At 42.9% G+C, this 62,227-nt stretch overlaps 3 protein-coding genes across 13 annotated transcripts; 1 reads left to right on the forward strand and 2 right to left on the reverse strand.

Moving 5' to 3' along the window:
• Positions 1-1,916: 1,916 nt before the first annotated feature.
• LOC140304841 (mitoferrin-2-like) lies at positions 1,917-10,499 on the reverse strand. 2 transcript variants are annotated; one of them, XR_011915296.1, is made up of 5 exons: positions 10,005-10,499; positions 5,547-5,775; positions 5,267-5,323; positions 3,246-4,837; positions 1,917-2,896 (listed from the first exon to the last, which is right to left on the reverse strand). XR_011915296.1 is itself a non-coding variant. In XM_072383632.1 (4 exons), exons 1-4 carry the CDS (start codon positions 10,344-10,346, stop codon positions 4,245-4,247), a joined length of 1,221 nt encoding a protein of 406 aa, XP_072239733.1. In that variant the 5' UTR covers positions 10,347-10,499; the 3' UTR covers positions 1,917-4,244. The 2 variants fall into 2 exon arrangements, 1 of the variants encoding a protein (XP_072239733.1); XM_072383632.1 differs by having other exon boundaries at positions 1,917-4,837.
• Positions 10,500-15,449: 4,950 nt separating this feature from the next.
• Positions 15,450-31,966, forward strand: LOC140304832 (ectonucleoside triphosphate diphosphohydrolase 7-like). 3 transcript variants are annotated; one of them, XR_011915294.1, is made up of 15 exons: positions 15,451-15,645; positions 16,663-16,761; positions 16,886-17,068; positions 20,604-20,809; positions 22,114-22,264; positions 22,456-22,559; positions 22,708-22,767; positions 22,871-23,019; positions 23,134-23,300; positions 23,378-23,579; positions 26,211-26,330; positions 26,470-26,555; positions 28,984-29,145; positions 29,550-31,610; positions 31,648-31,966. XR_011915294.1 is itself a non-coding variant. In XM_072383615.1 (14 exons), the coding sequence occupies exons 2-14, from the start codon at positions 16,754-16,756 to the stop codon at positions 29,764-29,766; spliced, it is 1,812 nt and encodes a 603-aa protein (XP_072239716.1). In that variant the 5' UTR covers positions 15,450-15,645; positions 16,663-16,753; the 3' UTR covers positions 29,767-31,966. The 3 variants fall into 3 exon arrangements, 2 of the variants coding, with proteins under 2 accessions (XP_072239716.1, XP_072239715.1); XM_072383615.1 differs by having other exon boundaries at positions 15,450-15,645; positions 22,874-23,019; positions 29,550-31,966; XM_072383614.1 differs by having other exon boundaries at positions 29,550-31,966.
• Positions 31,967-39,697: 7,731 nt separating this feature from the next.
• Positions 39,698-59,842, reverse strand: LOC140304835 (uncharacterized). 8 transcript variants are annotated; one of them, XM_072383618.1, is made up of 11 exons: positions 59,742-59,842; positions 59,083-59,233; positions 54,565-54,673; positions 54,384-54,473; positions 54,148-54,264; positions 53,188-53,989; positions 47,775-47,948; positions 46,896-47,085; positions 43,773-43,846; positions 41,286-41,414; positions 39,698-41,113 (listed from the first exon to the last, which is right to left on the reverse strand). In XM_072383618.1, exons 4-11 carry the CDS (start codon positions 54,390-54,392, stop codon positions 40,998-41,000), a joined length of 1,611 nt encoding a protein of 536 aa, XP_072239719.1. In that variant the 5' UTR covers positions 54,393-54,473; positions 54,565-54,673; positions 59,083-59,233; positions 59,742-59,842; the 3' UTR covers positions 39,698-40,997. The 8 variants fall into 8 exon arrangements, with proteins under 8 accessions (XP_072239719.1, XP_072239720.1, XP_072239718.1 ...); XM_072383619.1 differs by having other exon boundaries at positions 59,083-59,277; positions 59,742-59,823; XM_072383617.1 differs by having other exon boundaries at positions 59,083-59,827.
• Positions 59,843-62,227: the final 2,385 nt, after the last annotated feature.

Genomic DNA, 62,227 nt, shown 5'->3' on the forward strand with positions numbered 1-62,227 from the left:
TGATTCATGCTGCTTCTGCTAAACTTGACAATGCTATGAGGAGTGGTGACCTGCAGGCAGAGCATCACTGATTGAGAAATTAGTAACGCATCTGACATTTAGTTATCCACACACCATTTATCACACCAAGAGAAGGGGGGAGCTCATGGGTCCAAAGCTCTCCTTGTTTTGTCTTCAACAACTAAACACAGACAAATATATTGTGTGGATGATGGTTTGGAGGTATGAGGGATTTGCAAAGTGTGAACTTAGTCTCTGTTACCTCATTTGTCTTGGTATTTCAGCTACACGCGCATGCTTGATGTTGACCTTGGCTCTGACCAGGCCTGATGCCTTGTGCCCTCAAGACAAGAGCGTGACCCCACTTGTCAAGACCTTCCTAAATGGATCTCCTTACATTTCAGAGCACAGCCACTGACAAACAACACCAGAGGCAGCAGAGGAATGGCAAGGGGTAAAGTGAGATGAGAGACATGGAAAGACAACATTTTTGCTTGTAGGCTGCAGGGAATGACAACAAACATGTGAAATGAGATCTGAAGCAAAAGGAAGTTGGGTGTGGCGCTTTCTGACCTGTGGAGTCCATCCAGTCAGCCTAATCTGTACCCACAACTGCAGGGAAACGTTTGACTATTAAAAGTGGGGAGGACATGCATTGTTGCTTTTTCATGTCAAAAAACCACTTTTGTGTCTCCTGTTACCACTCACAAATAATTCTGCTACATCTCCCTACTTTGTGCTAACAAAACCACTCATCCAGATCAGTTTTGTCATGATGATATCACAAACACTGGTGTTATTAAAAACCGGCAAAGTAAATGTTTTTTATCCCCATCAGAACAACCGAGATCTTAATTTTGTTATTTATGTTAATTTACCTTCAAAATTAACCTTTCTCATGAGAACTGTCTATGCATTTTGTACAAAACTGCCCAAGTTTTAGTTGCGGGTGGTCTGCAGAACACTGAAGAATTCTTTTTATATATATATATATATATATATATATATATATATATATATATATATATTTATATTTCTATAAATATTAACATGCTGTTTGCAACTGATATAATACAAGTCACGTTTTTATTTTTGGTGACATAAAAAGTATTTAAAAAAAGAATTTTCTCTAAAGCAATCAGTTCTATTATTGCATCATTCAAAAAAGAATGGCTGGAAAATACAACTCAATGAAACATCTTCTGCAGCATTTGGTTTCATTTACAGCCTTATGAAATGCTGTCTTTCCATGTATTCAGTTAGAACACATTCTCAGGAAGTTTATCTCTTTGCAAACTTATCCTGGTTTTTAACTTCTAGCTGAAACATATATGGCAGAATTGATTATATTCTGCTTGTTGTATGCACTTCTGATTACACAAATCATTTTGATACTGCTGACAATTCTCTTAATTGTTTTTACTTTCTTTAAGAAGTTTTATCCTATTTCATATATATTCTAAGTGCTTGCCAACATGTACCTTTAAAATAAAAGAAAACAAACAAAATGGAATTTTTTTGTTATTAAAATCATTTTTAAGAGAATGCAGCAGAGGATCCAAAATTTTAAGTCATCATTTGTTGCAATACTCCCCTGCCTCGAGCACAACACTTAAACTGCAGCTCCTATAATAACTTGACCAGCTCAGATACGGGCATGCATGAGTGAAAAGCAGGAGATTGTGTCATTGCAGTTCTTGCTGTCTACATTAAAAAAAAAAACATTCCAACATGTTGGAGCTACCGCTGCCAACTATTCTAAATGAAAAGTTAAAGCCCCTGGGCAAGAGTGTTAACAACCATCGGCTGGGTAAAATCTCAACTTGAGACGCTCTTCATCATCATATCACATATTTGTGGATGTTTTTGTTGAAACTTACTGACAGAGGGTGAGGAAAGAAGGACAAGTAGACACATTTATAGTCTCTCAGCGCTTGGAGAGCCAGCACCAAGAGAAGACCCTGCTTCTGCGAGGAGCTGCCTTAGCGAGTTTATTTACAATTCACAAAATACAGGTGTCAATCTCAAACACTGTTCAAGCATTTCACATTAGCGTTGTCATCTGACAAACTAATAGTTCCTCTTCTTTTCTGTCTGTCTATTGCTCTCTTTAGTTTCCCTGTGTTGAAACTTGGCTTAACTCGAGGATAAACTTCTTCTGCACACTAACCTAAAGAACCCAGGTTTTCCTTTATGCTACCTTCAGGGTGCAAACATCTGCATATATACAGCACAGCCTTGATAAAACTTGTAGAAATGTATAGTTGTATTATTCCATATACAAGTTAGACTCAAAACCTAACTGAAAGGGGATTTTTGGCTGTATCAGTATATGCCCATTTTTAGATACAATATGTACAATTTCTTTGTGTTGTATGGCTTCAAAGCAACAGTACATCTGTAAGGATGTTTTAGTTGTGCGTTGGCTGCATGGCGGCTAACTGAAGGCATGTGTAGAGGCGACTGCCTCATCCTCTGTACTCATTTTATTCACAAGTCGCTCTTAAGTGCTACGATGCTCTACAGTTTTTGTTTTTTTATTCAGATGAAGGAAACGGACTCGGGGATCACTCTTGCCTTTAATTTGTCATCTGAAATAAAACATTTTAATAAAGTTTTTTTTAACTGCACTGGATGCTTGGGTGTGCAACATATAGCATCTGCTCGATGCGACCGAGAACAGAACATAAGTCTGGGTCTCATCAGCACTCTACAAGCCTATGAGTGATGAATCCAGCTCTGCTGAGACACAGGCAGAAACCATGCAGATGTGTGAGCGGAACAATCAAGAAACTATTCAAACAGAAAGCCTCTTCTCACACTTTTCTCTTTTTTATTGAACAGAGGTGGTGCACCAGCAGTGGAAAGCACAGCAAAGCTATGCTGAGATCAGTCACTCAGTGGGTCTACATGATGAGATTAACTGGATTATAGCTATAGTTGGACTATGCTCCTTATTTGAGCAAGGGTAATTATCCAAATATACATGGCGGTGAATTAATCAAATAACTGGCACAAAGCATGTCATAACCCAGTACGATAGGTGGCGCTGTAGCCATTTCAACTATCGCTAATAGAGCCACTTCAACCGAGTTATCTCGGGGTCTCAATCCGACTGCGAGTAACCGATCCGGTCCAATTTTTAGTCAAACTAAGGTGTCTACATGAAATGAATAACTCAGTCTTATTGTAATTTAGCCGTTAATCCGATTCTTTACTGTGCCACTGAAAGCGGAGCTCCACACTTCCACCTTCACCCTGATAGCACCTCTGACCACGTGCGTCACCCCTGTCATGGACTTTCTCCGAGCAGTGCTACTGTACATCAGCCCAAGTATTCAAACTGATTTCATAGTAATGACTGAAATCTGACACCTTAATTATTTGGACCAGTTCCAAATGTCCAAATAATTAAAGACTTGTTTTAAAGGGAGCATTTCAGTATTTTCTGAGTTACTCTCACTGCTTACTGTTTGATTTCAGTCATTACTAAATGTTTTGGTGCAGAGGAATCTGAATGAGACCCCTCACCATTAAGCAGGGAACAAGCTGTAAAGTTCACAGAATGTATCTGACACGTCCTCCTCTTTTAACATTATTAAGTGGGTAAACAGTGCGCCCCTCTGTGGTCAGAACATTGATACATGTACTTTAACTATTCGCTCTGATGTTGCCGCAAACATAAAGTATTGAAACTACCAACTGAGTGACTGAGCTTTAAGTGCGGTAGTGTTATATTTCTATTGTTGAGTTTTCTATCATTTTTGGGGCTGCATACAAACAAAAGCTCCAAGTCAGCACTTTACCCTCAGCGTTTAATGCGAGGGCTCAAACAGAAACGCGTACATTCCTGTAAACCCAAGACACGAGCATGTCCTACAAACAGGGGTTAATACAACTGTAATTTCTATGTAAGTGACTTCTTTTAAAGTCAGTGAGCTGAGTTTGTTGCGCTGAATACTACAATGAAATACTTAACTGACAAATTTCTTCTGTTATTTATTACTGAAGAGCTTTTTTTTTCTTTTCTTTTTTTAAATAAATACGCTTTTGTGAGCCAAGATTTCATGAAAGGCTGATACTCTCTGCTATACTCTGAATATCATCAGAAATGATATCAATAAACAAGACAGAAATTGACTTTCTGCACCAAGAATCAAACGGTTTTCTAAACCTGCCGATGCTTAGAAATCAGTACCAATGCCAGTGATCGGTATGGTACAATAAACCTTTGTCGCTCGTATTTATTTGTCTCCATCCCGATCTCCACGCAGCTGTCTCTCGTGCTGCCGCTTGGTGATGATGTATTTGAAGAATTCATACACGGACCAGCTGATGGCAGTGGAGGGCATCTGGTAGATGATCCTGGCTTGAACGCCCTTAAAAAAGGCCGGCAAGCCTCCCATCCTGTAGACAGTCCGAAATGCCTCACCCAGGCCAGAGATGTGGCGACTGCCGGGGCCTGAGGCGGTGGCTGCTCCAACAGCTCCCCCTGCTCCTGCTGCCTCAGCCTGGATGACATGAATAGCCCGAGCCTCCTGCGTGTTGAGGAGGGTCTTGCAGACATCAAGGGGTGTGGTGGCAGCAGATGCCAGGGCTCCAGCGAGTGCGCCTGACACCACGTGGGAGGAAGGGTGGTACTGTCTGTGAGGGTTGAGGAGCTCCTGGAGGTACTCGTAAGTCATGAAGTGGAGCGCCTGGAAGGGCACGTTCATTGTCAGCTGGGTGGTGTAGCTGCGGTAGAAGGCAGCTGGGCCATCATGCCTGAGCAGGGAGCCCACACAGTCCAAGACACCCCGGTACGGCGAGTTGAACATCTGCATACGCTGTTTTACAACTACAGGGGGAGGAAAAAACGGGTGGGAAGTTGGAGTAAAATGTTTTAAGAACTACTGATACTAAAGTTCAGAAAGAACACAAAAAGGCAACAAGGAGCATGACAAGCCTTAAAAACTCTAAAATAAGACACCTGCGGATTATGTGGGATAGAATTTGCAGGGAAAAAATGTAATGGTGTGTCATAAAAGACTTCAAACTAAATTGTTTAAAACTTGTGAAAAATTCTAGCTTTAGGATTGAGGAATCCAGATCTCAATGAGTCATTTCTACAATAGAGTACTGTAAGAAATACACATCTCCCTGTAACTGTGTCATCGACAGCCTGTAGCGCCACCAAGTGTCCCGGTTAAACACGGGCATCACATGCTCCGTTACAGTTCTGGGTGGTGTTTTGTGGGCATGCGTGTGCTGGGGTGTGAGCTTTTACCTTCAGCCGGGTTCATGATGGCGTCGTGCAGCACCGTGGCCATGCAGCCTGCTACTCCTGCACAGCACACAGAACAAGTTGAGTAAGAATTCAGCTCCTTCTTCCGTTTCAGCTGTGATGAGCTTTGAAAATTTTCCCTGCAGTGTTAACATCACCGCTGACCTTCTACAAAATAACATCCCTCTACCAATTTCTACTTTTCACTTAAATTTACATTCAATTCTATATCTTAGAGGCAAAAAGTAGGAATGTAAAATATGCGCTTCATGAATAATCTCACCGTTTGCAAAGTGGCTGTTGGTGCCAGGATGAATGGCATCGCTGAGGGAGAACTTTATTTTCTCATAGCAAGCAAAGTAAAGAGCATGTGCAGGCCCTGCCCCCACTGCCAGAACATTCACACCCCTGATGGGCCGCCACACACCCTCAGTCCGTACGATCTGCCGCAAAGCATCCATCACGTTCCTGTAGCGCGCTCCCGGGTCGGGGTGCAGGCTCTGCATGCGGGTCTGAGGCATGACAAACAAACACAGAACCCAGATTATTTTCAAAGACAGTCAATGTTAAAACTCTTTTAATCATGATTCAGCACAAAAAGTGAAAAGCTTAAATAAAACATCGAGTGGGAGGAGTAGCTCATTTTACTTTTTACTCCAAACTGGAGCACAAGCACAATTTTAAACCATGTTATTTTCAGTTATCAGTTCATCATTATTTCTAATATCTTTTTAACAGGTGTTACCACCACAGCGCTGCAAACATAGACGGTCCTACATTTAAGCTTGAACTGCTCCAGCTGCAGTATGGACATACAATCTGCCGTGAAACACAAAGCACCAATGAGAACCGAGTGCTTCATGGAGCTAAAAGCGGTTTAATCAGCACACTCCATCTGTATGGTGCTGCTGCATCAGCTAATGCACTCTGCTGAAGATGTGCGAGGCCAGCTACAGGAGCAGGTAACCAGGGCAATGAAGAAAATCCCCAAAAACTCCACATTCACCCCTCTCAAGCTGAAATTTCATAGCAAGTGAGGAACACCGCTGCCCCCTGGGGGCCAATATGGAACTCTTAACCACACTTAACGTGAACGTCTCATCCACAATGTCAGCAGTGTGTTCATGTCTTGCAGCCAAAAGCAGCCTCATATGTGCGTAACTCTGTAATGAATGTCATCTCTGGCCTGTAGGACAGCAGACACTGACCACAGCTATCCAAGCAATGAGCTCTGAATGGGGGTGCAACGGATACAAAAACTCACGGTTCAGATTGAAAAAAAAAAGACCAGACAAATAAACACGAGTTTTGTCTTTTCGTTTGTGATGCTTTAACCCGGTCGGACTGCAGAACTGCCGCAGAGATATGCGCTTGTTGAGCAGCCTTCGTTTTCACTCCTGTCAGCGAAACACCGGGGTGATGTCGCTTCAAATGTGTTTCCACTGTCATGTGGCTTTCTTGTGCCACAGTGCCTACACACGGTCACGGTTTTATCCACTAACCTCTTTCCTTCATCATTGTATTTGACAGGGAAGCCAAAATGCTCCCATACAGGGGATTTAAATGCTCCTCCGCTCGCCACGACCACGCCGTGTGGACTGAACTTTTTTTTTTTCATAAATCAACGTGTGCCGAACAGAAGATATTGATCCAAACGGATCACTGATGATCCGTTGCACCACCATCTCTGAATGATTCAGTACACTGAAGCTGTTGTGTTCAAGATAAATCTGTCAATCAGTCTTGAATGTTTTGTCTCTAAAGTCAGATGGGAAGCTTTATCAAAGGTGTCCATTTTTGTTTTCATTCAGTGGAATTAAAAGGACATTCTCCGGGTTTTACACTGACGTTGTGACATCAATCACCTCCTTAAGAGTCACTGCATCACTAACAGGGTTGATTTCCATCTGTTTGCAAACTCGCAATAATCAGTTTTGTGCAATAAAATAAAAAAAGTGAATAAAATTTAAAAAATAAAATAAAAATATCGACTGCAAGCCAATCAGTCAGTGTCTACAACTGGTATTTTCTGCACATATTAGTTCTAATTCTATCATATTAATGCTGTCACCTGAGAAATGATGAGACATAAATCCCTAAGAAAAGGAAGTCAACCTCTCTGGGAAGCACATCCTCATCAGCACCATTTCCATGTTCTAAAATGGACTTCAGCTGCAGTTCAAGAAGACAGTTTACTCCCGTCAGGTAGCAAACACTATTCCACCATTATGGAAAAATGTATGAACAAACCTCTCTGCACTAACGCCTCAGACACAGAACGGAAGAGGCGGGTTAAAGAGAACTTTAACTCTCTTTGTTGCTGATATCCAGACACTGAAGTTTGCCAAATAAAAAAATGAAATAAATCATAAAAAAGATAAAGGAATAAATGAACTGAAGTATAACTTAAACAAGCAGAGCTGTAAGCCAAATGGGTGTGACGGAAGAAGGAAACGAAGATGAGAAAAAAGGAACATTGTGGCAAATATTACAGTAATGAAAATAAAGGCCGACTTCCTTCAGAAGAAGATTTAGTGCTCCACTTCCTCCTCCTGTTCCTCCTGTGACTGACACTGTGAGACACCTTCTCTTAATGCTGCTAAACCTTTAACTTAACTTGAATTCCAGATATACACTGGCAGTTTCAGCAGAGTTCTCATCTCATCCATGAAAAGATGAGAATTTTACAGTCCCGGTGCATCTTCTTAAAGGGTTTCGAAAAATAGGGAAATGAATAATATCTTTTTCTTACTATCTCTTTCTTGCAGAGTGATGTTTGATAGTGAGTCAACGTGTGAAAATTTAAAAGATAAAAAGATCTGGTGATCACGTCATTCTTAATAACAACTCCAGTTGTTTCGATCTTGATTTCATGAAGGTATTTTCACCCAGAGCTGATCGCCCAAAAGCAACAAAATGAGAAGCAGAAACGAGCACCACTGTCTTTGTGGGGAACAACAACATTTTCAAACATTCCAGGAAGAAAGGGCCGATCAGCAGTACATGTGTGGCAAAAACTTGCAAAGAAAGTGCTTCTGTAAATGAGGATGATCAAGATTGAGGCTGATCAACAAGGAATTTGTAGCGAAGGCGAGCTCCGTTTGACCAAGAGCTGCTCAGAGACGCCACTGCAATACAGGTTTTTCCATCCTCATACAGCATGAGAACAGAACAGCCTGCCAAAAGAGCAAGTTATGACAATCAGAAATAACTGAGCGCATTTTGACCGTTTACGTAGATTAATCTGACTTGGTTAAAGTTTTACTTAGTAAAAGTGCATAAACAATGCTTGTCTAATGGTTTTGTCAAAAAAGGAAGTGATGAAGGTTTGAAATCACATGCGGGGAACGTTAACATGCAAAGTCCAGACAGAGTGAGGGGCCAGGTTGGTCAGCAAACATTCAAAGCCAAAAATGGTTCCTTAATACAAAAGCCTTGTTGGAGAAATGACACTTTAGAAACTGAATGTTTCACTGCTTTCATACAGAGAATCAATGTCCGTGTCCAGCGATAAAGAAACATAAACCCGAGGTAACAACGAAAATTCCATGAACTCAACAGCGTCTCTTTATTTTTCTAGTTTTTCAATCAAATATAATCTTCACTGGGATGTGTGCAGTGTGTTATTCAGCACTCGCTGAGAAGGAAGGACCACGAAAAGCTAAGTCCAAATTTAGAGGAGTGTTGGAGACTGGCCTGACACACGAATCACACATTCATGGAAAGCAACGAAGAAGAAAAGACTTTTGTTGTGCCAAATAAGAGGCAAGAAAATGATTAAATAAAGCGTATTGACAAATTAACAGGATGAATGACTACTGACACGATTTAACTTTATAACTGATGTAGCTGAAAATACTTTCAGAAAAACTATCCAATTATAACATTCACACAAGTAAAGGTGATTGCAAAGCTGTATTTCATTCATCCAGACAGTCCACGGTTCTCCCTGAGGCTGATGACCCAATCGGTTGCTCAACTTTGGACTTTCCACAAGATCCAGCTTCAGGGAAGGAAATGTCAGGTCTGAGCGCCAAAGACTGACTTCCAGCAAGCAGTACAAATGAGCCAAAAACCTAGTTTAAACCGTTTTGAATATAGTCTGACTTTAACAAGTGTCAGCGTGTAATAATGAATACAAATATTTGCTGTTAAACACCTGCGGTGTTATTTTGTTAATGTCCAACTAAATTAATATTTTACACAAAGTACAACGATTGGCTCTTTTGATAACAGTTCGTTACGTGTGGAAACTTTAATAAAACTGTATTCATTTATATATTGTGGCATAATCAAAGACAGGAGTATAATTTGGAGTAAGATTAGCAATCGCAATGTAAAGTTAAATCATTACAGACGTGTTTGAGAATAGATGTGCACGGGTAGCTGGGAAACTTTAGCTAACCGGCTGGAATGCCAGTTTGCGTCAAAATACGTTTGTTCTTTATCTGTCAAAATGGAAGCTTAATGGGGGTGAAGATACAGGCTGCTTTTTAGCTTTTCACTTTAACCACCATATGTTGCTTTCGGTCTCCGTGAGGCCAGGGTAGTTAGTTAACTGACCTCTGTTAGCAAGGTTACCCATGTTAGCTTGTAGGCTAACGGTGGCTACACGCAGGCTGGTTCTCTGGCCTACGCCTGCTCCAGGTTTACGCAACCAAGGGTTGCGTACAGTGTGACATAAATAAGGCCCTGGCATGTGTCAAAATGAGCAGTGTTCTGTATTTCTTTTCATGAATACCTTAACACAGTCGACGGGGTACATTAGGCAGTGCTCCATGATTCCAGCCACGGATCCAGCCAGCATGTGTGTGCTGGTGGCTACTCCTTGAGGCAGTTCTTCATAGTCTATGTCTGTCTCGACAGAGGTCGAGGTCTCTGGAGTTGTCCTATGTAACACCGAGACAAAATCCGGTTCCCCTGCCATTCTCGGTGTGAAGGACCCCAAAAGTCCCCCCGTGACATCGAGGAGCCTGTCGCCCAGAATTCGAACCCCTGTCCCAGCTGCAGTGCTTGCGACCCGCCTGTCGACGCCTGGCGTTTCCAGGGTCGTTCCCCGGGATACAAAACCATCCGCCTCCATTCAGACGAAGGACTTTAGTCCGACACGTATCTTTGAACCTACAACACCGGCGAGCCGCCTGTCGGTGTGATCTTCTCGGTAAGTTAATGGGTACCCCGGCCGGCGGAGGAAAGCCTTGGCGGCAGATGATGGAGATCCGGGAACCGGGTGAATGGAGGGATGAGACCTTACGAGGGATTGTCAAAAAAAGAACGAGGTTGATTCGATAATCTTACTGTCAATCATTAATAGTCCCATTCAATTGGACGGTTTGGTTTCGTAATAAGACGGACACAATAAGTGGGCGGAGGCCCAGCTGAAGTGGGCGTTGATGATTTTGTAAGAGCAAGTCACATGCGCGAACACTTCAGCTTGGTACAGCCACAAGTCTAAAATAAATTGGATCAAACAGTTCCTCAGAAATCCCACATCAATCTGGAAATTTACTCGAAAATGACATGTTCTCTAAAATTGGTGGTGTAAACTTTGTTTTGCTATGTTGTTATAATATTGATAAAATCCCTCTGAAATTGTCAAACTTTCATAAACAGATGCTTCTTTCCAGGTCCTAGCTTTGCAAACACAACTTCTACCATCATAGATATTATATTTGGAATATACACTATATTGTATTTATATTACATATTATATAAAAACAAATCTTTATTCTAAAATAACCTGTTTCTCCAAGTCATTCATCTGATTACTCCTCGGGTGTCTTAACACTTTTCAGAATCTCTGTTGTTACTGATTCTATTCAGTTATCACTGTTGTTGATTCTGTTGGACATAACTGTTTTCCTTCTAGAAAGAACATCAACAGTAACATTCAGATTTTATTCCTAAAGGATTTGATTTGTATTCTTTCTGTCATCACCTACTGGAATAATCTGTACCCAGACTTGGACTGCAAGAATATCTGGTTTCTACCTTCAAAGGAACTCTCTTTTTAAATGATTCATTGTTTCTATCCCACCAACATCTTCCCACAGAGATATAAAAAGCACACTGATGTAAAGTGCTCCTTCTGTAACCTTGAGAAAGATATGTAATTTATTTTGGCCCTGTCCTAAAAAATACTTTAGTAACGTTGTTTCTTCTTTTGTTTGTTCTGATCTCTCTTTATCTTATGACCAAATACTGTTTGCTATTTTGCATACCCAGCTACTTAGGCAAACGTGTATTACTTAATTAACCTACTTCTTTTACTGGCTAAATATCATATTTACAAGTGTAAATTCTATTAAATGAGACCAGTAGTGTTTTAAAACCATTCAGCATTCACAAAATAAAAAAGCACTTAAAACAGTGAACCATTGCTCTTTATTCAACAAAAAACACCAAGAATTTAAGTATAACACAGTAATACACAGTGTCCACAGTGACAGAAAAATTATTACTGATATCACTGTTAAATACATAAAACACAGAAAAAGCTAATGTGATCAGGAGATACAGTTTAATGAAGTTCTGATTAATTTGTTATATACAGGTTCACAAGATCATCTATCATCAAGAAAATTAAGCCTACTAAAATTAAAACAAATAATAAAAATAATAAAAGAATATCCATCCATTCATGTTTTTTATACACACTCAATCCAATTTATGGTTGCAGGGAAACTGGAGCCTATCCCAGCCGTCATTGGGCAAGAGGCAGGATACAGCCGGGACAGGTCACCCATCAGTCACAGGGCCACACAGAGACAAACAAGACAAACAACCATTCACAATCACACTCACTCCTGGGGTCAATTTAGAGTCACCAATTAACCTAACATGCATGTTTTTGGACAGTGTGAGGAAGCCGGAGAGAACCTGAGCATACACGGGGAGAACATGCAAACTCCACACAGAAAGGCCCCAGCCGGGATTCAGGAACCCTCTTGCCGTGAGGTGACGGTGCTGACCACCACATCACTGTGCAGACCTAAAAGAATATAACTAATATTATCATTATTAGTATTATTGTTGCTATTACTATTATCATTAGTAGTTATAGTAGTACTATCATTATTACATCTGCACAACTACAGTTATTGTTGCAATTGCAATTATCATTGTTGTAATAATATTGATTATTATCATTGTGAGAATATGAACACATACACAAATTAAAAGCCAACCCAACCATCAATTTCTTTCAGGGATTTTCCTGGAAGGAGTATAAACCCATCCCTTTCATATCCCTCCCAGACTTAGGAAGTACAGATGACTCTGCAGTTGTTGGCTGTGAAAATAATCACCTCATCTAGAAGATGAACAAAACAAAAAAAGGAAGGATAGAACAAACTGTGCTTCTTAAGAAACCTTATCATGTCTGCACCAAACTGTTAGTGCATATCTTCTATAAGTCTGAAGTGGAGAGTACAATCTGCTTTGTAGCCACCTCTTGGGCAGCAGCATCAGAGCCAGAGACTCAGAGAAACTGAACAAAATGATAACGAAGGCAGAAAATTGGCTCTCTGGTAGGGACTGCTCTGGTGCCCCTGGAGCTAATTGTTAAAAGAAGAATGTTGCATAAGTTAATGAACATAATGGATAATACTGTTCACCCTCTACATAACACAGTGTTGAAAACAACGGAGTGTGTTCAGTTAAAGGCTTCTTCTACACGCAACCCTTCAAATTAATTTAATTTCAATCAATTTTATGTCTAGTCAACCGTTAATTCTGAACTGTTTATCACTGCAATACAGTTAAAAACCAACCAAATAATTCTCTGTGATAGGTTTATACCAGCTGATGATATTAGACAGCGATGGGTCATGGCCTTATCCAAACATCATCATAACTTGTTAAATGTGACAGGAAGTATCTCTGACTTGAAATGAACAAAGAAATCCCACAGTCAGCACACGGCATGCAGGTTATGTCACCAAGATTTAGAGTGTTGCCTCTCCTCCATAAGATTTAAGAGAACAAATTTCTCAAATTCATATGATTACAAATTTATATCTCTTGACTTTGCCAGGGAGGGAAGAGAAGTTAAAACTTCCAAGTGAGTATCTAAAGTTCCCCTATGACCTTTATCTCAGATCTGACTCTGGCCAGCCACTGCAGCAGAAACCAGAATAATTCAACTTTTGCAACAGCATGCTGTGACTGTATTGGCACATTCTGAAGTAAGAAACAAGAAAGATAATTAAACAATAAATGTCCAAAATGGGTTTGGGTGCTGTGCTACTGGGATGATTTATCTTTTTATATTTATTTGTTATGATAGAGTACTGTAGCTCAGGAGGAAGAGCCCACCAATCGGAAGGTCGGTGGTTCGACTCCGGCTTCCCCGGGCTACATGTCGAAGAATGTAGCACACTGAACCCCCCCCCCCAGTGTATCATTGGGGTTATGAATGTTATGAATGATTACACGTAGCTATGTGTGTGTGAGTGGGGTGAAGCGCTTTGAGTGGTCAGTTAGACTAGAAAAGCGCTGTACAAGTCCATTTACCATTTACCATAGACGGGTGTGACCTGTGTGGCCCATCAGCTACCATCAGAAACTACAAAACAGTACCGCAAGAGTTCTACCACACTTTCAACTTTCTAAATGCTGGTTAGCAGATTTTTATTTTTTTTTTATTTTATCATCTACCTATAATAATAATATAATTGTAATAATAATTTATTTGGCAGCAATTCCCTTTGGGGATTATTAGTATTTTTTAATCTAAATTTAACTGAATATTTTTGACAGAAAACTACATCACAACAGAATAAAACTTTACATTTTTCTTCTCTTCTTTTCAGTCACACATTGATTGTGTCAGGAACCTCCTGTACATAGGACGCAGATGCAGGATCAAGTTCAAAGCAAAGGTTTTCATCTATAAAGTAAACTCACAGCAGGCAGGCAGAAAGGGCAAGACAGGTCGAGGATCTCTGCTCAGAGCAACAGAATAGGCTGTGAAACGCCTAAGTGCTCTTCTCGATAAACTAAGGCAGAGAAGAGCGCGGCTGTAAAATTTAACAAACATAAATTCACTCCACATTGGGAGGAAAACAAAAGGCTATGAACAATTACAAAATAAAGTCCCGCGCTCCTTAATAAGGCGGATTTAAACCAAGGACGCACTCTTAAAAAACTGAGGCGCTATGAACGTTAACTAGAAACTCAAGGCTCGCCTTTAACGGCACGAAATATTTTCAATAAACCAAAACACAAAAACGCTCCGCATGGAAGGACCAAAAACAAAGCTACGAAATTTACCGTTAAAATAAATAATCTAGACTAGCAGTAAATTACAAAGAAAACGACTCTGCAGGAGAAACTCCACTGCAGGCTCGAGGGAAAAACTCGGGACAACGGGGAACATGAACCACAGGTTTCAGAGGCTTATGAGAGGCTCAAGAGTGAGACACAACACACTCGCACGGGACGCAGGGAGACGAAGACTATTTAACACATGAGTATTCCAGGGGAACAGGTGGAAACACTTAGGAATCAGGGAAGACAATCAGACACTAGACACGGGAGGAAGGGCAAGTTATCTGAAACGAGAGGAGAAGTTAATATTTAAAAATAAAACAGGAAGTGACAAGACAATACATGAAACAAAAACCTAAATGCTGACAGATTGGTCTTATTGCTTTGTTAAAATGAAAGTGTTGTCAGTGCAGCTGGGTTGTGACTATTATAACCATATAATTAGTAATAAATTTCACCCAAACAAAGCAGCTGAACAGTTTGAATGTCTCAAAATACTAACCGTATCAGTCAACTCACATGATTAAAACCAAATTCAACATTCTTATCGAGGTATATTATATTTAAACAAAACCACTGACATGAAGACATACTTTTACTTAGAAACACATACATACATACATTTTACAACGTGCAGGAGAAGCAGCAAGAGGAAAAGCCTGAGTTTGAACAAGATGCATTTTAGTTCAATAGCTCATAAATTCAGTTAGCTGCTTCCTCTCGACTTGTGGTGAATACTCAGCATATGTTGTCGTGCTTTTTTTAAATTTTTTTTTAAAGAATTCCTGAAATCGCCACTCTAATATAAAAAGAGAAGAAGAAAAACACACACGGGAAAAACATTAAACAGGCGTTTTAAAGCATAGTACTAAATATTCCTGCAGCACCGGAAGGCAACAGGCGCATTTGATGACGTTGCCAAGAGGTTGGCCATCACCGGATGTGTATTAAATATTTCGGTCATTTCCTGCTCCTCTGCCTGTTGTCCTCTTTGAAAACCATCCAGTTGAAGCTAAGCTAAAGAAGATAACATCTTATCAACTTTTCTGTCGAAGGAACGTCACATTTCGCCTACGGGATTAACTGTCATGGTGGAGGAAAGGCGCCTTTAGGTAAATTTCTGAGAGACTGATAGCATATGGAGACCGTTAACAGCAGTCTGGAAACGTAATTCTGTATTTATCAACTGAATTTAAATGGAAAACACTGTTTTTGTTAAATGAAGTTGTTATTTGATTTGACTGACAGCTGTCTGTCTCTATACAATAGTTTTATATATGTATATATAAATTAGATAAGCTAGTTACTTTCTTAACTCAGGCCTGAACGGAAGAAAGTAGCTCTTTTTCCTTCTACGTTATGACTAAAATGTAACTATACTGTTATTGCGACATGTCCAAGATGTGCACAATGTGCTCAAGACGGCACAAGAGCTAGATTTGGAAGATGAGGATAGTCTAGGGTACAATAAGGTTGTTTCGTTAGATAAAGGGGTGCCACATCACCAAATGAGTGAAGTGACCTTTTAAACATGAAAGTAGAATAAGATGGAAACAAAAAGCATACACTGGCTGCAAGTATTGATTCACTGAATTACTATGGAAATAGTTTTTAGATAAATAGAGTCTGGGATGTGCTTGATGTAATTAAACTGAATAAGCTGCACATTTATATATAAATTAATAAACTCCAGAGTGTACCCTGCCTCTCACCACCCAGTGACAGCTGGAACAGGCACCAGAAGGTGTTTTTTTTGTTTTGTTTTTTTGTTTTTGTAAAGCTACTTATCACTGCCCTATGGAGCATTCGGGCATGAAAAGGCACCCAACTCAAGGGATGACAGAAAACTTAGCAAAGAATGAGTTTTGATTTGTATTTTAGGCAATTTGTTGCTCGCAGCCTGTCACAAAGACACGTTTGTTTCCATTTCCATAAAAAGATAACACAGTTGAAAGGAATGACAGTGTGCAGTTATCCCTGTCTTAATAAAGGAAACAGAATTCAAGTGGATGTGCAATTGAATGCCTCAGTCTCTTCACAGTGTCCTGTTTTTTTGTGTTGTTTCCTCTGCTTTAAATTCACAATAAGCTGTAAAGGTTCTGTATCTTTTCCTTCTTTTGTCTGTTCAGGAGAAAAGTCAAAACTGGACAGATCCTGGTCAGACTGCAGTTACCATGAGGTGACGATTGTAACACCTTCTATTCCAGCTGACCTGGCCACATGGCAAGGTAATAAGCTGATAACACTCTCCATTGGATTGTTCATGAGAAGGTGGAACTTTAGGATATAATAATGTCCTGACGGGCTCCACAGTTCTGATGCTGTATCTGGATGTGTTTTCTTCCTCCACAGGATTACTGTGTCCTGCCTGCCAGCCTCCTGGTACTGCAGTGTGTCCCTGCTGTCTCTGGGCTGTGCACCCAGGCAGAGGCTGCTCTTCCTGCTGCTGCTCATCACCTGTGCCCTCCTTCTTCTGGGAACTTCCCAGAGGCAGCTGTGGGGCATCCAGCAACGGCCAGGGGCCCGAGTCAACAAGTGAGTGGAAATATGCTGTATGGACATGAAGTGATAAGTGAAGGAAATGGTTAAAAAAGAAAAAAATCTCATTTACACCTTTTCTTAAACTGGAGCTGAGGCAGCCAGATTGAGGTGTTTGAGTTGTCTTGCACATCTGGAGCTATGAACAGAAGTGTGTGATACTTTATCATCCTAAGGTACACTGACGTTTGTTTCTTTTGAAAGGTTGTGAAAGCAGTTAGTTTCCATTTGATTTAGTAGAAAATCAGTTAAAGGCAACATTGATCTAAAACACTGTAAATGTTACCAAACGTTCACCCTGCAGGGTGTCGATGTGGTAAACTGTAACATTATGTAACTTTGTGAATTTTTTACATCAATTAGATAAAATAGATTACTCTTGTTGACCATATTTTATTTCAGCTGATAAAATAATGAATTAGATGATGTAATTGTAATTAGTTGCAACCCTATTCCAAAAAGGTTGGGAGGCTGTGTAAAATGTGAATAAAAACAGAATGGAATGATTTGCACATTTCATAGACAAACATTTTATTCACAATAGAACATAGAAAATGTATCATATGCTGAAATCGAAACAATTGATTTTTTTTCTTAAAAAATACAAGCTCAGTGTGAATTTTCATGGCAGCAACACGTCTCTAAAAGCTGGGACAGGTCCATGTTTCCCACTGTGTAGCATCCCCTCTTCTTTTAACAACACCTGTAAACATCTGGAACTGAGGAGACCAGCTGCTGGACCTTTGGGAGATGAATGTTGTCCTGTTCCTGTCTCATAGAGGATTCTAGCTGCTCAGCAGTCCTGGGTCTTCTTTGTTGTATTTTAAACGTTTTCAGTTGGTGAAAGGTCTGCACAGCAGGCAGGTCAGTCCAGCACCCGGACTCTTCTACCACAGAGTCATGCTGTTGGAATAGATACAGGATGTGGTTTAACTTTGTCTTGCTGAAATATGCAAGGCCTTACCTGAAAAAAGATGTCATCTGGATGGGAGCAGATGTGGCTCTAAAACCTGTTTATACCTTTCAGCATTGATGGAGCCTTTCCAGATGTGCAGGTTTCCAGTTCCATAGGCACCAATGCAGGCTTTGAACTGAGAGCTGATAACAAGCTGGATGGTCTCTCCCCTCTTTAGTCTGGAGGAAGGAGCTTCCCTGATTTCCAAAAATATTGCAAATTTGAATCCATGTGACCACAGAACAGTTTTCCACTTTGTCTCAATCCATTTTGAATGACCTTTGGTCCAGATAAGATGACAGTGATTCTGGATCATCTTCATACAGTGCCTTGTAAAATGAATAACCCCCTCAGCTTTTTTTCATATTTTTGTGTTACAACCTGATTTAAATTGATTTTTGGTGGGAATTTTATGTAGAAAATCTATAGTCTATAATACTGAAGGGAAATTAAGATATTTTTGTGGGCTGTGCATATGCAGTTTCCCCCTTTTTGAAATGACTCCCCCTATATCAGATCTTGTACTACAAATTATCCTCAGAAGTAAAAAAAAAAATTAGAATAAAGTCCTGCTGTGTGCAAACTAAGTGTCACATGATCTCAGTATATGTAGAGCAGCAACAGCACTAATCAAGAGGCACCATGAAAACCAAGGAGCTCTTCTGACAGGTCAGGAACACAATTGTGGAGAAGTCCAAATCAGGGTCGAGTTGTAAAAACTAAAATATTAGAAACTATGAAAATGCCTCAGAGCTCCATGAAATCTATCATCACAAAATTGAAAGAATGTGGCACCACAACAAACCTGCCCAGAGAGGACTGTCCACTAGAACTCACAAAGGGCATTAGTCGGGGAGGTAGCAAGAGACCAAAGATAACCCTAAAGGAGCTGGAAAGCTCCACAGAGGAGACTGGTGTATCTATCCACAAGACCACAATAAGATGAGAAAAAAGCTTTTTGGCCATCAAAAGAAACTCAATGTCTGGTGCAAACCCAACACCTCTCACCCCTCCCCCCCACAGTGAAGCATGGTGGTGGAAGCATCACACTCTGGGGATGTTTCTCACCAGCAGGGACTGTCAAACTGATCACAATTGAGGGAATGATGGATGAATGATGGATAAACCTGTTTCAGTATTACAGCAGGACAACGACCCTCAGCATACTGCTAAAACAACACTTGAGTGGTTTAAGGGAACACAAGTGTTGGGGTGGCCTAATCAAAGCCAGACCTTTCCCACTGAGAATCTATGGCATGGCTTAAAGATTACTATACAGCAGCAGGACCTCAGTCTTGAAGTTTTATTTTGTGTGACTCATAAAGACAGACAGCTGTAACTGCTACAGAAGGTGGCTCTAATAAAGCTCTACTTTTCATTTTGCATCCATCCATCCATTTTCTATACCCGCTTAATCCGTTGGTCGGGTCGCGGGGGGGCTGGAGCCTGTCCCAGCTGTCATTGGGCAAGAGGCGGGGTACACCCTGGACAGGTCGCCAGTCCATCACAGGGCCACACACAGACAAATGAGACAAACAACCACACACGCTCACACTCACTCCTGAGGACAATTTTAGAGACACCATTCAACCTAACATGCTGTTTTTGGATGATGGGAGGAAGCCGGAGTACCGGAGAGAACCCACGCATACACGGGGAGAACCTGCAGACTCCACACAGAGAGGCACAGCTGGAACCCTCTGCTGTGAGGCGACAGTGCTTACTTTTCATTCTCTATTTTTGAAAACCTTTTTTTTTTTTTTTCACTTCACCAATTTTGACTATTTTTGTAGATTTCTTTTTCACATAAAATCCACAAAATTACAGGTTGTAACACAAATAAAAGGAAAACCACCAAGGGCAGAGAATACTTTTGCAAGCCACCATATATGTCCTCTGCTTTAACCTGCATCTGTGGATGGGACAGTGAACTGTGTTCACAGACAATGATTCTGGAAGTGTTCCTGGGCCCATGCAATGATTTCCAGGACAGGACCATGTCTGGTTTTAATGCAGAGCTGCCCGAGGGCCAGAAGATCATGGACATCCAGAATTTATTCTCCCTTGCACATACAGATGTATTCAGAAATATCCAAATCACTGCATTCTTTCTTTCTTTTTTTAAATTGGGCTTGTATTTGATATAAACTCTTGAAAACAGCTCAGAGGGACCTGAAATTAATTTGTAAGACAGGCTGCAGGTCTTCTCTTCAGTAACCAGCAGAATACATAAATATATCTTTCTTTGTCAAAACATTTAGTTGAAGTAGAGACTGAAAACAGGGGAACATGTGGATGTTTCTCATCTTTTTTCCAGAAGTACTGAGATGTGTGTAACCACCTCCAGATTCAGATACCTCACATGTGTCACAGCTGCTATTTTCTCAAGACTCTCTCTTAATGGGAGGGAAACAACGTTCACGTTGATGTTCACATGTATTAGGTTCATTTTTAGAGTGTAAGTGATAAAGATTTTTGTGGAAATCACTTACTACTAACAGATGCCATTATTTCTACATGTTGCAGTAGCCTAATACTTTTTATACATTATCTAATCTGTATGAGCTTCCCCCCCAGATACTTTTCCATTGTTGAGTCCATGGAGGCCACTGATGTACTTAACTCAGGTCTAAATTATGGGATTGTGGTGGATTGTGGCAGCAGTGGCTCCAGGGTCTTTGTGTACTACTGGCCTCCCCACAACGGGAACCCCCACACCCTGCTGGACATCAGACAGATGAGGGATCGCGACCGCAGACCTGTTGTCAAGAAAATCAAGCCTGGTGAGGAGGACTTTCTTTCTATGCTTTCTATAACACCAAAATTAAGCATAGCTGTTCTTTCAGTTAAAATTTGTAAGACTTTTTAGTTTCAGTCTCTGACAAGAAGTCAGATGGTGCCATGCAGAAAGTCTTCCAGTGCACTCAAACAAAAGCAGCTCTGTGCATGGCTCACCATTTCTTGTGCATTCTGTGAGAGGACATGCATCAACTCTTTGATCCAGACTCAGCCAGAGCAGGAGCAGCAACTCTGTTTAGTTTCGGTAATGATTAGTTTGCAGCAAATATCACCAGCTGCTGCTTTGGTTCACTGCCAAACAAGTGAAGGACAAAGTCCGTGAGAGAGACGAGAGGGAACAAACGTGGAAAAATAAGAGTAGAAGGAAGAAACAACTTGTATCTCATAGATTGAGTTCGTGTGTTGTCTTGTGTTGTGTTGAGATGATTGTCTGGAGTGTTTTTTTTCAAGTGATGTTACTTGGACGTCAAAGAGCCAGTCAGCTCTCATGATGTTTCATCTCATATGTTGCGTCAGTTCTGGGAGCAGCAGGAAAAGGCCACGTTGCACTTTGAACCCTGGGACATCACATACTGTAACAGCCAGCATGGAACTGATTATCTTGTGTCATGACTGATGATGTCAGCACATGACGTTGATAATCATTATTGTGATTGACAGACAATTCTTATCCTTTATGCATTTCTACTTGTGTGGAACTGCTTATGTTGCTAATATTGTACCTATGCATGAGAGTGATAACTGCACTCGGAGAGGTCACTGTCTTCTCTCAGAAGGGCAGAAGGGGACGTCTCATGACCCCTATAAGCAAAGATGCAACAGTGATACTACGGTAGTAGTAAATACAACCTCAAATCAGAAAAGGCTGGCTTGATATGGGGGAAAAAATAGTTCTTTGATTTCCTTTGACTTTTATCCCTCTGCTGACACTATGAACTCAACATATTATCAACTTCATTTAATCTGCTAATATACCTCCATTTTTACATTTCAGGCTGCAACACATCCCAATAAAGTTGTAGTTTAGATGATTCATGAAAATTGATTTTCTTGCAATTATTCATATATATTTGATATTCTATTTCAACTAAAACTCAACTAATAAAGTAGTTTGTCTGATAATGTTAACAGAAACTAAAGTGCATCTTCTTGGTTGAATGAGCATTTAGCTTTATGGGACAAAGCTACACTTCATTCTTTATTTTTCACTCTGAACTTCACGTTAGTGTTGACATTATAATTATTAGCTTTTGCTTCTGATTGTGCCTAAATGTGTGTTTTCTCTCAGGTATCTCCACTCTGGCAAACACACCGACGCAGGCCAGTGATTACTTGCAACCTCTCCTCAGTTTTGCAGCTGCTCACGTCCCAAAGAACAAACACAAGGAGACGCCGCTCTACATCCTCTGTACTGCTGGAATGCGGCTGCTGCCTGACAGGTGGACAGTTTTTCAGATCATAGAAGGTTGTCAGATTGTTAATGGAACCTTTAAGTCATTCCTCTCTCAAATTTGGTTTTCATTGTAAGGTTGCTGTATTATCCTTCTCTGCTCTTTTGGTGAACTCACTGCATCTTTATGACTTTGCCCCTGAACTCTTCCATGTTAATGCTTTACTTCTTCATGTGTAGCCAACAGGCAGCCATCTTGGAAGACCTGGTCACTGATGTTCCTCTGGACTTTGATTTCCTGTTTTCCCGTTCATATGCTGAAGTTATCTCTGGGAAACAGGAAGGTGACGCGACATGCTTGTTTACTCTTTGTGGCTGATGGTTGTTTATGTAGATGGGGAATGATTTGAATTAAGAAGTCTTCTGAAAGCTGACATTGCCTGTTTTTGTTCCTCCTCACCATCATATTTCTGTTGCCTTTCCACCCTCAAGGCGTGTATGCATGGATTGGCATCAACTTTGTCTTGGGCCGCTTTGACCATGCTGATGAGGGTGAGTGTGTAGGTGTAGTATTAGCTAGATGTATTTGAAGGTCAACCTAATGTTTAATTTCTGCATGTTTATGTAAATGTGTAAAATATTTGTTTTATTTTAGAAGATGCCACAGTTGAGGTGACAACGGGGTCTGAGAATCAGCTGCCAATCAGCAGGCGACGCACAGTGGGCATCATGGATATGGGTGGAGCCTCACTTCAGATTGCCTATGAGGTGCCCAGTGCCATCACTTTTAACTCACCACAAGAGGTAAGGGATGCAGGAGCACCAGTGCAAACCACTTCTAAGAGTCTTGACATTCTCAGGCTGTGGACTGACAACAGGTCTCAACTGCAGCAGTTTTAGCTCCAGTGTGTTTTTCAGGAGGAGGCGGGGAAAGGTGTTCTCGCAGAGTTTAATCTTGGCTGCGATGTTGAGCACACAAAACATGTGTACCGAGTGTATGTCACCACCTTCCTTGGCTTTGGAGGTAATATGGCTAGACAGCGCTACGAGGACCAGCTAGTCAACAGCACTCTCAACAAGCACAGGTTTGACACACGCACACATGCACGTGTAGATGAGTGCGCAGGACAGCTTTGAATACCTTTTCCATGCTCTTTTTCAGCTTCCTAGCCACCCAGACAGGTCTGAGTGAGGACAAACCCTACCTGGACCCCTGTCTGCCACTCGGCATGCTGGACTCACTCACTCGAGACAACCACACGTTGTTCCTAAGGGGTCAGGGTGACTGGACTCTGTGTCAGGAGGCTGTACGACCCTTCCTGGGCCTCCACAATGGCACAATGTCACCAAGGGGTGTCTACCAGGTACAAGCCTGTGAACTAAAACCAAACTTTATGATAGATGAGGTGCTCAAGTGCTGGTTCAAATAATTTAATTTAATTTAATTCAGTTCAATTTAGCTCAATTCAGTTTTATTAATTTAGCGCCAAATTAAGACAAATGTTATGTTATGTTAAGGCACTTCAAAGATACAGTGCAATTCAAGCCAATTAGAAACTAAATTCTCATTGTAATCCAATCAAAATCCAATTCATTAAATTCCAAATTAGTCTCATTCTTACGGAGCCAGTTAAAAGAAAGCAGCCTAGCTAACGAAACCAACAGATTGCACCAAGACTTCTCTTTGATCCAATCTCCCATCCTGAGCATGCATGAGACAACTGTGGAAAGAAAAAAACTCCCTTTTAACAGGAAGAAACCTCCATCAGAACCAAAACCAGGAACGCTGGTCATCCACCTCAACCAGCTGGGGCTTGAGAAGACAGAAAGGGGGGACAACAAACACCGTAACACCAGACCTGCTCATGTTTCGGGATCACCTGAGCCTTTCCTAACTATAAGCTTTATCAAAAAGGAAAGTTTTAAGCCTATTCTTAAAGTTAGAGAGGGTGTCTGCTTCCCGGACATTTACTGGCAGCTTATTCCACAAGAGAGGGGCCTGATAACTGAAGGCTCTACCTCCCATTCTACTTTTAGAAACTCTGGGAACAACAAGGAAACCTGCAGTCTGAGATCGAAGTGCTCTGTTAGGAAAATATCTTACAATGAGATCTTTAAGATATGATGGAGCTCGGTCATTAAGAGCTTTATATGTGAGGAGAAGAATCTTAAATTCTATTCTGAATTTAACAGGGAGCCAATGAAGAGAAGCTAAAACTGGAGAAACATGATCTCTGCTGTTAGTTCTCATCAGAACTCTGGCTGCAGCATTTTGGATCAGCTGGAGGCTTTTCAGAGACTATGTGGGACAGCCCAATAATAAAGAATTACAGTAGTCCAATCTTGAAGTAACAAATGCATGAACTAGTTTCTCTGCATCACCCTGAGACAGGATGTTCCTGATTTTAACAATATTACGAAGGTGAAAGAAGGCAGTCCTAGAAACCTGTTTTATATGCGCGTCAAATGATAAATTCTGGTCAAAAATAACTCCAAGGTTCCTCACTGTAGAACTAGAAGCCAAGGAAATACCATCTAGAGTAACTATATAACTAGACAATTTCTCCCTGAAGCGCTCAGGTCCAAAGAGAACAACTTCAGTTTTGTCTGAATTTAGAAGCAGAAAATTCTAACTCCTCTAGCTCTTTATATCTTTAAGACAGGCTTGTAGTCTGACCAACTGACTGGGTTCATCTGGTCTCATGAATAAGTACATCAGAGTATCATCAGTTTAAAAATGGAAATTTATGCCATGCTGTCTTATAATGTTACCTAATGGAAGCATGTATAAAGTAAAAAGAATCGGTCTGAATCGGTTCTACTGGAGTAAAATTTAGGTAGCCGTCCTCTGTCATATCTGCACATGGCAGTGAAGAAAAGGATGATGAAATCAACTCTTTAAATCTGGTTACAGCATTCTCTGACAGACACCTTCTATATGTAAAATTCTTCTCAGAAACCGTGTAGTCAAGTAATGTAAATTCAAAAGTTATTAAAAAATGGTCAGACAAGACAGGGTTATGAGGGAACACTGTTAACTGTTCACTCTCAATGCCATAAGTCAGCACAAGGTCAAGGGTATGATTAAGGCAGTGAGTAGGTCTGTGAACACTTTGAGAAAATCCAATAGAGTCTAATATAGAATTAAAGTTAATATTTAGGCTGTCATTTTCAACATCTACATGAATATTAAAGTCACCCACTACAATGACTTTATCTGTACTCAGCACTAACTGGGATAAAAACTCTGAGAATTCAGACAGAAACTCAGAATAAGGGCCAGGTGGACGATACACAACAACAAACACAAGAGGTTTTTGTGATTTCCACTTTGGGTGGGAAAAACTGAGAATCAGAGATTCAAAAGAGCTAAAACTAATCTTGGGTCTAGGACTGATTAGTAACCCTGATCTGAAGATAGCTGCCACTCCTCCTCCTCTGCCTGTGGTTCAAGGAACATGAACATTTAAATAGTCAGAGGGAGTTGATTCATTAATGCTAACATGATCCTCCTGCTGCAGCCAGGTTTCTGTAAGACAAAATATATCAATATGACGATCACAGATCAAATCATTCACTAACAGAGACTTCGAAGGGAGAGATCTAATATTCAGCAAACCACATTTAATAATTTGATTAAATAGTTCAGTTAAATATTTTGTCCTAATTTTCTTTTGGTTTGCTCCTCTTGTGTTTATTGATTTTATTTAATTTGGGTAGTGTGGGAGCAGACACAGTCATTGTGGGGTTTTGGGGGGTAACAGCAGGTAGGAAGCTGCAGAGAAGTGTGTAAGACCACAACTCTGCATCCTGGTTTTAACTGCTACCTGGTTTAAAGATGCAAAAGAGAGACTGAATGTGCATTAAAACAACTAGGTTTTCGGTATGTTACTGTGTTTGTACTGTTTAGTCATGAAGGCAGGATGAAATCACTGCTGACTAAACAGTCTTGGTTTAATTCTTCACTCACTAACTCTGATCCCTGTGATCTTCAGGCTCCTATCAATTTCAGCAACAGTGAGTTCTACGGCTTCTCTGAGTTTTACTACTGTATGGAGGATGTGCTGAGGATAGGAGGACAGTACAAGAGTGAAAAATACTCCCAAGCTGCAAAGGTATTCTCACACACCCCCACACACACACACACACACACACACACACACACACACACACACACTGCCAGTCTTTTTCAAGACTAAGCTTTTTGAGAAATATGTTCAATATGATATAAGTTAGTTTTGGTTTATTTAACAGGACTACTGCGCCACCAAGTGGTCGACACTGAAACAGCGTTTGGACAGCCAGCTCTTCTCCAAGCAGGCCGACATCAGCAGACTCAAGTAAACTCACATTTGTGGTTGTTACACACAGCATCTGAGTACTCTTCTTCCAACTTATGTCAGTTCTAAATCCCATCGTCTTTAAACTGAATTGTTTCCTCACTAAAAAAAAAGCCCACTTTGGTTACTTGCTACAACCAAGTTATGATTAGTTTTTTTTTATTTGAAGAATATCAGAAGGTTACAAACCCACTATTTGAGTTTCAGCACCAGGTTGTCCACAGGGAGGTGCTACATACAAAACAAAACATCAGGAAGTTTTTTTAGTGTACACAACTTGGGTATTTAAAATGCACTGAATTTTGTCTCTTAAACCTCGAGTGAGATTGAGAGAATATAATTCAGTTCAGTAGTTGGCTGGAAGCTAGATTACAGTTTGATTTACTTTCTAATAATGAAAGTAGCTCCACTGTAACTAAATTAAATGGGGAAAATGCTTTATTTATCCCATTAGAGAAATTATAATCTTGTAGTATTTCTTTATTTTTTAAACCAACGTGCACATTGTTCTTCTTCATGGTCCAATTTTAGAAAAATGTTTTATTTATTTATCCCCTGCCAGAAGGAGGTTTAACTCTCATCGCCGGCAAGAGCTTCAACCATGTTCCGGGGGGAGGTGGGGGACATTGACCCGAAGGGGCCATGTTCCGTGCCTCCATTGTTGAGGTGACTGACCGGAGCCGTGGCCGTAAGGTGGTCGGTGCCTGTCGTGGCGGCAACCCCAAATCCAAAGCCATCAAGCTGAAGAAGTAGTCCTATCCGACCTTTTGGGCCAGTGGGACTCTGGAAGCAGCTGATGGGTACCAACAGGCCAAGCAGGGTGGGAGCGGGGCTGACCTGCTGACCTCAACTAGGGGGAACACTTCGAGGACCTCCTCAATCCTACCAACACGCTTTCAGATGAGGAAGCAGAGTTGGAGAGCTTGGAGATGGAGCCTCCAATTTCTGGGACTGAGGTTGCCGAGGTAGTCAAAAAGCTCCTTGGTGGTATGGCCCCAGGGATGGATGAGGTCTGTCTGGAGTTCCTCAAGGCTCTGGATGTTGTTGGGTTGTCTTGGTTGACATGCCTCTGCCACACTCCTCAGCCTCCCTGGTAACGTCTATTTGGGGGTACTGGAGAGAAGGATCCGTTGGATAGTCGAATCTCGGATTCAGGAGGTGCAGTGTGGTTTTCGTCCTGGCCGTGGAACAGTGGACCAGCTCTACACCCTCAGCAGGGTCCTGGAGGGTGCATGGAAGTTCGCCCTTCTCCATACTTTTGCTACTGCATTGCCAGCAGTAAGTCGGACGTGTTTCTGGTGAGGGTTGGACTGCCAACCTTTTTGTGGACAGAATTTCTAGATGCAGCCAGTCCGATTTGGCGACCTCAAAATAGGCTCTCTGCTTTTTGCGAATGATGTGTTTCTGCTAGCGTTGTCGGGCTTCAGCTTCAGCTCTCACGGGAGCGGTTCGCAGCCGAGTGTGAAGCGACTGGGATGAGAATCAGCGCCTCCAAATCAGAGACATTGGTCCTCTGCTGAAAATGGGTGGAATGCCCTCACCGGGTTGGGAATGAGATCCTTCCCCAAGTGGAGGAGTTCAAGTATCTCGGGGTCTTGTTCACGAGTGAGGGACGAATGGAGCGGGAGGTTGACGGGCGGATCGGTGCGGCGTCCGCAATGATGCGGGCTCTGCACCGGCCCGTCATGGTGAAGAAGGAGCTGAGCCAGAAGGCGAAGCTCTCGATTTATCGGTCAATCTACGTTCCTACCCTCATCTATAGTCAGGAGCTGTGGGTAGTGACCGAAAGAACAAGATAGCGAATACAAGCGGCCGAAATGGGTTTCCTCCTCAGGGTGTCTGGGCTCTCCCTTAGAGATAGGGTGAGAAGCTCAGTCATCCGGGAGGGGCTCGGAGTAGAACCGCTGCTCCTCCGCATCGAGAGGAGCCAGATGAGGTGGCATCTGGTTAGGATGCCCCCTGGACGCCTCCCTGGTGAGGTGTTCTGGGCCCGTCCCACTGGGAGGAGACCCGGGGAAGACCCAGAACACGTTGGAGAGACTATGTCTCTCGGCTGGCCTGGGAACGCCTCGGGGTCCCATCGGAAGAGCTGGAGGAAGTGGCCGGGGACAGGGACGTCTGGGCTTCTCTGCTCAAGCTGCTGCCCCCCCGACCCCTGGAGAAGTGGAAGATGATGGATGGACGGATGGATGTTTTATTTATTCATTTATTTATTAAAGTTCAGTAATAATTGAGAATGCAGCTGAATGTCCAGCACCACAATCAGAAATCTACTATCAGAAAGAAGAGCTTTAACTTTCCCGTTCAAAGTTACCAGGACATCCACATTTTTTGCTTATTTCTTTTTAGTGCTGCACATTTGCTCTTTATCTTGCCCACAGATTCTGCAGACATCTAAAGGTGCTTTATCCTGCATTTGTTTCCCCAGGTATCAGTGCTTCAAGTCTGCCTGGATGTATGAGGTGCTGCACTCTGGCTTCCGTTTCCCCTTTGACTACCCAAGCCTGAAAACAGCCCAGCTGGTTTATGACAAGGAGGTTCAGTGGACTCTGGGGGCCATCCTGTTTAAAACCCGCTTCCTGCCTCTCAGGTAACTATGCTTCCACAGCTGTCCTCACACTGAGTAACGGAGACAAAACATAATATTAGCTTCTTTTTTTTTTGTTTAAAGTCTCAGATTACAAAAGAAAACCGAATACTTTCACATTCCATCAAGCTCTCTGGAGGCATTTATATTTGATTATGAGTCTGAAAGAACCCTCCCAGGCTAAATTAAATGGTTAATATTTAATTAAGAAATGGGAGATTCACAGAACTGTGGATGAATACATGGACATGTTAAACAGTTCCAACACTAATAATGATGTACCACTTTTGATTTCTTCTTTTAAATGTACATCCTGAAAAAAATACAGTAATTACTGTATAATCAATGAAGGTTTTTATTTGTAATTAACAAGTATGGGTTGGCCTGTTCACGTCTCCTTTCTCCAGGGACCTACAGCAGGAAACACTGCGGCAGAACCACCCTAGCTGGCTGCGCCCTTCTTTCGTCTACAACCACCACCTGTTCTCGCTCTGCATCCTGGTGGTGGTGCTGGCCATCCTGCTCTACATCCTGCGCCTGCGGAGGATCCACCAGCGGGAGCTGCGGCAGGCTGAGGTGCTGGACCTCCTCTGGGCTGAAGAGGGAGAGGCCCTCCTCCCCTGAGAAACATGACTGCGATAGGACGACCTTCCAGACTGCTAACCATATGTCGTCCCTAGCATGTTTGACTCACTGCGTCTGAGCCACATGACCAAAACTAAAAAAAAATATGTTTGAGGGAGAAATCCTGTAAAATACTCACGAAAGCTATGTTGTAAGAGGACGTTTGAGGAATAAGGTCAAAGTGGGGGGGACACTTTAATGAGGCAGGAAATGAAACTCTTTAAACACAGAGCCCACCTCAGACTAGGGAGATGTTCACTTTCTTCTCTTTACGACTTCTCTCTGGGTGAAAAGTCACCCTATTTCCCTCTCTTCCCAATGTTTTTTTTCTTAGATCTTGTGTCTAGGTTTGTGGCAGTTTGGACTTTAAACCTGAATTTAGTGCCATTTCAAACACATTCACCTCATATCTAAGAGTATGGGCTCTTTTGAGATGGCACCTTAAGGGCACAAAGAGAAAAAGCAACTAATTCAGCTCTGAGTCTTTTCAGGTTAATGTGTATTTCTTGTTTCAAGCAGGGCCACCAAAGATAACGCCTTCCCAACTAGTATTACTTGCATTTTTGTCATGTGTCAAGACTGTCGTTTTGGCTGCAGGATTGTTTCAGTGTGCGAGTAAGTTTTCAGCTAGAAAACTCATTCATTCATTGCACTCTCGTTTGGCTGCGTGGCTCAGATCTGCCTTCCACATTTCATTTTAAAATGGTTGAGAAAGATTACGAAGAGCTTGATTTTGGGCAGTGTAGGTCTAGAAGCAGGCAGCAGTGTGGCAGGACGGGGGCACAGGCCTAACTGAGCCCAGATGTTTACGTGGACCACCCATTGTGACAGATGTGTACATATGTGACTGTAAAGCGGCGTCCATGCTTGTGCTATTTCCAGGAATGCTTTTTGTAAATCAGATCCATCAGAACTTTTACATTTTGATATGTAGCACAGGACTTAAACTGTGCTGACACAGACCTTTTTGTTCCCACACTAATGCTCAATTTCAGATTAAAGCTCAGCTGACCAGAGACAGCTGAGTCTCTGGCTATGGATTGGCCATTCTATGTTTCACGGGCATCATTTCTTTGTGTGTTTGTGTTTCTACCTCTCCAACATGCACATGTTAGCTCCAAAATGACTTTTTGCTCTGCAAACACGAAAAGAAAAGGTGAACAGGCTGAGAAATGGGTACGTCATGCTTGGCACTGACTTTTATTTTACCCTGAGCCTCTGTGACATTTACCATCTTTACCAGTTGAACTCAAGGCCATTGCAATTTAGTGTAAGGTGATATCACAATGAGCTGGCATCATTTCCACCATTAGATTTCCTTTAGGGGTAATGTCAGCTGCATAGTTGTGGTCTCAGAGTATACTCTGATACTGTTCTGAATGTTCTGCTCCTCCTCTTCCCAGGGCTTGTACAGAGCAAATCTCCAATAAGTGTTTCTTATTTAGTTGTCCACTTAAACAAATTTGAAGCCATTTTTGAGGAAGATAGCCTTATCCTGTTTGTTCAGTCATTACTTCTTTCCACATTTCAGAGGTGTCAAACGAAGCCACTGGAATCATGTCACAGGCTGACAGACGGATACAGCTGTCCAACCAACCATAGTGATGCTAATATGTGTCTGAGGAGTGAAGCTTCCCGTGTAGTTCCATAATGTGTCCATACTCCTACTTTGGGAAAACTGATCATTTCTATGATTTTAGAATGAATCTTAGGATGGCAGTCGGAGGCGAAGGACATGACTCATCCAACTTTACGATGATGATTCCGTTGTTTTCAAAGAAAAGTGGGTTTCATAAACTGTGCTGTTTGAGACATTTTTAATAGATAAAGTATGTTTTTTTTGTGTGTAATGTCTGTTCTTCCTGATATGTCCTTGTCAAGCTATCGGTGTGTTTGTAACTTCTGTACTTCAGAGAGACTTTTCCACTTGAATCGTCAGTAACAGCAGCTTGTGACGCAACAACTAAAAGTCTGAAACTTTAAGTTTGATTCAAGTCATTTCTGCTTTATATCTGATTCCACTGTACACTTGACAAAATGAATCAAACACTGCAAACCTCTTTCTGATCCGTCTTTGTGTGGATTTCAGGTTTCCTGCTGCTTCTGTGACTTTTTAATTCCTGTCAAAGGACCAATCTTTCCAGAGCTGGGCATTGTGCAATGTTGAAAAGTAATTCATTGAAGGGGACACCTGATTTTTTTTTTTCTCTAAATGTTTTTGATTGAGTTACCTTTTAACATAAATGTGAACTGAAACAATCCCAATCCAATAAAAGGCTTCTTTGGAATAATGGTGGGTGTGTGTTGTGTTGTGGGTACGTTCAGTGTAAAATGGGAAATTTGAATGTATTTTCAAACCATTCTCACAATTCCCTATTTGAATAATGTTTGGAATTTCTCCTGAACTGTGCAAGAGCACAATAATAAGTCAAAAAGCTGCCACATGTCAAACGGGTCTCAGGGGAGGTGACCTGCGGCTTATGTTTTACTCGCTGAAGTCTTAGAGTCTAAAGTATTAAAATGGACAAAATCGTTTGAAATCTAATATTGGGCAAGTACAAACTAAAGACATCAAGGAAGGATCCAAACATCAGATGGTCATTTAAGCCGCTTTATTGTCTTGTGGACATGCTGCAATGCAACGCTCCAACAATCAGAAACTTTGCTTTGAGTAGAAAAGTTGGGTCGTGTTGTGGGAACAGTGACATTTCCTCTGATGAAAGCACCACAGGATCAGTTCAGTACCAGAGTTGTTGTGGAACTGTCAATGATGCCGGTTTTCTTAGGCCTACCTGGATAAGAGGGGCTGAGTGAAGAAAAGAAGATCTGAAACTGAACAAGCCTACCTGCTGACGGTATCTGAAGTACACCTCCACAAACATGGTGACTGAACATGTGTGCAGATGTAAAAAGGAAGCATTTAATGACAACTTTCTTGTGGATAGATTTGAGAACAAGACAATGAACGCCATTGAAGAATGATTACTTTTGATTGCGCTTGTGTTTCGAAGCTAACGTTGGTTACTGAGAACAATCTAATTGAATGAATATGTCACTTACGTTTTTTACATAAAACCTGAAACTGGACATGCGGCTCAAAAAGAAAAAACAAACTGTTCATTTGGCAGGCTTTCAGGAAAGATCTGTTCTTCCACATGTTTGATGATGTCCAGGCCTGGGGGGAAGTGAGCAGTTATGAAAGCTTCTGCCATGTTTGCTTCAGCCGGCAAAGCTTTCAGTACATCGCATGAAGGTACTGATAAACTAATGTGTTTATTTCAGTCCATCTCCTATGTGGCCTGTATGAACTTGAGCACTGAGCGAGACATTTATAAACTGGCTTATCAAAGTTCGCTTCCATCTGCTCCAGCCTTTAATGCTCCCACCACAATGTCCATTGCTGTCTTGTTAGAAGCCTTCCGATGCTGTTTTCTGCACCAACATCCGGCCATAAAGTTCGTCCCTATTGAACTTGGTCTCATCCATGATCCAACACGCATCCTCTTTTTAACGCTTGTGAACGGTCACTGCTGTATCACTCTCCCCGCTGCGCCACACTTCTTGATTTCACTTCCAACGTTCTGCGAGCAGAGTTGTATCGAACTATTCATGTTGATGTCTGAAGTGATGCTTGCTGTTGTTTTCTACATACTGATACAGAAGTGTGTATCAGAGCTGCTGCTGGTCAGTCCAGGTCTGCCTCTAAATCGCAGTTTTTTTTTTAATTGATTGAAGAAACTTTGCTGCCACAGTATCAGTGAGCACAGACACAACCACAACTACATTTAGGTGCCTTTTGGTTTGAATGTACATTATTGTCTGGCTGATTATGGTTTTCTTTAGTGTTTTTCTATGAATCAAATAGTAATTTATAACTACAAATCACAAAAGTATACACTTACAAAAGTAAACACTTAAAGACGTTCTGACTCTGAGGAAACCAAGTGATGAAGAGTTCCAGCTGTTATTTTGTCCCATTCTTCCTTAAACAGGTCTTAAGGTGTGCAGCAGTGCGGGGGGGTGGTTGTTTCTCTGTTGGGGACAGGTCAGGACTGCAGGCAGCCAGATGTGGTCTTGAAGGCAGCATATGTTGCTGTAAAATCTCAGTGAACCTTTCTGCATTAATGCTGCCATCACAGAAGTCTTTTTGCTCTTTGCTCCATTTCTTCCAACAAAGATGTGGAATACTGATGGGTCTGACCACAGTGCACGTTTCCACCGTGTGACGGTCCATCCCAGATGCCTCCGAGCCCAGAGAAGTGGACGCCGCCTCTGGACGAGGTTAACATCAGGCTTCTTTTCTGCACAGTAAAGCTTGTGAATGGAACTCTGTATTGTAGTGCTTGACAAAGGTTTCCCACAGTAATCCCTATCAGTCCATGTGCTTCTATCAGCTGTTGATGAATGACGGTTCTTGATGCAGCGCCGTCTGAGGGGTCAGAGGTCACGGTGTCCAGCTTAGGTTTGCTCCCTCGTCCTTTACACACTGAAACTCCTCCAGATTCCTTGAATGCCTTAATGATATTCTGCTCTGCAGAGGGAGAAATATGCAAATCCCTTCCAATCTTTCTTTGAGGGACATGGTTTTTAAACACTTCAATGATTTTCTCACATTCGTGGACAAACTGGAGATTCTCTGCCATCTTTGCTCCCCGTCATGGAGTCTGCTTTTGGACTGAATTAAGATTGCAATCAAATGTTGACATAACCTGTCTGAATAAACATTTTCATGTCATTATTATTGCTATTATGACTAAATTTCCTCTGTCCGGTTTTTGATGTTCGTACAATAGTAAAAAAAAGAATAAACAATATTTGACAGTAAATGGTGAGGTAACTTGAGATGAACCGACAATTTAAATTTGATCCAGGGAGTTCTGCTTTCAGAAGAAAATCAACTTGGTGAATTCAGTAAGAATGTGGCGATTAGAGCTTGTACTTAACAATATAAAGGCTGAGTAGGAGATATTGAACTTAAAACAATACTAAGGACAAATCCAGTGTGACAATCATCGTTACCCTGTGAAGACACTGCTGCCAGTACATGGCAGAACTTTGATGCTATGCACACATCACAAGTGATGCTGTAGTCCTGCGAGACCTGTAGGCGTTGATGAGCAGCAGTTTAGAGCTGCCACATGACGTGATGAACAAAAGCGGACCAAAAGCCTCACCTCACTGTCTCACAGTTAAGACAAAGAATAATTAGCAAGTCAAATTCGACCTTCTCTCAGAAAATCATGCAAAAAAGTGGATTTTTTTTTCTTTAGACACAAGGCACATGACAAACACAGGGCCAGGTTTTATTTTAAAAATATACTTTAATACAACAGCTGCATATAAATATTAAAATATACAATATACAGTACACTCACACAAAAACAAAAATATTAGGCTTCTATTTGTACGGCACTTTTTGTATCCCCCCCCCCCCCCACACACACACTTTTTTAACTATTTTCCTAAAGGTTACTAACTGACAAAGGAGTTGTACATAAAGGTGTGTTAATGTGTTAACAGGTCCAAAGCATCACTGTAGTACTGTGATTACTGAAAGACAGACAGGGATGCAGGAGGGGTGGCGTTGTGGAATGTTTGCTCATCTCTGTTTTCCTTTCCTCTCGTTGTTCAGCGCATCTTCAGACAGAATCAAAAACCAACAGCCATGTGATTGTTCATTGGATTTTTGCCCTTCCCTGCTCACATCCATGACTGACCTTTGGCTTTGAAACAACTGACTTGGTTTTGGTTAAAACGCCACATGGAGCATCTCATATCATCATCACATTTGCAACACAGACCTGAACATCAGTCTGCCAATGAGCAGAATTTCACAGACTGCTGGTAGTTTAAAAGGTTAAATTGTCATGTGCATGTACTGTATGTTCAGGTTAGAAAAGAGCAAATCAATGACAGATTCAGAGCTGCTGGTAGGCAGATTGTGGTGCCCTGAGGCTGGAAGTTTTCAGTCTTTACACTAAGCTGCTTCAGCTAACCTGACCCTAGCTGTACTGTCATACTGAAAAATCAGATCTGTACCTGATGTGAGACACTGCGTCCTCCAGACTAAAGAGGGGAGAGACCATCCAGCTTGTTATCAGCTCTCAGTTCAAAGCCTGCATTAGTGCCTATGGAACTGGAAACCTGCACATCTGGAAAGGCTCCATCAATGCTGAAAGGTATAAACAGGTTTTAGAGCCACATCTGCTCCCATCCAGATGACATCTTTTTTTAGGGAAGGCCTTGCACATTTCAGCAAGACAAAGTTAAACCACATCCTGCATCTATTCCAACAGCATGACTCTGTGGTAGAAGAGTCCGGGTGCTGGACTGACCTGCCTGCTGTGCAGACCTTTCACCAACTGAAAACATTTAAAATACAACAAAGAAGACCCAGGACTGCTGAGCAGCTAGAACACTTTATCAGACAGGAATCGGACGACATTCCTCTCCCAAAGGTCCAGCAGCTGGTCTCCTCAGTTCCAGATGTTTACAGGTGTTGTTAAAAGAAGAGGGGATGCAACACAGTGGGAAACATGGACCTGTCCCAGCTTTTAGAGACGTGTTGCTGCCATTAAATTCAAGATGATATTTTTAATGAAATAATAAAATGCGTCACTTTCAACATATGATATGTTTTCTATGTTCTATTGTGAAAACACGTGAGATTCCGAAATTCCATTCTGTTTTTACTGTGTATCAACTTTTCTTGGAATTGGTGTAAGAGATTTGGTCACTGATGGTGATTAAAAAGAAGAAGAAAAATGTTTGTGTGTTTAATGGCATCTGTGCAGCCTGCAGAAGTGGGCCTATCATTAGTTAACGAGTGTCTATCTCTGGACCCAAATTTAATCAGCCTATTTATACATTTTCAAGTATTCAGGTGGTTCAGAATTCTTCATATCTGGAGGCTGAAACAGTAAATAAATGTTTTTTTAAAGAGCAGAATCCATATGTAATTCCAAGTAGTAACCTGCATTAGGTGCAAATTCTCATGTTTACAACAAGCAGAATTTAATGACAATTTGTCAAGAATTAGGTGAGCTAAGACGATTTGGAAACCAGATGCATGGTACCAATGTACATCAGCAGCTTAACAACAGGAGGGGTGTTAGTTCAATACGGTGCCTGATCGAGTCTCATCTGAGCATGTGTGTCTCACATCAGGTAGTAACGGTATCAATCCTCTCATAACAGTCAGCAAAGCTGGGGAGATTTACTGAAGTATCAGCAATTCTTAAACCTTCAAAGTATGAATCATCTGGTCTTCACATTCATGCTTCTCACCAATCCAGTGATTTCTATCCCAACATCCATCACAATGTCTCACGTAAAAACGTATGCTCCAACTTTGGCTGAGCATGTCCTTATGGCAACAAGCACAGGAAAAAGGAAACAGGTTCGCTCTTGCATAAGAGTTCTCAAGCATTCTTAACCTTTGATCCAAGCAGATGTCCTGCTCAGTTATTTCAATGTAATGATAAGACATGAGCTGCATTCACAGGAGCTGGCCTCAGCTTCACTGATGCAGGAAGTAAACCTCATGTGGACCTGCAGGTCTAAACCGACACCTGCCCCCCCCCCATCTCCTTCAGGACTGCGATACAGAGACGGGCACGAGGATGAGACCACCCCAGCAGGCTGCAGCCACTTCACTGAAGGCCTCCTCTGCAGCTGTCAGAATGACAGCGGGCAGAGGTGGTGGTGGAGATTAAAAGGCTTTGGGTAAACTGCTCAGGGGCCCTGGCTGAGTGCTGCGTCCCCCGTCTCCTCTGCATGGAAACGCATCGCCTTTGAAATCGGAGAAGCCCAAGTGTCTAACAATGTGAGCAGTGGAGCAGAGTGGGGACAGGCACCCAGAGGTCAGGAACGTCCCACCAGTGTAAGCTTACTGATGGGTCTATTCATCCTGCCACATCCACCTGCTCCAAAGATCCGCTGCGGCCACACAAAGGCGAGTGCTTTCAGAGTGCCTTCACTCTTATGCTGCCTGGTCTACTTTGACTGAAGTGGAGATATTCCAAGCAGGGAAAAACATGACAGCAATATTAAAGACGGCCCCAAACCCAAAGATTTTCAGTTTAGGGTGAAAAAAATAACAGACCATGTCAACGGAAGCAGAGAACAGTTTGCTGATTCTACATATTTAATCACTGATGTGATTATTCCATCATGCCTTTGCTGCAGATCAAATATCCACTGAAGGCATTCTACAGTAGGGCACCTTCAAGCAACAGAGCTCTTCTTTTTCCAATAACTTTTTAGCCATTTTATGTCTATTGTGCATCTGTAACACCTTATAGTATGTGTGGGAAAAATCCTTCCGATGATTCGGACACATAACAACTCAGACTGGTTGAGTCTGGTCATGCTTCCAGTGGACTAACAACGGCAGCAGAGCAGCAACAGATTTCTTCATTAGCAGCCTCATTATTCCACCTGTCAGCTCAGTCTGTGTATACTTGACATAAGAGGGCTTCAAAGGTTTCAGACTATCAGCTGAGATGGGTCCCACTTTCCACAAAAAAACTTTCTCAGAAAAAGGCAGACATGTGCCTCAGTGAGAGGCCCGTTTCAGACAGACAGGCAGACAGGGACACCCTGTCTGTCTGTCTGTCTGAAACGGGCGAGGAAGTTACAAAAAGGATCATCCAGTTTATGCAGAGTCATGGTCAATATCAGGCCAGAGCTGGACAGCTTAAAAAAAGATGAGAGCATGCTGCATATTGGACACCACAGCTCAGTGGAGCCAGGCTGAGGTCATCCTGATAGGACAGTCACGAGAACTGCCAAAGGAAAGAGTGCAAATTATATCTGCTTCTTCCAGGTGCAAGTAAACAGAAACACTCTGGAAAACTGAAACGGGCATGGCAGCAGAGACAGGAGGCCTGGTCTCTGCTGGCTCTTACAGTTACAGGGACAGTCCACAGCACTTCAGGAGAGATGCTACACCCTTATACCCTCTCGCTAACTGTTTCAAATCCACAGACAGGTTTCTCTTCAGCTCAGCAGCAGATGATGCTCTGCGTTACCCAACACAGCTTTGAACGACAAACTTTTGAATTCTGAGTGAAAATGACAGATGGCGGGTTGGAGCACATTTTAAACTTCAGTGACCAACATTTCTCATAATTCAAAGGGTAGAAAAACTAAAACAGTAGCAACAGTAACCCCTGAACTCCTCTGTCCACATCTTTCAAAGAACGAGAAAGAGCTCAAGGTTAACTGCTTCCATCCTGGCTCAGATGAGAAATGACCTTTCCATAGGAGGGAAGCAGCATGTTTAAGTACAGTAGCTTTGGAATGCAGCCCAGATAGGCGCTCATCAAGGTTGGAAAACAGAAGGAAACCGCTCAGCTTACAGCCACTCTTCCATGTAGGTGATGACAGACACCGGTGCCAGCTACTCTCCACATATACGCGTCAACTGAAAGGAAAATATTTTGCAACGTTCTTTTGGCTGAACAGGTGACACGACCCAAGACAAGCCTGCATTTTTCTTCCTTCTTAATAAAGCCAAGTGAGGCCAAGCCTGATCCAGTAGTCATAGGTTAAGTTTACCTTGTAACAGGATTTAAGATCAGGCATAATAACACAGGTCCCGCTGGCTTTAAACTCCAGGCACTTCAGAAAGGCGTCATTATGCAAACAAACTGCCCATTACAACAGCACATGCTCGCAGGACAAAACCCAGTCAGCAGTTACTGCCTCCAGCCTCCACAGGTTTGCATTGCTTTTCATCTTCTAATGATATAGTAGCACCGCACTGACACAAAGCCAAGCCACCAGTCAGTCCCAAAGCGCGAGGCGCTCTCAAGTCCCTAAATCCATATCCATCTCTATAAAAAGGTGCCAAGAGTCTTTTTTTTTTCTCTTTTGGAGGATCTGAAGCCCTCTTCAAAGGTGCTTAGTTGCTCTTACCACAGTGCAATTCAAAGGGTCACAGACTTTTTTTTTTTTTTTTTTTAATGTCCAACAATATTTAGAGAGCGTGGACAGGTTGGTCTACAGCTAAAGCAAAAACCACAGAAGAAAGGCAGAATTTCTCAAATTCACATGACTGATACCCACTTTGTGGGCTGTGGCATTGCCAAATCACAACAAAATTATTAAAAAAAACAACAAAATAGACTTATTTTTTTGCTGTCTAGATCTACAAGTGTTTTTTCTATTTGTCATTGCAATTCAGGAAGTTGAGCTACTTAATGAGGTCAGGGGTTGAGGAGAGAGCTTGGGGAACGCACTGAGGACACTTCCCTTTTGTGGGTTCAAATGAAGCCACTGCAGATAAGAATAAGGAGCACCAGGCTGCAGAGTCACAGGGCTGAACAAATACTGTCGCAGCCACACCACTGCCTCTCACATACACAGTTGGAGTGCATTTAGGTGAAAGGAGTCCACTGGGTGATGGGAGCATGCTGCTCAAGATAACAGCAATCCAAGTGTTTAGTCTCTTCCTTCTCTTTCTAAATAAAAGTCATGTGCTAATGGCAGGCAGCATCTGAAGCAGTGAGAGGTTTTAGTGTCCAGGTGCTTAAACATTATCAGTTATCTTTGGTCAGTTTGAATTAAGGTGCCATTTTCACTTTTGTTTTTTTAACTTTACCATCGTGTCACAACACTTACTGACGTTTCAGATGCCAATGGTGTGCAGTAGTTCTACAGGAACCCAGCCAAATGAGAAAACACACCCACTTCTTTGTTTTCCGGACTTGGGCGCCTCCCACCTCCTTACTGTAGAACTTCCTCTATCCTCAAACGCCCCCTCGCCCTCTGCTCACTACCGATCCCCTGCCGACAACTACGACCATCTACAAAACAGTGCAATGTCTATTCATAGGCACAATGGGAAACGCACACAGAGGGAAAAAGGAACATTATACACACTCATACAGTATATTACACACACACGCACGCACACACACAAGAAAGAATACAGAGATGTCAGCAGCAGCTCTGGCCTGGTGGTGTTAAGGTGCAGCCTGCAGACGCAGAGCGGTGAAGACAGCTGCTGTTACAGGAGAGCAGACAGCAGAGGACCAGGAGCAGGCCGGCACATCGTTCAGGCTACTCATTCCTCCTCCTCGTATCTCCCAGCCTGTCCATGCCTCCATCTCTTTCTCAAGTGTGCACAACATGAGAGTGGAGCAGGTGTAGAGAAGCTTTCCCAGGTCAGGTCAGGTGGGTGGTGCTTGGACAGGGGTGTGGAGGAAGATGAGTACAGGGTAGATTTACCCTGCTCCTTCATCTCCTACCTGCAGGGACTCTTTGCGCTGGTTCTGACTGCTCGCGCTGGCCGCCAGAATCCTCTGCACAAAGTCTTTGGTCCGCCCAGCGACTAAGGGACCTGAAGGTGTCACGATCGTGAAATGGAAAGAAAAGAAGGGGAAGGATCATTATATGTTCTGAAATGCATGTGTCAAAATGTTAGCGTGAAGCACCAAGTTAGTGAAGTCTCAGAGCTGTGTGTGTGTGTGTGAGTGTGTGTGGTTTTTTTTTGTGGTGTTGGTGATTCTAACCGCTGGACTCTTTGAGGATGTCTTCCAGGCGTTGGGTCATCCCGCGTTCGTCCATGTCGTCCTCCTCACTGCTTTCCACCCGTCGTCTGATCACCTCCTTAATCTGCAGCAGAGCCCGCAACAGGTTTTCTGTGAAAAAAAGAGTAAAATATGAAAAAATAAAGTTAGTTTAAATGATCATCAATTATCATGAAACCTAAAAAATAAGAAATAAAAACCCGCACCGCAGCTGAGAACGCCGACTATAAATCCACGCACACACGTGAATACCTGCAGCTACTCCAGCAACACTCTCTGCTGCTGCTCGGCAAGGTTTATTAAGAGCTTTGTTACCATTGTTTTATGCGTTTTTGACTGACACTTCATTGCCCCGATGATGCTCAGTGTTGCTAGCGAACCTTCCAGGTTTGTTTTGGGAGACAAGTTAGTTATCTCATAACGCTTTACCTAAAAGCAGAAGCATAAAAGTGTCTAAGGACAGACAAAGCATCATTCACCGTGGATGAATCCAGTAGTTCATGGGTGACAAGAGCTCTGCCCTACTGATGTTCATAGCATGTCCACAAAAATAAAGCCGTCCACTGGCTACACTGAATTGTGCAATACAATGAACTGACACTCTGAAACTAAACCCACCAACCTGAAATGCTGTACCCTGACTGTAAAGAAACCGTCAGCATCAGAGAAGAGCGCTGTCAGAGCAAAGGTCTGTCAGGCACAGAGGTTCAAACATGCCAAAAGAAAAGTCTGCGGCTGTATGAAGCAGAAAAATGTGTGCGATGACGGTTCCTGAAAAAGAAAAAGGACTATCCACACACTCACACACCAATTTCAGTTTCAATTCTGTTTAGATCCCATCCACGTTTAGAAATGATAAAGTTCAACTAGAACCAGACTCTGGCAGAGGATTATGAAAGACTACAGTTACCAGCAGTGGTGGACTGTGCTCATCGTGCCACCGCTGCTCGTCTTTGTATTCAAATGTACCAAACAGTGGCATGTTAGAACTGAACAGCGCATGCCGACATCATGGCATCAGTTGAGCGACTGCCGGGTCTCACACACATCAGTTGGGCCATGTGACCACCTCTGCTGCTGGCTCAGAGGAGCATCAGCTTCCTGTTTGTGAATCTTACAAACAGAATGGCGTTAGAGGTGTTACAGTCCTGCATTGATCGAGGCGTGTGAAAGCAGTCAGAGACCCGTTTTCAGCTCTCTGAGGGAGACCACCAGAGGAAAACCATTTTACTGGCTGTCCAGGTGCGGACTGATGGGGTGAAACATGACAACCTCCTCTTATTCTGGCTCCTCTTCCAGAGAAGTCATGTGACCTCGTGGTGCTGCAACACCTCGCCTGTCAGTGTGTTTTGTTCACATACTGATGGGATCGCTCCTCAGTGAAGAGCCTGTGTGTGTGTGGGCGAATGAGTGCACTGTGTGTTCTTGTTGGATCTGCAACTGAGTGAGTAATGTATGTTTTGTAAAGATGTAAATTACAGTGCTGGAACGAGTGAACGGGAGAAAAAAATGGTTTCAGGAAGAGAGGAAGAGAATAAAAATGTCAGGTTGAGGCCTGTGTGATTCAGCTTCCTGACAAAAAGACAAAAGTTTGGAGGGGCTGCAACAAAAGCCTTTGGAATGAAATGCTGAACCAGGGTCAGGAATAACTGGAATGTTTTTTACAAAAAAAAAAAAAAAAAAAACTAGGAGAAGAAAAGGGCCGAGGGAGCTGGTAAGGTTACAAAGAGGCTGAACCAATCTACATGCTGACGAGGAGGAGGAGAAGGCAGGAGACGGCCAGGAAATTTGGCAGAGTGAGGTGCTGATTATCACATGGAGTAAGTTTTTTTCTTACTCCATACATGCATGCTCTGCAGTGCTCCTGTTAGAATCAGCTCTCTGCACTTACATGATTTCCTACACAGATGGTTCCTCTATGAAGACTGGATTTTATCTTACAATGAGGTGGCATTTGAATTTGTCAGTACAACTATTATTCACAGAAACTGAGAAAGAAATAAGATGCTTGAGTTTGATTTAATCACACCATAAAAACAGTGAAAACAGTTTCCATTGTCTTCAAAAACCCTAAAATGTGCTGCAGGTGGAATAAAAGACGAGGAAGAACACACTTTTGATGTTGGACCACCGCAGGTAGCTTTGGGTTGCCAGGTTGGTCTGGGTGCTTTAGCAATGACAATTACCAAGGTGGAGTTGTTAATAATAGACTGAAGTGTTTCCTCACCTGTAAAAACCTGGCAGGCAGCCAAAGTGGCTGTACAGATCACCTGTCAACAAGTATGACAACTAAACAATACCAAACCAAACTATTTTCACTTCTAATAACCCTTTACTGTCATGATAAAACCTATTCATTCTAAAGAAAAGCCTAATGAAGAGTTTACCCAAATGGATTTAAAGGTTTGATTAAGCCCATGAGTCAGCAGAACACAATCCTTCAACATCAAACTGGTCTCCAGCACTCACCATACTCCTGGTTGAGCCCCCAGAGCTTGATCTTGTTGGCCTCATGCTGGGCTTTCTTCTTCAGCCGGCAGGCCCTGAAAACACAGTGAAATAAGCACAGTCACTGCCTGGAACGGCCAACTCTGCTCGAGTATTCTTGTTCACCACATGATCCTGTTACATAGTCAGCCAACTCGCACTAAGAGCAGCTGGAGAGGCACGAGCAAGGATGTATTTCCAAACTGTAAGATTGACTGTAAACCTCCACTGCTCCTCTAAAGTAGCATCTGACACGGAGAAAATACAACTGGTCTGCTTTCTGAGCGTTGGGTGATCGGTGAAAAAAAGGCAGCCGAGACTAACAAACTAAAATGGATGCAGAAGTATTACATGGTCTCATGGGCGCGACTGTAAGCAGCATGCAGAGAGTTTCTCCTCTCCTGCAGCTGTGAGACGGCTAAATGAAAGTCAGTGTTGGCGTACAGGAACTACACAGTCCCTGCAGCTGTTCAGTGATGAAGGGAACACCACAGCTCTGATGTTTCAGCTTGCAAACATTCTAACTAAGCTGTTAGAGAGGTCGTGTAGAAAAAGCTATGATTGGTCCATCTTCTCTTCTGCTCTCCCGCATCCTGCAGCTCTCCTGATGCATTCAGTAACCTGCATTAAACAAGTACAAAGTAAGCCTGACCTGTTGGAACCTGAACCCCAGAGTGCTGCAAACTGTGCATCACACGGTGTTACAGGGATATCATTTTTTCAGATCAGGGCTGCGTGGCCGTGTCCCACCTGCAGCAGACAGCAGTCACTGTGCTCTCTGATGGGCTAGCAAAGCTACCAGCTTCTCAAATCACAGACAAAAGAAGAGTACATTTTCACCATCTGAAACAATCCACAAGCTTACAGCAAGCACACCATGGACTTTTACACCAGTTCACTTTGGCTTCTGATGGCCGTTTTCTTTGGAGCTATATTTTCTCTCAGACAGTCTGTGTTGTGTTGATAGCGCGCAGCTTCCAGTCACTGATGGCTTTACATTGGCGGCACACTAACTGGTCTTTCGGTTGAGAAAAATATGGTGCCAAAATAAGTCTAGTCTCAAGGTGTTATAAGCTTATGAGGTTTTTTTAAGAAGGTGAACATTTGCATCTCCTCTTACTGTTTAGAGCAATAATTGGTAATTGGACTGTACTTAAACAGCTCTTTTCTAGTCAGTTGACCTCTTAAAGCGCTTTTACACTGCAAGCCACATTCACCCATTTACACACACACACACACCTTAGTTTATACAGTGTTACAAACAACACAGGGACTTTTTCCTCTATCACACACCGCTGGACGTGCCAGGGTTCAGTGTTTTGCAACAGAGATGGGCCATGTGGTGAGGAATTTGTCTTCTTAATTAGTTTTGCGAGATAAACCAAAATGAGACCGGTCACATGAACGTGAATGTGCACACCAAACAATGAATGTGCAGCTGATGTATAAAAAGTCCGTTAACATCGGTTAGAGAACGTCAAGTCCAAGACAAACACAGAGGAGCACAGGAGAGATGTGACAGCAGAGTGAGAAAAAAAGCACCGCACCTCCCCTTCTATGAAAAATATGCTTCTCTAAGGAACAGGTTGTCTCATCTCAGAGTGCAGTGTTTATAGTATTTATAGTTCTGGAAAAGTCTGGAAAAGCTTTAAGTGACCATCAGCTGACACGAAGTCTTAATGGGCTGATTTTCCGTCCCAGTTTCTGACAAGAGAAACAGACAAATATGTGAACGAGAGCAGCTTTATGGGGAACTCAGCTGGATTAATATACACTCACACTTTACTGGTTGTAGTTAAAGATGCAGAAAGAAGGAACTTTGGAGCATCAACAGAGCACCCAGGACCTCTGAGTCGAGCGAGGGTTTAAAATGCAGGAGTGAGTGGATCCCCAAGCACATTATCCGGGAGTGTTGGAGGGTTTCTTCAGAGATTGGTTGGACAAACATGTTTACATGCATTGTAAAAGTCAGGGTTTGTTTCTTTTACACTGTTGTACAGTCAGTAGGTCAGAACGTGATCCTCCCAGCACTAACTGTGTTCAGCCCAGGCGAGTGTTTTTCCTCTTTTCCACCCGATCGCCTTGAGCATTTCGATATGATTGGGAAAGGAATGAGGGGGAAGGTGTGGAAGTCAGTCTGGATAATCCCACTGCCGGCCCTGATCTGGGCTCAGATATCCTTTAAAAAGAAGGGAATCTTCACAGATGAAATTCCTGCATATTCACTTGAAACATGAACTCAGTGACTTTACAGTGAGAGTGAACTGCACACTGTCTCCAGCAGTAAACTTCCTTCTCCCCGGCCCCTGCTTGTTTATTTCTTCCAGCATTTCTTGTGCCAACTTTCCATCAGATGGAGCATTTGTGTTGTGCAGAATAAAAGATAATCTCAGATTCCACGTCCTTTTTAATAATGTCCTGAATTTTGAATTTTCCACCTCCCTCCCTGCAGAGATGAACTTTACATGACCCATCTGTCCCTCCACATTTAACTCCTTGTCCATCTCCTCAGTCCTGCCTGATTTCCGCCCATTCAGCCTTTCATCCTGCTTCCCTCCATCTCAGTCTCTGTGGTTTTCTTCTGCTTCCCTTCAGGCTTCCTTCACTCACTCTGTAAGGATAATATCCAGGCTAAACTCTTTAAAAATAGCTAATCAACTCAACAATAAAACCCTTTCTGCTGTGTATATCATCCTCAGGGACACATTTCTAATGATTTTGTAAAAAAAGAAATGAAAAAGTATTAAAGCCTATGGAGGCAGGTTTTTGTAGGAAGCAGACTAAAGGTCTTCTGCTTGTTTCTCAGAGAGAATCAAATCAAATCTTCACGTCACAATGAAAATACAAAGCACCAGAAAAAAGCTCAATTCCCTCAGATTTTTCCTCAATATATTCCTCTCAGTGCATGTCATTCAGAAAGAACATTAGCAGGTCAACATTTAAATGCACATCATCATTTAAAAACAATCTTTACAAGGACTGCCTGCGGGGCTCTCTTTCCCACCAATAATTCAGACGCAACACTGAAAACCTCAAAATCAATACCTCTCTGAGGTGCTGACACGGTGCAGCAGATGTAGGAGGGCACTAAAGAGCATGTGATACCTTGAGGCCAGCTTGTTCTTCTCCTTGCGGGAGCGGGCTCGAGCAACAGCAGGCAGCTCGTGGACTGGACCCATGCCATCGATGGCTGCATTGAGCTTCTGCAGCTGCTCTCCGATGTTGTGGAGCTTCTGGGGGTTTGGGGTTAGGTCGCTGGCGTCTGTTTTGCGAGCTTTGCGGCGCCCTTTTTTGCCTGAACAAAGCATAACATAATTAAGTTATTTCGTGCCTGTGCACGTCTTGCAATCCTTTTTTAACAATCATCCATCCAATCATGTTTCTTCAGGTCCATATTTCATGATGCAGTAAAGTAAACATTCTTGGAAAGGTCCCAAACTCTGGTGCAAGGCGACACATATTAAAGGATACAGAGGACATGTGGATTTCTGCATTTGTGGGAAAGTATCGCTTATCTTAGAATTTCAGCAGTTTACTGGCAGGATTACATTAATGGACTGTGTCATGTGGGCCTGCGCTGCCAAGCTGATGCAACAATTCACTTGTCAGAGAAATGCTGAAAAATTCAGTTTGAAAAAGAAAAGCTGTATGTAGGGCACACGCCTGAGGGTCCTGATCTGATTTGTGTCATCTGATGCAACGACTCCTGCTGCTACACGGCTCCTATTTGTTGCATCTTTGAACTCTGTTCAGCCTCCACTTCTCTGATTAGCCTGAAATTACAGATCAATCAAACACTTGTGCTTCACAAAGTTACTTCCTAACGTCTGACCCCCCCCACAAAAATAAAACCCATATAAGCCTGTTTTTACATAATAGATTGGTCAATTTTACGATTCCTTTACCACTAACAAATTCCTCATTTTGTTAATTAATTAATGGTCTATTTATGCAGTGAGTGATGCAGCAGTGAAGTGACCTCACCCTCACGGCGGTACAGTGTACTGGGCAGAGTGCTGGAGGACCAGGACAGGGACCAGTGGACGTCACCGCCAAGTTTTCTCTTCGTGGCCGACTCCCGAGTGCGTCTGTACTCCCAGAAACAGCGTCGCTTTGATGGTCGCTCACCTGGCTGCCTGGCTGGCTCTGCCTCAACCTCTGGTGGCACAAACACACATTTTTACATTTGGGCACTTTATACAAAATGCTGTAGAAGTTTTAGAATTCTGCAAAAAAGTGGAAACTTACTTTCTACAATTCCTCCGTAGTTGACTGGATTTTTAAGATGTGAATATTGTACGAGACATTTTAGCAGGAATACTGCCCCATAATGAATCCATCTACAACAGGGCTCCGAGTGCCATTCATTCATCTCCAGCAACTCTAAGCACAGCGTGACTCTTAATTCTCACTTCAACAAATATTTCGCTTTGTCACATCTGATACTCATCCTCTGCCTACCATACGTGCTGCAAACACACACTTCACTGCTCATCTGGGTCAAAGCGATCTGCAGAACACTGCAACCATCGTGTCCTCATCTGACTCCAGAGTACACTGCAAAGGCTCACTTCTCTTTGGCCCTCTTGCTCTTATCTTGCTTGATCTCATCTACTGGTTTAATGTCACTGAGAAGCTCACCACACATAGTTACATGCAACTCTAAATATCCTGTGAAGTGACAGAACTGCTGAGCCATCAAAGAGCTCATTTAAACCCCACTGACAGGATATAAGACATTAGTACACAACATGATATAGTAGCCGTTATTTAAAAGTGGACACAGAGGGATAATAATATCCATGGCTTTGTTTCTCAACACTGATCGAACAGCAGCCGATTTCCTCATCTTAGTTAGCTTGCTCACATGCTGTAGCTAATGTGTGTGCATGATTAAATGCTCAGACAGAACAGCCGAGCAACCTGTGAATGCAGCTGTTGCCGTGCAGCTCTCTTTGTCATGGGACGGTGAGGGAGCTGCTCAGTGGCAACACTCTAGCATAAAGGCAATCCTGAAACAGATGTTTTCATGCACCAACTTTGTGGATTCTGAGCAATTTTATGAATCCTCTGATCATTGAATGAAGAACCAAACTAATAACGTTGTTTGTAATTACTGTTTAGTTTGGTTTAGTTTTAACACCAGAGCTTTATGCAGTGTGCCCCTGCATGAGGATTTTGTGGTGCACTCAAGAGGTGTTGCCAGTCGATAGAGTGAGGGGGGGCTTATTACACTTTATCGCTGACTTGACACAGAATTCATGAGACAAAGAAGAAGAATCCTTCATATGCCAACATGCTTTTAGAAACACAGGACTGTGACCTCTGAATGTAATCCTGCAACTGTCGGGGGGGGGGTGGTCTGCAGCCTTGCTCTTAGGCACCTCAGCAGTGAATGTTTATTTTAGCAAACTTTAAAACTATTTTAGAAAGGCTGCTTTATTGTGATCACTTTGTGTCTCCACTGTTACCTCATGTGCACAAATTAAGCCTTCTAGAAATTAGAAAAAGAAAATGTCCATTTTGACCAAAGAAACAGAGATTAAGGATTGTAGTCTGGTCCAGATGTTCAAACAGAATCCCTTACAGTTTGAAGTACACCAAAGTGAAGCTGCGATGAAACCATCCAAATACAGATACAATCCTCCAGGTCATTCCATCTTTGTGCTTCAAAGAAAACTGACAGTCATCCATTACTGCAAGGCAATTAACAGAAATCCCCTGCTACCTAAAGAGATAGCTGAACGCTAATGGTGACCGACAGCTTCGTACGTTTATGGCGACCTGGTAAGAAATCATGCTGTGAGCCCTAATCCACAAACACATGCTGTATGTCTCAGTGACAAAGCCACCAGCCATAACTGAACGCATGTATTCCGTTTCCTGAACAGATGTCACAGAAGATTAGCCTCAGGCGTCCAGAGCCACAAGTAATGACATCATAAATAATCCAGAGCTGCACAATCAGGAGGAGAACAGAGACGCTTCTTCAAACAATCAGAGCTACGTTCACAAGTCCTCAACATCCTGCTCTGGTGAAGAGCTTCTACTTGGATTTATTCTTACTTGCATTTAAGAACCATGATCTTTGCCACTAGGGATTGCAAGTCCTCCCACACACACACACACACACACACACACAGGTTATATAACATAATGTAATTTGGCCCTGTCTGCAGATAACTCCATTGTCTGCACTCCTCCCTCAGCTTCCATGTCTGTCTGTGTGTGTACACACACCCACAGTACCGCAACAGTTTTTCATCCATCGTACAGGTTTTTACAGTAGTCACAGGCAAATATAGCTAATCTGCACAGACACTAGCATAACATTGGAGAGCAACAACAGTGCCTCGTGACAGTTGTAACATGACCCAGGCTGGTGTTTGAGATCGAGCCAGAGACCTCTCATTACCTCGCAACAAGACGCCTGAGATTTGTTTATCTAATGTGATGACGATCGGAGGGAGAGCGAGCCTGGGAAAGATGGCCATCTGATGCCAAGTCAGTTTCCATGCGCGTTATCTAATATGTTTAGATTTCAGGTCCAGCAGTCAGGACACAAAATCTCTTCCAACACTCAGGGCATATGGAGAATGTTAAGCATTGGGCTGTTTTGAAGTGCTGATGGTCCAGACTTTACAAAAACTATTGTCACAGATGGAGATCTCCACACACTGGAGATGTTCAGAAGAATGCGAGGACAATTTGATCTGGTCTCAGGTGGTCACAGTGCCAATTCCTGTGGCACACAATCAACAATGAAACCTTTTTTTTTCCATTTCTTATCACCAAAGGTTTGTGCAAATACTCGAGACAACTCTGTGGACAACTACCTCAACATAACAGAAACCACAAGAACCTCTTAGGAAACATGAGGACGCAGTGGGAATTCACATCCTAAAAGCAACACAAGAGCATTTTGTGAATCTTAAAAGCATCCTTTTGAAGTACACCGACTTCTGTTATGCACATTCCAAGGCCCGGAACAGCCCTGGAGTTCCCAGAGGCTAAGACATTGCAGTACACAACTTTGGTTTCCAGTCATGCAGGATATCGATTTCCTTTAGGTCACATACCAACAGCAAGATAAAAAACACACACTTTCATCATAAATAAAAATCAGATTGGACTTATGAATCCTCTGATCATTGAATGAAGAACCAAACTAATAACGTTGTTTGTAATTACTGTTTAGTGTAGTGAAGCGCTTTGAGTGGTCAGCTAGACTAGAAAAGCGCTATACAAGTACAAGTCCATTTACCATTTACCATTTTACTTTACTGCTAGAGAGAACTCAGAGAAAAGAAACAGGATGACAGATGGGTGCAGACTGAGATTGTTGTTGCTGCTGGTAAGTAACAGCTTATTTCTCTTCACCTGTGCTGTGTTGCGGCTGCTTTGCTCAGCTCGGTCTGAAAAGTGGCTGTGGTGCAGATTTAGAACCATGAAAAGGTCTACAATGTTCCTTGACATTTTTGGTGGAGTCGGGTGGTGTCTTTGCTGAACGGGTCTGTTTAGCAGGAAAACAAATCCACGTGTATAACCGTTTTTTTCCCCAATGGCGGTGTTGCATCCCACAACTGTAGAGAGACCCAGACAGCATTAAAATATCAAAATTCTCTGACCTTACAAAAAAAAAAAAAAAAAAATTATAGGTGAACCAAAGATATCTCGTTTTGTTTCATCAACTTAATTTCCTTTGTCAATATACATCAGTGTTCAGGCCTGCAATACATTCCAAAAAAATACTCTGGGAAGGAAACAATCAAAAAATGATAAAATGACAATGTCATTTAACAGGCGATTGCAAGTGAATCTTGATTCAGACCAAAAGCAGCCTCCATGACAGACCGAGTCTTTGGGGAGTAAAGATGGGCAGATGATTTCCAGTTGGTCCACAAATGTAGGTGAAAATCCTTCAAATGTTTAAAAACAATGTTGCTCAAAGAAAGACGGCGCTGCATCAAGAACCGTCATTCATCAACAGCTGATAGAAGCACATGGACTGATAGGCATTACTGTGGGAAACCTTTGTCAAGCACTACAATACAGAGTTTCATTCACAAGCTTTACTGTGCAGAAAAGAAGCCTGATGTTAACCTCGTCCAGAGGCGGCGTCCACTTCTGTGATGGCAGCATTAATGCAGAAAGGTTCACTGAGATTTTACAGCAACATATGCTGCCTTCAAGGACGGCTGTAGCTCAGGAGGGAGAGCAGTCGCCCAATCGGAAGGTCGGTGGTTCGACTCTGGCTTCCCCAGGATACATGTCGAAGCGTCCTTGGGCAAGACACTGAACCCCACGTTGCCCCCCCAGTGTATCATTGGGGGTATGAATGTGTGTGAATGATTAGAAAAAAGCACGTAGTTAAGTATCTTAAGACGTGCTGTATGAGTGTGTGTGAGTGGGGTGAATGCGGCATGTAGTGAAGCGCTTTGAGTGGTCAGTTAGACTAGAAAAGCGCTATACAAGTACAAGTCCATTTACCATTTACCAAGGCCACATCTTTTCCAGGGACGTCCATGCATTGTTCAAGCAGACCATGGAAAACCACATTCTGACACATTCCAAAGGCCTGGCTGAGGAAGAAGAGGTACGGGTGCTGGACCGGCTGCCTGCAGTCCTGACCTGTCTCCAACAGAGAAACCACCACCCCCCCGCACTGCTGCACACCTTAAGACGTGTTTGCAGGAAGAATGGGACAAAATAACAGCTGGAACTCTTCATCACTTATAGGACATTTACTGTCCTATACTTTTTTTCCCCTATGTGAAATAACTTCAAATCAAAAGGAAATGGAGGAATTCCTTGCAGCATTTGGATTTCATAATTAATTAACCTTTTAATTTAGTAACTTTAGTAAAAAAAAAAAAAAAAGACAAGACAAGAGAAGAGAAGCAGTTAATCTTCACAACTGAGTCACTGAAAGAAAGAAATGTTCGGTACCTTCACAGTTAATCATCCCAACAGTAGCTGTCAAACCTGCCACAGTTGCCTTCAATGCACGTGAATGAAAGGGTGGTGTCAAGAAACAACGAGGCTGGAAAACGTTTCTAATGACCCACCAGCTGAATGCTGCCGTCTGTAGTTCGTATGTTGGTGTTACTTTTCAAAAACCCAGCTTGTGTCGCTGCTGAACAATCAGTACCAACTTTCATACTCTTTCGTACTTAAACAAGCCCCCTGCCCCACTCTAAAGAGTGTGGCCGTCACAGACCGCTTTCAGTTGACCCTCAGAGCCACATCCTAACAGTAACGCTACAGCCACAGATATCCAACGTGCCTCTGCTCAGCCGGCCACGCCACACAGGATGCTCTGAGGTCTTGTCTGGACTAAAGACATAAACTGGTCTCTGCTGGGCAGACAGGGTCAGATACTGAAGCCAAAACTCACCACACTCAGTTTCTGAAGAGCTCGAGAGTTCGGCCTCCACAGCTGTCTCCTCCGCTCCCTCCTCTGCTTCTTCCTCTTCTTCTTCTTCTTCTTCTTCCTCCTCCTCCTCCTCCTCTTCTTCTTCTTCTTCTTCTTCTTCCCCCTCCTCCTCGTCTTCTTCCAGCTCTGTGTTAGCCTGGCTCTCCTCGCTACCCTGCTCCTCCTGCTGTGTCTCTGCCACCTGCTCCTCCTCAGACTGGGAGCTGTGAGCAGGCCCTGGGCCCAGCTCCCCTCCCTGGCTCAGGGAGTAGTTGTGTTCCTCGCTGCAGTGCTCCAGAGCCACCCCTGCTGCTGCTGCCACTTCCTCTTCCTCCTGTGCCACTTGATACACCTCCACTGCACACTCCCTTGACATCCCTCCATCCTGTCCTCTTCCTGCTGTTCTTCCTGCAAAACATAACTCCCTCTGTGTTGCTATGGGAACAGAGTTATGGCCCTCCTCTTGCCCTGCAGCACTGGCCTGGACCTCCTGGATTACGAGAGGGGATGTGTGTCTATTCTTTCTTCTCTTCTCCTCTTCCTCTTGCTCCTCACGGCTCCTCCCCCAGCGACCCATCAGGACAGCCTCCTCGGAGCAGGCCAGCAACTCCCCTCCGACCCCGAGGCCCAGCTTGGTGTAGCGAGTCATCTCGTCCAGTGCAGACACATCCCAGCGCTCCGGGTGCTGGTCCTCACCAAAGCCCCCATCATCCACCAGGTCACTTAACAACTCAAAGGGCCGTTTCCTGGGTGGTGCTGAGGAGCCCAGCATAAGGAGCACACTCTAAAGGGGACAGACACATGCTTAAACACAGCTGATCTAGAACTACATTTACCTTGTAACACCATAAAGTTTTACGTCACACCCTCATTATATGCTAATCTAAAAATTAAAGTCTTACTGGTGAAACCAGCAGTTCTCTTCATAACATCTCATCTCACCTGATCATACTCGGTCCTGCCCCCCTGTGGCGACATGGCCATCGGGCAGGGGCTCAGCAGGCCCCTGTGTCCCCCGTAGGCCTCGCCAAACACAGGCTCCATCCCATTCATACCCGGCTGAAAGGGAGGAAACACACACAGAGTGGGACAGAAGTCCAACGTGGGAACCAGAATTCTGTCAGAAAGGTGAGACTTGAACAACAACTCCTCAACTTTGAGTGGCTTTGCTACTTTACCTGAGGCATGCCCGAGGCAGGGGGTGTCAGGATGTGGACGCAGTGTCAGTTTAAATCAGTTCAGCCACAGAGACACAACCAAGGTCAGATCTGAGAGTTGAAATGCAACAAAGAGAAGACATGAGAGGAAGAGTCCACAACAAAGACAGAAGAAAGGCAGAGAGGAGAGGACGTTTGTTACCGAAGGTTGAGATGCTCAAAGAGTGTAGCTGTTTCTCACATGTTGCAGCCCTGCAGCTCTGTGTCACAGCCTGAAGGAACAGATGGAAGCGAGGCGGTCTGACCTGGGTCTATTTCAGGTCAAAACAGAAAGCATTAAGCAATAAAGCTGAAGTAAACTCACCGTTAACGCAACCAGATCTACGGTTATGTCATGCACATCAATGGTGAGCCTTGAGCACGGGACTCACCATAAATACAAAGCACACTGCCAGATGGATTGTTATGTAACAGCTCTATTATTTTATGGCAATACAGCTCCAGTTCAGTTAGATCAGCAAATAAGAAGAGATGACAGCTCTGAGGATGATAAAATGCAGATGCAGGCATTTCATTCAGTTTACTCTGACATGTTTGCTTCTTACAGTGTGTGTTTTGTGAAGTGAGCTCTTCACTGTTCAAGCAATGTTAGCAGGCTACTTTTTCTATTAATACATCATTTATTCAACATAAAAAGCATGCTGCTAAAAATGTAGGGCATATCACTTCCTATGAAAGTCACATCAACAGCGAGAGGTTGAGGTAACAAAAGAAAAGCTTTCATGCACTAGAAAAAGGCTGAATTTCACCGTGTGGCATTTGTACATTCAAACGTGGACAATTACCAAAGAGCTTACTTCAACGGTATGGGCTGTCATCAACCCAACATGCACGGAGGAACGAAGATCGTGTTATTTTGTGAAATATTATACAATCTGCAGAGAAAGAAATGAAGACTACTAGCAGGAAAAATCTGAGCAGAGACGTGGGAAAAGAGCAGGGTTAAAGTGAAACCCTCTGCTCATCTCAACAGTTACTGTACGTCCACACTCTGCTCGCATGAAAATGAAAAGGACACATCCTGCAACATGCTGGTCTCCTGACCGGTAGTTCCTCACTTTAACAATGTTCATTTTAGGAGTCACAAATACATTTCATTGAAGCCCAGTAATATCTAGAAACACTGCAGTTTTTAGCAAACATGACTCAACAGGAAGAGACGGATTACTGCAAACAATGCAACTGAGGCCGTTTGTGATAATAAAGAGACGTCTGGTGAGCTTTTAATTCTTTCTCACTAACAATGGAGCTCTGTGTCACACAGGGATATACACAAAATGTCTTTTTCGGACACTGTTGGCTGCCGTTAACAGTGAGAAAGTTACAGAGCAGAGCTCTGCATATCTTTGAAGCCAACTCATCTGTCCTCTGAAGGAATGACTCTTTAACTCCACCCAGTGTGGTTACACTCCACCAGTGACTTTGTTTTTTACCTCAGTTAATGTTTGTTAAAGCACGGCTCCGACCACCATAAAGGAGAATGGAGGAGGTTGTTTGCTAGCAACACACTCACAAACAGTGCAGGAGCAATGTGGGCCTACAGTTAAATACCTGTGGAGAAGACAAAGCAGGCAGCTCCAACAGATCCTGGTTCAGTGATCTGAACAATGCCATAATACGTTCTCTGTGGATTGACCTCAGGCACACAAGAATGAGGAAATGAGGAATGGTTGGGCGGGTTATGACACCGTCTTGGCACGGAATATGGAAAACTGGTATTTGGCACACAAAGCAAGCCAGCAACCAACATAACGTGTACACAAAGACTTTTCAGACACACACAGTCAAGTTCTGAAGTCGATAAGGAAGGCGACGATCCCAGCAGACTACAAACTTCTCATGGTGGTGTTCCAGCAGTAGCACTGAGAGCAGGGCTATCTGACAGACAGAGCCTGGGAGTTTAAGGTTCAACACTGGACGTTTATCTGTCAGACGTGCCAACACTGCAGCTTGTTCATGGGCAAACTTTGACTGTTTCGCTCTCTGCTTGAGATAAACATAAAGGCAAATCAGCAAATATGAAAACACTGTCAGGAAAATGCAGAGACTTAGCTGATGTGCTAATATCTGATGTTTTAAAGTTAACATTCATATAAAAGTGTTCACTCCACTGTAAATGAACATTTCAACTTAGACCTGAGGTCCTCGTGGCGTTTGCTGCATTAACCAGGTAAACACAACGCATCAAGCAGATTGCTGTTTGTTCTCATGTTCATACCACAGCTGATGGAGGAAGCAGGCGTGCCTATGTGCGATAAAAGCCTGCGTTGTTTCAACATGGGGCACAGTTCAAAGGTCCCTCTGCACTCAGATTCCAGTCCACAGAAAAACTATGTAAAAGCACCTAATCTCAAACTACTGTAGGTCAATAAGCAGCATGAATCATCCGCTTTACGTTCAGCACATGATCCACTCAGCTCTTTGTACACGAGACTGCAAGCGGAGTGGACACCCACACAACTGTGGCGTCTGCGACCAGATACACGCTCAGAAAGCAAACACGCGTGCTAACATTTACGCTTGGCTCCTGCAGCACAGTTTGTGCACAACAAAAGTCACTTATGCTTCTTATACCCAGCCACATGAATACTTCCAGCTGACTCCACACAACACCTTAGAAAAGCACTTGAGTAACTTTGAAGAACACTGTGGGGGCACAGTGAGTGTTGCACAAAAGTAAACCACCATCCTTGCAATAATTTGTTCAATAACACAGAACAGGCAGAGCATTGAACTGTGTGGACAGCATTCCATCATGTAAACAAAATCCGCTGTCAGCTGCCTTCAGACACCAGTTCATAAATACATCACCAATACTAAAAATGGATTCACAGCGAGGTCATTTCAAAAACCCTGAATTTACCCCCCCACTGAACGGAAATGTGATCTATTCAACCTCACAATGAGGTGGAGGAATGTGTCAAGTCTGGCATTTCTGACCAAGATAAAAATGATTTTTTTTTTTCATATAAAAAATGCATATACAGTAATGTAAAAGCGAGAAACTGCTTTGGTGTTTTTCTCTTTTTAAAACTTCACCACCATCCTCATTAAATCTTGTTCTTCATTTTTTTTTTTTTTTCTTTTTTTTTTTTAAAAAGCGACCCCAAAATCATCATCCAAGCACGAAGCAAACGCATCTGAATGTAATGTGGAAGTAAGTAACTGACAGCAGAGCATGAGGCAAATGAAGAGCACGAGCAGCCTGACCAGACAATGAACCTTCAGCAGCTGGAGGCCTCTTCAGGAAAGAAAGAAAAAACCCGGACAGCACTGCGTCGGACGGACCGAGGTCACGCACGAACACAGAAGAAGGGAACTGTGGAAAAAAGTGAATTAAAGCACGAGCCTTTAGAAAGGCTGAAATAGCAGAGTATGACCGGAAAGCTCAGAGGACAGACGGTCTGACTGCCAGGCTGTCTGAGAAGCCAGTTTACCGAATTACAGCTCCAAAAATCTGAATGGCGGACAAAGCTGGGAATTCTTCCTGTTTCCCGTGATCAAATAACTGAAATTTGGCAAAAGAATACCACACATCGAAAAAACTCCGTAAATGACCTGGATGTTTCCCCGCCTCTCCGTGTCCTTGACGCTGCGTTTCCCCTTACCGGTGGAAAACACGAGTGACCCCGTTTGTCTTCCCTCGACTCCCTCCCAGTCCTTTCAGAGCGCATCCATAGTATCCCCGAAATACATTTTAAAAAAGCCCTCCAATCAGCCACAGAACCGATCTGTGCAGCCAAACTCACGAAGCATGGCCGCACTGGGTGTCCGCACAGCTGGAGACAACAGCAGCAGAAACAACGCGAAGAGAAGGTGCCATGGTGGCAGCCAGCTCCGTGTCCCGCATGGCACGGCGAGCCGAGGATCCGCGCTCCCACATCAGGCTCGCTCTCCCGTCACACATTCACAGGCAAACATCTTTATATGTGTGAAATAAAAGATCTCCTTACCAAAAAGGAGCCACCGCGCTTGGCGGAGTATCCAGCCGACACAACAGGGATCCTTTCAGTGCAGACAACAATAAAAATGGGGCGCAGCTGGCAGTGCCACCGGATGTCCAATATTAATTGTTAATACGGTCGATTTCTGCGCATTTCTGTCGGCCTGTTCGTTCAACGGCTGCAGCCACCTGCGGACGCTGTCCGGCCACGCTGCCGTGGGCTGGAGCTCAACATTAAAGCGCAGTGAAGAATAAAACAGAGGAACTTTCCCTGGTGTTTGTCCACCTGCAGGCGATAGCTGCTGGCAGCGCCAGCCCGGAGCAAACCGAGGCTTCTTACCACAGGACAGCACGGTCCAGAGAACAAGAGCAAAAACAAACCCAGACAAACATTATTTGGTCGAGAATGCGAAAAAAATAGGAAACGCAGGCCTGGGCATGAAGTTAGAAATGGATTCTGTAGAGGAGTGAGTTTAATTATGGCCAACAAATATTCCATTTCAGAGCTGCGAGAAGAGTATTCTCTGGGTATTCATTAACAATCTTTACTAAATCAGGTAGTTTAGTTACATGCATGGAATTCCATGTGAAAGTGGCCATTTTTTTTTTTAAATCACAGAAGACAGTTAAACACCTTCATCTCTGTCAGAGTAAAAGCTGTCAGCTGTCGTTAAACTTGGTGTAAAACTCAAACACCCACACTGGGAGACGCTTTACCTTCGCCCGTGTCCACGGGTGTCCCCTCTGAGTTGAGGCCCCCGGACCCGGCTAAAATGTCGGCCACGGCCTCTCCAGATATTATCCCGCACCATCCACGGAGGGGAGAGGAGGCTCCCGCTCGGACAGCAGCTGCCGCGGCTGAGGCCACCTACAGCCACATGTAGGAAGTTAGTTCACGGCACTTCGGATGGCCTACATGGCGGATAAACAGGACAGAAAAGATGGTTGTAGGGCTGTTTAACACCCCTTCACCCCCACCTCCTCCTCCTCACGCCTCTCCTTCTTTTTCATTGGTGCAGTTAGAAGCCTGCAGTTATGGAAATAAAGGGTGAGACAGTAAAAGCACCGACCTCCCCGTTAAATATCTATATTTTTTAACTGATAAAGTTCTCCAGGCTGTGTCCAGCGAAGCCCTCCATGTTTGACTCGGTGCCGTCCGAGGGGCCCGGGACGCCAGGAGATTCTCTGTCCGGTTCGGCCGGTTAAACCCACTTTTTGTGTTCAGAGGATGAGACGTGAGGAGTGAGAGATGGAGGGCGTGGATGTGTTTGTGTGCGCTGTGAGTATGTTTGCTGTCACTTGTTGTCGCAGCGGTTAGCTTCATGTTTCGGGCTCCGGCGGACCGAGGAGGAAGAGGACGGAGCTGTGTCACTGACCTGTTGGCGGGATGAAGGCTGTCAGCTGTGAAAACAGGCGCAAGTCTCGGCCACGAAATGTTTGGAGACTTAAGTTTAAGAAATAACGTTTAGACAGAACGTCACGGCCGAACGTTGAACTGACTTCCGGCCAAGGATAAAAAAATAAAAGTTTGCTTACTCAGATTGGTCCTTCATTTGTTCACGTTGTTTCTGCATTATTTTTCAGATAGGAATCTGTTTAAAAGGGCAGCTTTCAGACAGCTTACAGGTCATTGTCTCCAGCAGACGGAATTCACAGGTTAGTAACCTCTTCCCACTCCTTTTAACAATATATGTCAACTTGCAACAAAGAATAAGACTTTAGGAATATGTCAGTTCTTCGTATTTGTCTAGGTTGTGTTTTTCTTGACTAATGTCTGGTGTGTTGTATGTTTCTTTCTCATGTTTTTTGCTTATAAATTAAATTGAAGAGTAAAACTGATTTCTGAGATACATATCAACTATCCCACACCCCCAACGAGCATGGAAGTGTGTTAATACATTAAACTCAGATGATTGTAGAGCTAAAATATCATTTGAAAACCTGGAAGTCCACAGTGTGTTCACTGGTTTTAAACTTTAAACCGTTGAGCTGTAAAAAAAAAACAAAAAAAAAAACATTTCAAACCTTGTTCAAAACAAAAGCAAATAAACCAAAACCTGATTTGTCCTGGCTGAAATGGTTGAAATAAGAGGATTACGTACTTATTTTTGGATTAAGCAGCTTAACCTAAAAATAAAAAAAAGAACTACTCAAAGTCTAAACTTCTTAGTTATTTGAATGTGAAAACCCAGCATAATGTTTCCAGCCAGAGTAAGATGACTTTTCGTCTGGTTCCTCAGAGCAGTCATCGTCCCACGGACTTATTGTCTTTTATTGTGAAAGCAAACGGATTTTTTTTCCGGTTTAGGGTTTCACTCTCTGCAGCTTGATGTGTAATGAAACGGGTGAAAACGGATATGGTTTCGAGTGACGACACGGCTCGTCAGAGGGGCGGGGTCACATGACCCGTCTTTAAGGACACTGAGAGAAGTGTAGCTTCGAACCCGTTGAACCCAGCGGTGCCCTGGGGCTGGTTCCGGGCAGAGGCCCGCTGGAACCCCCGTGCCCATATACCGGACAGGGCAGCGCACAGCAGGCCGAGCTTAATAAAGGCTTCACATAACAACCACTCTTACGGTGCTGGTGTGTCTAAATCACACATAAAGCTTGCTCACCCGCCTCAGACCCAAGCTTTGGTCTGGCTTGATTTTAGATTTCTTCTAGATATTTGGGTTTAGGAGGAACCAATAAATATAATAAGCAGATATTATCTTTGAACATGAAGCTCTTTTTGGTTATCACTTGGTCTGATAACCGAAAAAATTATGTCCACGCATGTGGACACCATGTTGTAGAAGCTTGGTTTCTTAACAGAGAAGTTAACTCGAACAATAAATAGTGTTTTGTTTTTTTTATCGTTGACTTGGATTTTCCCATAAATGTACTGAGTTGCAGCTTTTTCCGCTAAACACCTCTGATACATCCTGACTGCTGTCAATCATTCATCTGTAACACCTCGACTTACCATCAAATCCAAAAATATTTGAACTGAATTTAAATACGTTTCATTGGCTGCATTTGAAAGCTAGAAATGATACCAAGTATGGAAAGTTCGCCCTATTTCTCTTATGTTTACTTGTTTATTTTCAGCCGATGGTTGACGTTAATTAATGACAAATGTGTTGTTTTTTTTTCGAGAGTAACCAGTTAAAAGATGTGCATACTATCCGGAATTATTCCGCCTGCTCCATAAACACAATGTTGCATGGGCCACAGCATGGAGATCAACACTCGACTCAGATTGGCTGCTTTAAAGGCAGCTAATTTCTCTGCTGAATCTTTGAACATTTAAGTAATGCTCTGAGATCTCGGAAACTATCAGATTTTTACGGGAATAATCGCACAGCTCAGCTGTGGACAAACAAAACATTCTTTGGTGACCAAAAAATGGCCATGCAGACTTTTCTGTTGCTTGTTCTGGTGATTATTTTGTCCTTTTTGTTTAATGCCACTCAGTCTCAGAGGTGCAAAAACCCCTAAAACTTATCAACAAAAAAAATGGTTGATCTGGATAACTTGGACAACAAAAAAATCAAACCAAAGGTGTTTCCCAGGGGTTATTTCTGGGACCACACCTCTTCACTTGTGTAAACTATTTTGATCAAATGGTCTCAAATCCCACCTCTCAACTTTCATGCTGGTAACAAGATGATGTAATGCTGAGTGTCTGCTTGAATCCACCTCTCTGCTGGCGATACTAAGTTGTTTGATACTCTCAAGCACACAACTCTCACCGGATCTTCCATTTACCACCATTTTAGAGGGCTTTTGGAATGCGGCAGTATCTAGACTTTCTTATTGATTTTGAACTTTCTCTTTCTTTCTGCCTAATAAGAAGCAGCTGGTGAAAAAGTTTGAACAT

The sequence above is a fragment of the Leuresthes tenuis genome, unplaced genomic scaffold (assembly GCF_036924035.1).
Source record: "Leuresthes tenuis unplaced genomic scaffold, fLeuTen1.0.hap1 SCAF_4, whole genome shotgun sequence".
In the NCBI taxonomy this organism is placed as follows: domain Eukaryota; kingdom Metazoa; phylum Chordata; class Actinopteri; order Atheriniformes; family Atherinopsidae; genus Leuresthes; species Leuresthes tenuis.

What these genes read in the sequence shown, in the direction of transcription:
- LOC140304841 (XM_072383632.1), bottom strand. Translation starts at nt 10,346, where the DNA reads ATGGAGGCGGATGGTTTTGTATCCCGGGGAACGACCCTGGAAACGCCA. An exon ending in ACCCCGTCGACTGTGTTAAG is followed by an intron (nt 5,776 to 10,004) that starts GTATTCATGAAA and finishes GTCATGCCTCAG; the next exon opens with ACCCGCATGCAGAGCCTGCA. An exon ending in CATCATGAACCCGGCTGAAG is followed by an intron (nt 4,838 to 5,266) that starts GTAAAAGCTCAC and finishes CTCCCCCTGTAG; the next exon opens with TTGTAAAACAGCGTATGCAG.
- LOC140304832 (XM_072383614.1), top strand. An exon ending in TGTCAAGAAAATCAAGCCTG is followed by an intron (nt 20,810 to 22,113) that starts GTGAGGAGGACT and finishes GTTTTCTCTCAG; the next exon opens with GTATCTCCACTCTGGCAAAC. An exon ending in CACCAAGGGGTGTCTACCAG is followed by an intron (nt 23,580 to 26,210) that starts GTACAAGCCTGT and finishes TGTGATCTTCAG; the next exon opens with GCTCCTATCAATTTCAGCAA.
- LOC140304835 (XM_072383618.1), bottom strand. An exon ending in GGGGCTCAACCAGGAGTATG is followed by an intron (nt 41,415 to 43,772) that starts GTGAGTGCTGGA and finishes TTTTTTTCACAG; the next exon opens with AAAACCTGTTGCGGGCTCTG. An exon ending in CATCCTCAAAGAGTCCAGCG is followed by an intron (nt 41,114 to 41,285) that starts GTTAGAATCACC and finishes TGACACCTTCAG; the next exon opens with GTCCCTTAGTCGCTGGGCGG.